This window comes from Myodes glareolus, chromosome 25 (assembly GCF_982192425.1).
Source record: "Myodes glareolus chromosome 25, mMyoGla1.1, whole genome shotgun sequence".
In the NCBI taxonomy this organism is placed as follows: Eukaryota; Metazoa; Chordata; class Mammalia; order Rodentia; family Cricetidae; genus Myodes; species Myodes glareolus.
This window is the reverse complement of record NC_142050.1, coordinates 3,056,213-3,128,301: the sequence shown is the minus strand read 5'-3', so window position 1 is coordinate 3,128,301 and position 72,089 is coordinate 3,056,213. Positions and strand designations below refer to the sequence as shown.

The 72,089-nt window shown below is 37.5% G+C and overlaps 1 pseudogene; it reads right to left on the bottom strand.

Annotated features, from left to right (window-relative positions):
* Positions 1-55,562: 55,562 nt before the first annotated feature.
* On the bottom strand, positions 55,563-56,416 carry LOC148117803 (nascent polypeptide-associated complex subunit alpha pseudogene; annotated as a pseudogene).
* Positions 56,417-72,089: the final 15,673 nt, after the last annotated feature.

Below are 72,089 nucleotides of genomic sequence, written 5' to 3'. Positions count from 1 at the left end.
CGATTCTGTAATTAGTTTATAAGGAAATTCTGTTTTGCAGAACTTTGTAAGTTAACCTAAAGTGTCACACAAAAGTAAAATGGGCTGAGAATTTTCTAAATTATTTTTATAGAAATAAGTAGAAAGTGGAGTACACAAAAGAGATAAGAAAAAGAAGGAAGGCTACTTGAAACAGCAAGGTAAACTGACCTAGCTAAGCTGAACTGTTAAGGCAGGGAGAGAAAGAGATAATGGTGAGGAGCTCAGGTCTAGAGAGAAGGTTCATTGTGTGGAAGGTAGTATTTACAGGGATCTTATAAATCCACATGGAAAACTGAAGTGGTCAGTAAGCAGTGCTATGAGAAGTATATGTCCATAAAGAAAAGGGCATTAAATTTCCACTTCATATGGCACACAAAAACTCATGCAGATGGATTAAACAATAAATGTGAACAAAAAATCTTTAGAATTTTCAGGAATGAAGGTACAATGGCATTTTACATATTTAAACAAGAGATACTCTGTAAACAACAACTGGAAATAAGAAGACTGAAAACCCTAGAGCCAGACAAGAGAAGTCTTCTTTCAAATGGCTAGTCAGGCCTGTTCAAGTGACTCCCAAAATAATATAGACCATTGATGTAGCCCTTGCTTGCCTCTCAGAGGTTAAATATAAGCAGCCCCTGTTGCTGAAGATATTGCACACTTAAGACACAGGACTCACATAATCTGGACTACATCTTACCTGGATATCTTCTTTATGAAGTTTAGCTGGCATGGTAACAGAAAATGCTAGGTAAACTGCCCAGGGAGGAAAGGAATTAACAGTCCTCCATGCTACACCTTACATGCTCCACCTGTAAACCACAATAATGGCCGGCACAGCAGGATGTCTGTAAAAGAGCAGTGAGCGGCACTCACATATCTGTGGAAAACAGCATCTACATATTTGACTACTCAACAGAAGAGAAATATGCCTGGTATTAGAATCCTAACCAACTTCCTGGGGCTGTGGGGTCATGGATCTTAGTAAAGAACCAACTATTTCTGCTTTGCTAACCAGCATCATTCCTAACTACATTCTCAATCTTATCCGTATACCCCCAGAGATGTGTAGCTAACACTACTCATAAAAGAAGTCTTTCTTTATAGCCAATAGAGACCATTTCAGAGAACCACAACTGAAGCCAGGAGGTGGTGGCACATGACTTTAATCCCAACACTATGGAGGCAGAAACAGGCAAATCTTTGTGAGTTCAAGGCCAGCCTGGTCTACAAGTGTGAGTTCCAGGACAGGTTCCAAAAATTAAAAAAAAAAAAAAAACAAACCCTGACTTAAAACACAAAAATCCAAACCAACCAACCAAACAAACAAAACAAAACAAAACAAAAAATTGGACACAACGAAGAGATCAGTCGATTGTGGGGAGCCCAATCCCAGTGCCTACATCTGCATATATTTATGGCTCAGGGAACATTGAGGAAGAGGAGACAGAAAGATTGCAAGAGACAAAGGACCAGAAAGTTTTCAATGAACAGTGTCTCAAAAAAAAAAAAATGGCTGCAAAACCAGCACCAGGGGGAAAATTTCGCAGTGTACCATCCATCCTGAGACAAAGAACTACAGGCAGCTAAAAATAGCTGTGAGGGAAAATTAAGCTCTCCCAGGGAGGGGCTCCCGTGTTGGTTACTCTATAGAAAGTGGTCAACCCTGAAACCATGTACACACAAGCAGCAAAAACATCCAGCCAGCTGTACTTATATAGTTGTGGATTCGTATATGTGTGTATATATACACAATATATTATACATTATGTATTATACACACACATATATGAAACAGAAACATCAAAAAAGGGGCTATCAATTTTTTATTTTTATTTTAAAAAAACTATCTTTTTTCATTTTACATACCAATCCCAGTTCCCACTCCCTCTCCTCCTTCCATTCTCTCCATCTTCCTCCCTGACTCTACCCCAATCAACTCTTCAGAGTGGGTAAGGCACATTGCTTTGGAGAAGGAGAATGGATTCCAAAAAGTCAGTACAAGCAGTAGGGATGAATTCTGGTGCCACTGCCAGCGGCCCCGCAATCTGCCCCAAACATACAACTGTCACCCACATTTTGATGGTCTAGTTTGATCTTATGGTGGTTCTTTCCCTGTCCGGCTGGAATTGGTGAGCTCCCATTAACTCAGGCAAACTATTTCAGTGGGTGAACCCATGATAGTCTTGACCTCTTTGCTCATATTCCCACTCCTTCCACTCTTCAACTGGACTTTGGGAGCGCAGCCCAGTGCTCTGATGTGAGTCTCTACCTCTGTTTTCATCATTGCTGAACAAAGGTTCTATGGTAACATTTAAGATATTCATCAATCTGACCACAGGGCAAGGCCAGTTCTGGCACCTTCTTCTCTACTGCTTAGGGTATTAAGTGGTGTCATCCTTCTGGATTCTTGGGAATTCTTTCTCTAGAGCCAGAATTCTTGCTAACTCCGTAATGTCTCCCTCAATCAAGACATCTCCTTCTTTGCTCTCATCTCTGTCTTTCCTCCACCTTGACTATTGGGTTGCCTCAAATTCTCCTCCCCCCCTCCCCTTCTCCTCTCCTCTTTCCCTTCCACCTTTTCTTCTCCCCCATGCCCATACTCCCAATTTTGTCAGGTGATCTTTTCTATTTCAACTTTCCAGGTGGATCTACTTATGTTTTTCTGATTGCTCACCTTGTTACTTAGCTTTTTAAGGGTTTATTATCCTTTGCTTTACAGATAGTATCCACTTATGAGTGACTACATATCATGTTCAGTTCATCTTTCGGAATCTGGGTTACCTCACGTAGGATGGTTTTTTTCTAGTTGCATCCATGTGTATGCAAATTTCAAGATGTCATTTTTTTTCCCATGTAAATGTACCACATTTTCTTTATCTATTCTTTAGTTGAGGGGCATCCAGGTTGTTTCCAGGTTCTGGCTACTACAAATTATGCTGCTATGAACATAGTTGAACAAATGTTTATGCAGTATAATAGAGCATCCTTTGGGTTTATACCCAAGAGTGGTATTGCTGAGTTCTAAGGTAGATTGATTCTCAGTTTTCTGAGAAACCGTCATACTGATTTCCAGAGTGGTTATACAAGTTTTTATTCCCTCCAGCAATGAATGAGTGCTCCCCTTACTCCACATCCTCTCCAGAATCAGCTATTATTGGTGTTTTTGATCTTAGCCATTCTGACAGGTGTAAGACGGTATCTCGTAGTTGTTTTGTTTCACATTTCTCTGATGACTAAGGATGTTGAACATTTCCTTAAGTGTTTTTCAACTATTTGAGAGTCTTCTGTTGAGAATTCTCTATTTATATATGTACCCCCATTTTTAGTTGGATTATTTGGAATTTTGATGTCTAATTTCTTAAGTTCTTCATATATTTTGTAAATCAGATCTCTGTCTGATGTAGGGTTGTTGAAGACCTTTTCCCATTCAGAAGGTTGCCTTTTTGTCTTATTGACTGTGTCCTTTGCTTCACAGAAGCTTCTCAGTTTCAGGAGGTCATATTTATTTAATGTTGGTCTCAGTGTCTATGCTACTGGTGTTATATTTAGGAGGTGGTCTCCTGTGCCCATGCATTGAAGGCTGCTTTCCACTTTCTCTTCTATAAGGTTCAGTGTGGTTGGTTACATACATAGGTCTTTAATTCATTTGGACTTGAGTTTTGTGCATGAGATAGATATGGATCTATTTTCATTCTTTTACATGTTGATATCTAGTTATGCCAGCACCATGTGTTGAAGTGCTTTTTATTTTTCATTGTATAATTTTAGATTCTTTGTCAAAAATCAGCTGTTCATAGATGTGTGGAATAATATCCAGACCTTGGATTATATTTCATTGGTCAATCTGTCAGGTTTTTTTTTCAGTTTTTTTGTTATTATTATTATTATTATTAAAAATTTTCACCTCCTCCCATTTTCCTCCCCTTCTCCCCCTCCCCCTCCCTCTCCAGTCTAAAGAGCAGTCAGGGTTCCCTACCCTGTAGGAATGTCCAAGGTCCCCCCTCATCCAGTTCTAGGAAGGTGAACATCCAAACAGATTAGGTTCTCCCAAAGCCAGTATATGCAGTAGAATCAAAACCCAGTGCCATTGTCCTTGGCTTCTCAGTCAGCCCTCCTTGTAAGCCACATTCAGAGAGTCCAGTTTGATCACATGTTCCATCAGTCCCAGTCCAGCTAGCCTTGGTGGGTTTCCATTAGTTCAGCCCCACCATCGCAGTGGGTGGGCACACCCCTCGTGGTCCTGACTTCCTTACTCATGTTCTCTCTCCTTCTGCTCCTCAAAAGGACCTTGGGAGCTCAATACTAAGCTGTTTTCTTTACTGTAGCTCTACAGTAGAGCTTGATATCAGGGATGGTGACCCTCCTGAAGTTCCTTTATTATACAGGATTTCTTTGGCTACCCTTGGGTTTTGTTTTTCCATATGAAGTTTGATATTGTTATTTCAAGGTCTGTGAAGAATTGTGTTGTGATTTTGATGGGGGATTGTATTGAATGCATAGATTGCTTTTGGTAAGATTGCCATTTTTTTTTTTGTTGACCATACCTTTCCAAGAGAAGGGAGATTTTCCATTTTATGGTATCTTATTCAATTTCTTTCTTTAAAGACTTAAAGTTCTTGTCAAACAAGTCTTTCACTTCTTTGATTAGTGTTTTCCAAATATACTTTATGTTATTTGTGGCTATTGTGAAGGGTGATGTTTCTCTGAGTTCTTTCTCAGTTTATTTATCATTTGTATATAGGAGGTCTACTAAGTTTTTTGAGTTGATCTTGTATCCTGTCACATTACTGAAGGTATTTATCAGTTGTAAGAGTTCCCTTTTAGAGTTTTTGGGGTCACTTATGTATGCTCTCATATTATCTGCAAATAGTGAGAATTTGACTTCTTCCTTTCCAATTTGTATTCCCTGATCTCTTTTTGCTGTCTTATTGCTCCAGCCAGAACTACAAGAACTATGTTGAATAGATATGGAGAGAGTAGATAGCCTTGTCTTGTTCCTGATTTTAGTGGAATCTTTTTGTGTTTTTCTCCATTTAGTTTGATGGTGGTTGTCGGCTTGCTGTATATTGCTTTGAATATGTTTAGATATGTTCCTTGTATCCCTGATGTCTCCAATACTTTTATCATGAAGGAGTTTTAGATTTTGTTGAATGCTTTTTTCATCATCTAATGAGATGATCATATAGTTTTTTTTTTCGTTTATATGTTGAATTACATTGATAGATTTTTGAATGTCAAACCATCTCTATATCTCTGGGATGAATCCAACTTGATCATGGTGGATGATTTTTTTTGATGTATGCTTGGATTTGTTTTGTCAGTATTTTATTGAGTATTTTTGCAGCAATGTTCATGAGGGAGATTGATATGTAATTCTCTTTCTTGATTGAGTTTTTGTGTGGTTTCAGTATTAGAGTTACTGTAGCCTCATAAAAAATTTTGGAATGTTCATTCTGTTTTTATTATGTGGAATGCTTTGAGGAAGTTCTTCTTTGAGGTTCTGGTAGAATTCTGCACTAAAACCATCCAGCCCTGGGATATTTTTGGTTGGGAGGATTTTGATGACATTTCTTATTTATTTTCTTGCAGGTTATAGGTCTATTTAAATTGTCCACCTGTTCTTAATTTAATTTTGGTATGTGGTACCTATCCAGAAAATTGTCTATTTCTTTTACACTTTTCAATTTTTTTGGAGTACAGGATTTTGTAATATGGCCTAACAATTCTCTGGAGTTTCTGAGTGTCTGTGTTTTGTCCCCCTTTTAAATTTGATTTTATTAATTTGAATGTTTTGTCTGTGCCTTTTGATTAGTTTGGATTAGGGTTTGTATATCATGTTGCTTTTGTCAAAGAACCAGCTCTTTGTTTCATTGATTCTTGTATAGTTTTGTTTGTTACTATTTTATTGATTTCAGTCCTCAGTTTGATTTCCTGTAGTCTCCTCCTGCTGGGTAAGTCTGCTTCTTTTTGTTCTAGAGCTTTCAGGTGTGCTGTTAAGTCACTAGTCTGAGATCTCTCTACTTTATTTATGTATGCACTTAGCACTATGAACTTTCCTCTTAACACTGTTTTCATAGTGTTCTATAGGTTTGGGTACATTGTGCTTTCATTTTCGTTGAATTCTAGGAAGTTTCTGATTTCTTTCTTTATTTCTTCCTTGACCCAGGGGTGATTCAACTGAGTGCTGTTCAATTTCCATGAGTTTGGAGGCTTTCTGCAATTAGTGTTGTTGTTAAATTCTAACTTAAAGTCATTTTGATCTGGAAAGATACAGTGCATTATTCATATATGTATGTATGTATGTATGTATGTATGTATGTATGTATGTTTGAGGTTTGCTTTGTTACTGAGTATGTGGTCAATTTTTGAGAAGAGTCCATGAGGTGCTGAGAAGATGGTATATTCTTTTGTGCTTGGGTGAAATGTTCTGTAGATCTCCTTTAAGTCCATTTGAGTCACGATATCTGTAAGTTCCTTTATTTCTCTGTTAAGTTTCTGTCTGGTTGACTTGTCCATTGGGGAGAGTGGGGTGTTGAAGTCTCCTACTAATAATGTTTGGGATTTGATGTGTGGTTTAATTTTTAGTAATGTTTCTTTTACATATATAGATGTATTTGGGGCATAAATGTTCAGGATTGAGATTTCATCTTGATGGATTTTTCTTGTGATAAATACAAAGTGTCCTTCTCTATCTCTTTCTTCGAAATCTGATTGATTTTAATTTGAAGTCTATTTTGTTTGATATTAGACAGCTACTCCTGTTTGTTTCTTAGATCCATTAGATTGGAAAACCTTTTCTCAATCCTTTACTCTGAGGTAATGTCTGTCTTTGAGGTTGAGGTCTGTTTCTTGTATACAGCAGGTTAAATCCTGCTTTTGTATCCATTCTCTTAGCCTATGTCTATTTACAGGTGAATGAGTCTATTGATTATTAAGAGATATTAATGACCAGTGATTGTTAATTCCTATTATTTTTCAGGGGTAGTGTTTGTCTTTGAGGTTTGCTGGTATGGGGTTATCTGTTGCCTGTGTTTTTGTGGGTACAGTTAGCATTCTTGCATTACAATTTTCCTTCTAGTACTTTCTGTAGGACTGAGTTTGTGGATAGGTATTCTTTAAATATGGTTTTGACGTGGAATATCTTGTTTTCTCCGTCGATGGTGATTGAAAACTTTGCTGGGTATGTTATGCCCAGATCCTTAAAGCCCCCCAAAATCCAACAAGGAGACCAAGTCCCATATGTAAAAGCAAAGAGCCTTTATTTTAGGCAAGTTTGCAAACTCAGTCTCTCTGCATGTTCAATGTCAATACAGGTAATAAAGGTAGAGCCATGAATAAAGGTAGAGCCATAAACTCAGTTAGAATTGGGTTTTTATAGTAGTAAAAGTTGGGGTGAAGGGTTTCTGAGGCTCAGGATTCCTGATTGGCTGACATTTTTCTAGGGGTGTCCTAGTGAATGTGCTGGCAGGTGATTCTATCTACAATGGTTGGAATGTTAGGCATTTCCTTTGGCCGGTCTGCTCTTGGGTGGTGCTTGGGTAATCTCAGTTTGTGGTTCTTCTTGCAACCAGGTATTGCTTCAGGGTAAACTACTGAGACTCAGGCCTCCATTAAACTTATCAATGGCTAAGTCCTACTCTGGCAGGTGATAATGGTTGGAAGTAAAGAACTTCCTTTGGGTTGTCTTTTTCTACTTAGCTTATCATGGCTGGCTCCTATATTGGCTGGCTCCTACAGGCATAGTAGTCTGGGCTTGCATCCATGGTCTCTTAGTGTCTGCAGCACATCTATCCAGGACCATCTGGTTTTCATTGAGAAGTGTAATTGGTTTTCATTGAGAAGTGTAATTCTGATAGGTCCAGCTTTATTTACTTGATCTTTTTTTCTCAGTAGCTCTTAAAATTCTTTCTTACTTCTTTATGCTTTGTATTTTGATTTTTATGTGGCTAGGGGACATTTTTCGTCTCATTTATTTGGTGTTCTATAAGCTTTCTGTGTTTTTATAGGAATAACTTTCTTTAGGTTGGAAAAGTTTTCTTCTATGATTTTTGTTGAATATATTTTCTGTACCATTAAACTAGAGTTCTCCTTTTACTTTCTCTATTATTCTAAAGTTTGGTCTTTTCGTGGTTTCCCAGATTTATGGATGTTTTGTGTTAAGAATTTGTTGCATTTAATGTTTTCTTTGTCTGATGAATCTATTGCCTCTATAGTATCTTCAACCCCTGAGATTTTCTCTTCCATCTCTTGTATTCTGTTGGTTATGTTTGCCTCTGTAGTTCTTGTTTGTTTACCCAGGTTTTCCACATCTAGAATTCCCTTGGTTTGTGTTTTCTTTATTTCCTCTATTTCAGTTTTCAAGTGTTGAACTGTTTGCTTCACCTATTTGTTTTTTTTTTCTTGGTTTTCTTTGAGAGGTTTATTGATTTCTTCCAATTTTTTGTTTGTCTTTCCTCCATTTAAGGGAATTTTTCATTTCCTCTTTAAAGGTCTCCATCATCCTCATAAAGTTACATTTAAAATTATTTTCTTTTGCTTCTTCTGGGTTAGGACGATCAAGTCTTCCTGTCATATGACCACTGGGTTCTGGTGTTACCATGTTGCTTTTTATGTTCTTGAAGGAATTCGTGCATTTGCACCTATTCATCTCTTCCTCCAGTTGGTGCTGACACTGTCTTTGCTTCTTGTTCCAATCCTTGCAGTGGTTGTTTGTGTCTTTGGGAACTGTTCTTGATCTGCTCTGTATTGTCACTGTCTATGTCTCAGGTGCCACTGAGGTCTTTCTTGGCCTGCTCTCTTTTTTCTGCTCTTTTGGTTGACTCTGTACAGTCACAGCCTGCGCTTCAGAGTTGTTCTCTTGGTCCTCTACTGTGTAGTTGCAGCCTGTGCTTCAGGTTTTCTCTCTTTGTCGTCTCTCTTGGTCCTTTCTGTGTAGCTGGAGCTTGTGTTTCAGAGTTCCTCTGAAGTTGCGGAGTGGGGTGTGGTGGATAGGAGGGCTTGGGGACAGAGTGGGACTTACAGCTTGCAAGGTCTTATTGATGGGGTGGGAATGTTGGAGCGGCCACCTTCAGGATGGTTGCCTGCTGGTTGACTAGAGAAGCTGAGTCAAGTGTGGGAAAAGGTTTGGTGTTTTGCTCACCCTGGCCCCCAGTATGGGGAGCCTAGAGAGTGGGTTGCCCTGCAGGGTGGGTGGTCACTCACCTCTTGAGCCTTTCAATTTTAAGGACATGGGAAGGGCCAAAGGGAGGAAAGAAAAGGGGGAGAGCAATTCTATTTTAATAAAAATGTAAAATAAAATGAAACTTGAAAATTTTTATTTAAAAAAGGAGACAAGGGGAATAACCACTGTGACAAATATTTTATAAACAGAGCAAAAAACAACTCATGCAAAAATAAGGCATTTTTCATCTATACAACTGACAAAGAAATAACACTCAGAATATATGAAAATGTCTATAGCTCCGTAGGCAATGATTCTGTTTGAATAAAAAAAAAGAAGCATGAAAAATCTGTTTGACAAAGTTAGAAATTTCTAAATATATGAAAAGAATTTTAACTACTCTAATTCATGAAAAATACCCATTAAAATGAGACGCATTTTACCTCCAGAGATTAGAACAACAGATCATCAAATGACATTTTAAAAAAATAGGGAAACAGTACCTGCATAATTATTTCAGTATGATGATGCATAGGTTCAACCACTTTGAAAACATTTTTTCTCTTTCCTCAAAACAAAACAAAACCATAAACAACAAAAATGAAACTCAAAACAAACAAAAATCAATAATACAAAGAACCAACAAAAAACAAACAACAGTCCTCCCAACAAAACAAAATGCACACACATACACACCAAAACAAACCAAACAAATAAAGAATAAGGAATCAGTTTTGTGTTGGCCAGCTGCTCTTGTGCATGGGACATACCATTGGAGAAGATTGCTTTTCCTTTTCCCAGGTATTAAATGTAAATAGTGCTCTGGTTAGAGGCACGACTTCCCCTTCTCAATTCCAGGATTTTGTCTATTTGAATCAATGCAGGCCTTAGGCTCTTCCAAGTTTTCTTTACCGTCCACCTCCACCGCTTCCATCTTCAAGAATCACGGAGAAGCAAAGGATGAAATTTTTACCTACCATGATATTTCAAGTTACTACTTGTAGTTTATGTCGTACAAGCAATAGAGTTTTAATTTTCCAGGTTTGGAGTACACATAGTTTAACATTGTTATGTTTTTCAAACCCAAGACATTCTTTTTTTTTTTTTTGCGAGTATCTTTATTTTTGCTTAAGTGTACTTAAATTACCAGGTGTATTTGACAATTAAAATAGTTCTTAAAAATTAAATGTATATATTTATATATCTTTTTTATTGATTTTACTGAGCTATATATTTTTCTGGGCTTCTCTTTTCCATCCCCTTCCCTTTAGCTTTTTCCCATGGTCCCCATACTCCCAATTTACTCAGGAAATCTTGTCTTTTTCTACTTTCCATGTAGAATAGATCCATGTATGTCTCTCTTAGGGTCCTCATTGTTGTCTAGGTTCTCTGGGAATATGAATTGCTGGTTTTCATTGCTTTATGTCTAAAAACCACTTATGAGTGAGTACATATGATATTTATCTTTCTGGGTCTGGGTTACCTCACTCAGTATGATGTTTTCTAGATGTCATTATTTTTTTCTGCTGCTTAGTGCTCCATTGTGTAAATATACATTTTCTTTATTCATTCTTTGGTTTCCAGGTTCTGGCTATAACAAACATTAAACACATGTCCTTGTGGCATGATTGGGCATCTTTGGATATATACCCAAAAGTGGTATTGTTGGGTCTTGAGGAAGGTCGTTTCCTAATTTTCTGAGAAATCACTATACTGATATCCAAAGGGGCTGTACTAATATGCACTCCCACCAGCAGTGCAGGAGTGTTTTCTTTACCCCACATTCTCTCCAGCATAAGCTGTCATCAATGTTTTTGATCTTGGCCATTCTTACAAATGTAAAGATGGAATCTCAGAGTTGTTTTGATTTGTATTTCTCTGATGACTAAGCATGTTAAACATTTCCTTAAGTGTCTTTCAGTCATTTTAGATTCCGCTGTTAAGAGTTTTCTGTTTAGGTTTGTACTCCATTTTTTAAATTGAATTATGTGTTCTTTTGGTGACCAAGTTCTTTTTTTCAATATACTGAGATTTTTTTTATTACTTAAAAAATACCAATCCAAATGCCCTCCTCCTCTGTCCACAGACCTTCCCCTAACCCCTCCAACCCTAAGGGAATGCCATGCACCCCACCCTGTGGAAAGTCTAAGGTCCTCCCAACTACATCTAGGTTGAGCAAGGTTTACAGCCAAAGAGAGCAGGATCCCATGAAGCTGATATATGCAAGTAGAGACAAATCCCAGTGTCACTAATAGTGGCCCCTCAGTCTTCCCCAGCTGTCAACCCCCTTCAGAGGGGCTTGGTTGTTCCCATGCTCATTCACTCCCAGTTCAGTTGGAGTTGGTGAGCTCCCATTAGCTCAAGCAAACTGTCTCAGTGGATGACACCCTCATGGCCTTGAATTCTTTACTCATATGCTCACTCCTTCCACTCTTCAACTGGATCTTGGGAGCGCAGCCCAGTGCTCCGATGTGGGTCATTGCCTCTGTTCCCATCTGTTGTTGGACGAAGGTTCTGTGATGATATTTAAGATAATCATCAGTACTACAGGGTAAGGTCAGTTCAGAAACCCTCTCCTCTGTTGCTTAGGGTCTTAGCTGGGGTCATCCCTGTGGGTTCTTGGGCATTTTTCTAGAGCCAGGTTTCTTGCTAACTCCATGATGGCTCCCTCAATCAAGATATCTCTTTCCCTGCTCTCATATCTGTCCTTCCCCCATCTCTACTCTCCCATTCTCTCAAGTTCTCCTCAACCCTCCTTCTCCCCTTCCTTCTACCCACACCCCTCTGCTCCCAAATTTTTGTTAGATTCCAGTTTCCAGGTGGGCCTATATATGTTTTTCTTTGGATTCACTTTATTACTTAGTTTCTCTAGGATCCTGAACTCATTGCCCTTTGTTTTATGACTGGTATCCACTTATGAGTGAGTACATACCATATTTGTTTTTTGGGTTTGGGTTACCTCACTCAGGATAATGTTTTCTAATTCCATCCATTTGCACATAAAATTCAAGATGTCATTATTTTTAACTGCTGAGTAGTACTCTAATGTGTAGATGTGACACACTTTCTTTATCCATTCTTCAGTTGAAAGGCATCCAGGTTGTTTCCAGGTTCTGGCCATTACAAATAATGTTGTTATGAACATAGTTGAACAAATGCTTCCTGTAGTATGATTGATCATCTTTTGGATATATTCCCAAGAGTGGAATTGCTGGATCCTGAGGAAGGTTGATGCTCAGTTTTCAGAGAAACTGCCACACTGATTTCCAAAGTGGTTTGTACAAGCTTGCATTCCCACTCGCAATGGATGTTCCCCTTGCTTCACAACTTCCCCAGTATAAACTATTAATAGTGACTTTTGATCTTAGCCATTCTGACAGGTGTAAGATGATATCTCAAAGTTGTTTTGATTTGCATTTCTCTGATAGCTAAGGAAGAGGAACGTATCCTTAAGTATTTTTTGGTCATTTGAAATTCTTTTGATGAGAATTCTCTGTTTAGTTCAATACACCACTTTTTAGTTGGATTATTTAAAATTTTAAGGTCCAATTTCTTGAGTTCTTGATATATTTTGGAGATCACTCCTTTGTCTGACGTGGGGTTGGTGAAGATTTTTTCCCATTCAGTAGGTTGCCTTTTGGTTTTATTGACTGTGTCCTTTGCTTTACAGAAGCTTCTCAGTTTCAGGAGGTCCCATTTATTTATTGATACTCTTATTGTCTGTGCTACTGATGTTATATTTAGGAAGTGGCCTCCTGTGTCCCTTCATTGAGGGTTACTTCCTCTATCAGGTTCAGTGTGTTCGGATCTATGTTGAGGTTTTTAATCTATTTGGACTTGAGTTTTGTGCATGGTGACAGATATGGATCTATTTTCATTCTTCTACAGGTTGACATTCATTTATGCCAGCACCATTTGTTGATGATGCTTTCTTTTTTCCATTGTATCTTTTTTTGCTTCTTGGTCAAAAATCAGGCATTGATAGGTGTGTGAATTGATATCCAGATCTTCAATTTGATTCCATTGGTCAACGTCTCTGTTTTTATACCAATACCAAGCTGTTTTCATTACTGTAGCTCTGAAATAGAGCTTGAAGTTAGAGATGATAATGCCTCTGGTAGTTCCTTTATTGTACAAGATTGTTTTGGTTATCTTGTGTTTCTTGTTTTTCCATATGAAGTTGAGTATCATACTTTCAATTTTTGATGGGGATTGCATTGAATCTATAGATTGCTTTCCGTAAGATTGCCATTTTTACTATGTTGATTCTTCCTATCCAAAAGCATAGGAGATCTTTCCATTTTCTGGTATCTTCTTCAATTTCTTACTTCAAAGACATAAAGTTCTTGTCAAATAAGTCTTTCACATCATTTGTTAGTGTTACTGCAAGATTTTTTATGTGATTTGTGGCTATTGGGAAAGGTGATGTTTCTCTGATTTCCCTCTCAGCTTCTTTGTCCTTTGTGTATAGGAGGGCTTCTGATTTTTTTTTTTTTTGAGTTGATCTTGTATCCTGTCACTTCGCTGAAGGTATTTATCAGCTGTAGGAGTTCTCTGGTAGAGTTTTTAGGGTCACTTATATACACTACCATATCATCTGCAAATAAAAAAATGTTTAACTTCTTCCTTTCCAATTTGAATACCCTTGATCTCCTTATGTTGTCTTATTGCTATTGCTAAAACTTCAAGAAGTATGTTGAAGAGATATGGAGAGAGCAGACAGCCTCGCCTCATTCCTGATTTTAGTGCAATCGCTTTGAGTTTCTCTCCATTTAATTTGATGTTAGCTGTCGGTTTGCTGTATATTGCTTTCATTTTATTTAGATATGATCCTTGTATCCCTAATCTCTCCAAGACCTTTATCACGAAGGGATGCTGAATTTTGCCAAATGCTTTTTCTGCATCCAATGAAATGACCATATTTTTTTCTTTCAGTTTATTTTTATGGTGGATTATATTGATTGATTTTTGTATGTTGAACCAGCCCTGCATCTCTGGGATGAGCCTATTTGGTCATGATGTATAATTTTTTTTTTTTGATGTGTTCTTGGATTTGGTTTGACAGACTTTTACTGAGAATTTTTGCATCCATGTTCATGAATGAGACTGATCTGTAATATTTTTTCTTGGTAAAATCCTTGTGCGATTTTGGCATCAAGATAACTGTAGCTTCATAAAAAGAGTGGCAGTGAGCCTTCTGTTTCTATTATGTGGAGCACTTTGAGGAGTGTAGGTATTAGCTCTTCTTGAAAGTTCTGGTAGAATTTAGCACTAAAACCATCTGGCCCTGGGCTTTTTTTGGTTGGGAAATTTTTGATGGCAGCTTCTATCTCCTCGCTGCTATTTAAATTGCTCACCTGGTCTTGATTTAATTTTGGTAGGTGGTATCTATCTAAAAAATTGTCCATTTCTTTTACATTTTCCAGTTTTGTGGAGTACAGATTTTTGTAATAGGACCTAGTGATTCTCTGAATCTCCTCAGTGTCCATTGTTATGTCCCCCCTTTCATTTCTGATTTTGTTAATTTGGATGTTCTCTCTCTGCCTTTTGATTAGTTTGGGTAAGGTTTGTCAATCTTGTTGATTTTCTCAAAGAATCAGCTCTTTGTTTTATTGATTCTTTGTATGGTTTTCTGTGTTTCTATTTTGTTGATTTCAGCCCTCAACTTGATTGTTTCCTATTTTCTTCTCCTTTTGGGTGAGTCTGCTTATTTTTTTTCTAGAGCTTTCAGGCATTCTGTTAGGTCATTGATGTGAGCTTTCTCCATTTTCCTTATGTGGACACTTAGTGCTATGAACTTTTTTCTTAGCATTGCTTTCATAGTTCTTCATAGGTTTTGATGTGTTGTACCTTCATTTTCATTGGATTCAAGGAAGATTTTAATTTCTTTCTTTATTTCTTCCTTGACCCGGGAATGGTTCAGTAGTTGACTGTTCAGTTTCCATGAGTTTGCAGGCTTTCTGGGAGTAGTATTGTTGTTGAATTCTAACTTTACTCCATGGTAATCTGATATTCTCTCTTCTATCTCTTGTAGTCTGTTGGTTATACTGGTCTCTGTAGTTCCTGTTCATTTACCCAGATTTTCCATTTCCAGAGGTCCCTCCATTTGTGTTTTCTTTCTTATATCTATTTCAATCTTAAAATCCTTCACCTGTTTGATTGCTTTTTCTTGGTTTTCTTGGGCTTCTTTGAGGGATTTATTAATTTCTTCCATCTTTTTGTTTGTCTTCTCCTCCATTTCTTTAAGAGAGTTTTTCATTTCCTCTTTAGAGGTCTCCATCATTTTCATTAAGTAACATTTAAAGTTGTTTTCTTCTGTATCTTCTGGGTTAGAATGATCAAGTCTTCCTGTTGTGTTTTCGCTGGGCTCTGGTGGTACCATGTTGCTTTTTAGGATGTTGGAGGAGTTCTTGCATTGGTGCCTTCCCATCTCTTCCATCAACTCTTATGTCTCTTATGTCCACCAAGAATTGGTCTCCACGGAGCTCACAGGGAATGACACGTTGGGGCAGGGTAGATGGCTATCTAGCAGACCAGCTCCCTGCTTGTGCTAGAAATGCCAAAGGTACCTGGGGAGGGGTGGCCTGACCTTTCTCCCACGTGGAGGTTTTATGGAGTGGGGGGTATGGGGTCCCAGGGCCACTGTTGTCTCATTTCTTATGTCTACCAAGTATTGGTCTCCATGGAGCTCACAGGGAACAACCTTCTTAAATTCTTTGTATATTTTGGAGATCAGACTTCTGTCTGATGTGAGGTTGGTGAATATCTTTTTCCATTCTGTAGGCTGCCGTTTTGTCTTGTTGACCATGTCCTTTGCTTTACAGAAGTTTTTCAGTTTCAGGAGGTTCCATTTATTAATTGTTTCTCTCAGTGTCTGTGATACTGAGGTTATATTTAGGAAGTAGTCTCCTGTGCCAATGCATTCAAGCATATTTCCCACATTTTCTTCTATGAGGTTCAGTGTGGCTGGCTTTATGTTGAGGTCTTTGATCCACTTGGACTTGAGTTTTATGCATGATGATAGATATGGATCTATTTTTATTTAATCCAAAAACACATAAGAAGAATCATCCACCATGATTAAGTTGGCTTTATCCCAGAGAGACAGGGATGGTTCAACTTACGAAAATTTGTCAACATAATTCACCATATAAGCAAACTGGTCATCTCATTGGATGCTGAAAAAACTTTCCAAAAAATAGAACATCCCTTCATGATAAAGGTCTTGGAGAGAGCAGGTATACAAGGAACATACCTAAACATAACAAAGGCAATATACAGAATGCCAACAGCCAACATAAAGCTAAATGGAGAGAAACCCCCAGCGTCCTGACTGAAATCAGGAACAAGACAAGGTTGTCCACTCTCTCCATATCTATTCAATATAGTTCTTGAAGTTCTGGCTGGAGCAATAAGACAACAAAAAGAGATCAGGGAATACAAATTGGAAAAGAAGAAGTCAAACTCTCACTATTTACTGATTATATGTAAACCATAGCAATCCCAAAAGTTTTACCTAGGAACTTCTACAATTCATAAACACTTTTCAGTAAGGATACAAGATTAACTAAAAAAAAAAATCAGTAGCCCTCATTGACATAGATGATAAACAGTCTGAGAAAGAAATCAGATAAACATCATCTTCACAACAGCCACAAATAGCATAAAATATCTCTGAGTAATGAGAAGAACTTTAAATGTTTGAAGAAAGAAATTGAAGAAAACACCAGAAAGTGGAAAGATCTCCCATACTCTTGGTTAGGTAGAATTAGCATAGTAAAAATGGCAGTCTTACTAAAAGAATCTACAAATTCAATGCAATGCCCAGAAAAAATCTCAGCAAAATTCCTCACAGACCTTGAAAGAACAGCACTCAACTTCATACGGAAAAGCATAAAACCCAGGATAGCCAAAACAATCCTGTACAATAATGGAACTTCTGGAGGCATCACAATTTGTGACTTTAAACTCTACTACAGAGCTACAGTACTGAAAACAACCTGATATTGGCATAAAAACAGACAGGAGGATATATGGAACTCAATTGAAAACCTGGATATTAATCCACACACCTATGAACACCTGATTTTTGACAAAGAAGCAAAAAGCATAAAATGGAAAAAAGAAAGCATATTTAACAAACGATGCTGTCATAACTGTATATCAACATCTAGAAGAATGAAAATAGATCCAAATATATTCTTTATAGATGTTTAGAAATAGTCTTTCCAACCTCATTTGTTCCACCCAACTGGAAATCCAAGATTAAAGAAGAGAATTAGTGTGCAGCTCTGTTTTTCTGGACAGTTTGTTAACAGAGTGTCAGTGAGTTAAGGGAACAAGTGCTTGACTTTGAGCCAGGAGCTCTGCCTTCTATTTTTGCTGCTATGCCTCCTCTGAAATCTTATGTGCTTCTGCTTCTTAATCTTTAAAATGATAACATTGACTTATCTCTAAATCCTTCCCAGTCATAAGATGAATTATAACCGGAAGACCTGATCTGAGGAGCCTGAGGCTCTTGTGAGGCACAGTACCTCTTCTCACTGTGGTGAGATTGCCACTGGTTTGCATTAAGGTTATTAAAGCTAAACTTTGAAAACTAGATTCCACTAATGTTTTAATATAAAAGAATTTAGTAAGCAGATTAAATGCCAAGTTTCATGAAAGATTCTTGGAAATGGGTACAAGTGTTTTTAGATCTGAAGGCGAGATAGTAAGATCCTAGAAGGGAGACAACACTGCCTTAGAGGGAGTCCTTGCTGATTAGAGCATGTGAAGTGCACTGTGTGCTTGGGCATATAGATTGTGAAGAAGGATGGGAAGAGCAAAGATGGACAGATGAATGTAGGAGAGAATCAAAGACTTGTTTATGAGAGCAGCTTCCCACCTTGCATCCTAAGTCCCAGCTAACCAAGAGCCATTTCTTTATGGCAGAGGAAATTTACATTTTCTCTCTCTCTCTCTCTCTCCTTCCTTCCTTCCTTCCTTTTTTCCTTCCTTTCTCTTTTTTTTTCCCTAACAAATGGTAGAGGATATTTTAAAATTCTTGGGTCTGTAATAGGGATGCAGCTCCAAGTTCAAAGTGACAGTTGGCCAAAATCCTGAAGAAAATGCCCCAATAGTTGTCACACTTCATCAGCACAGAGACTCTATATTGAGGCCTGACATGAGTCTTGTGTTATTAGAGTCATAGAAGGGTTAGATGAATGCAATTGAGAAAAGTACATTCAAAAGTTTTAGCAATGAGCAATGGATTCTTAAGCCATGGGAAATTCTGAATTGACAGGTGATTTTCAAGTCCTCTACAGAAAAGAGTGGTAAGTGCAATTTCCATGAGTCTTAATTGATAATCATTTTTAACTAAAGGCTGGAGATTAAGCATTCTACATTCTGAAGGCTTTAAGGAGTTTGAGGCAATTGCTTTCACGGGAAATGTCTTTAGAATCTGTTCTCAGGAGTCGAATCTATCTTATCAGTCACAAAAAACTGGTGACCTCAGAGATGGCTGATGTGGGAGAATTGTCTGTATTCTGTCAATCATGTATTTTAATAAAACGCTGATTGGCCAGACAGGAAGTATAGGTGGGTCAACCAGACAGGAAGTAGAGGTGGGGCAATGAGACTAGGAGAAGGCTAGGGAGGAGGATGCTCCCTCCGCCATTTCTGCCCAGATCACCGAAGAAGCAACATGTAAGCTGACAGCTGAAAAAGGTACCAAGACATATAGCTAACATAGATCAGAATAATGGGTTAATATAAACTACAAGAGTTAACAAGAAGCCTGAGCTAATAGGCCAATCAGTTTATAATCTTATGGAGTCCTGTGTGTGATATTCTTTGGGGCTTGCCGGCTGTGGGATACTTGGCAGGACAGATACCCCAACAAGCCGGCCCCTCATGTTACAGGTGGCCAGAAGCTTTGGGCTTCATTATATTAACAACTCATTGTCCACTCCATGCAGAATTACCTTTGATGGGTGTGAAAATTTAAAACTTGAAGTTTAATATGTTGGTGCCAGTATGTATGGAATGTATGAAATGTTGTTTTAGTATTATTATTTTTGGTTAAGTCAAATCAGTCTACTAGCCATCTTAGTGAAAAATATTGAGGTGAATCATATTATTTTGAAGTCAAGATGGTTATTTTGTAGGGGTGTGTGTGTGTGTGTGTGTGTGTGTGTGTGTCTGTGTAACTGCTCTATAAATGGCATTAAGATTTCCAGAGAGAAATCTGTTCACTAAGATGTACTGTCCCGCTGTCACTCTCGCCAACACAGTCGCTCCCGACCAAGCAGAACCATTCCATACTTAAAAATAAACAGCTCAGCCAAATGCTCTCAGAATGTAGATTGTGAAGCTGGAATGTTAACACAGCAGCATAACACTTCCTTTGCACACATGAGGCCCTGGGGTCAATCCCCAGCACTGTAAGAGATAAGTGAGAACCCAGAATGCAAAGTATTATTCTTAATATTTGTCCTGCTAAGAAATTTAAAATAAAATGTTTGGATTATTGTAACATTGGGTAGAACAGATTTTGTTTTAATTTCTCTCTGAATTACAATAAACTCCAAATCTATAAACAAAAGTTTCTATTTGTTGCCTAGGATTCTAAGTAGAGGACTTGTTAGGACCAAATAAATTTCTATGGAAAATTCAAGCTCAGCAAACAGTTTGTCAACCTTGAGTGCTAGTCAACAGAAGGGGGCTTTTAGGGTGTCAAAAGACTGAGGCCATGTGGGGGAGTTCAGAGATCCTGAAGAAGACTATACTACACCTTGAGGTTTTGGGGGGTTTTGTTTGTTTATTTGTTTGTTTGTTTTGTGTGTATGTGTTCCTCCCGCCCCCCCCCCCCATGGATGTTAGCTTAGTCAATCCACTTGCTACTTGGCCCTGTAACAATTTTCTCCCTGAAAAGGAGAAAGCAATTTTAGAGACAGATATTCTATGAAAAGAGAAAGCTGAGCTTAAAGCAAACACCTAGGGTTTTTTCTAGATCTAATACTTCTTAGTTGCAAAAATTGTCTGTAAGAAAACCAACCAGACCTGAGAAACAAAGGTTCAGATCAAAGGTCATCTGTGGCTCTCTGACAGAAGCCATAGAGTTCCCATCTAAATTCCATGAGAAATTGTCACTGCCCTTGTAAATCTGTCAGGCGACCCTCTTATTTTTGGCACCAGAGAAGCTGAAATTTCCACTTGCCATTCAACCCATAGACAATGACAAGAAGGGCAGCTCACCTACTTGTCATGCAAACACAGCCTTCCTAGACAGGGCCCTCTCCAGGCATGGGGCTCTCTTGCCATGTGGATTATTGGGATTATCCATTATCTGATCATCTCTACCTTGATTATCAGGAAGAACAGGTTTGAACTGGTTTCTGTGTGTCAGTCTGATGATCTCTCCAGCTCAGTCCTCTAATAGCAATGAATGTGATCATAAGGGCATCACATCTAGTTATGTGACTTTGTAGATTAAAAATCTAGGATGGATATCATAAGTTTGGTAATTCAAATTGCTTAATTCTGTCTTCTTGGTTGCCTCAATTTTTTTTTTATCATGTGGGATTTTTTTCTTTTTCCTTTTCTTTTCTCATGCTCCTGTCTTGCCAAAGCACTCTTCTTCCCTCTGAGGCTTCTGCAGTACTGCTCAGTCGGCCGGCTGTGCTGCCCCCTCCCATGCTGCCCCCTCTACTTCCTGTCTGCTTTGTACCTGCTGATTCTCACTTAACCTTCACTTAGCAGATTAAATGTTACTTCCTCCATAATACACCTGACCATTAATTTATGTAGCATTTGCTGCTCCCCACAGAGTGGGAGTGAAAACTTGCCTGTCTTATTCAACCTCACCACCCAGCTCTTAGCACATTCTAAATAGACATTTGCTGAAAGAATAAGAGTTAATTAGGAACCATTTAATCCTTGGGCTCTAAACAGACAAAGTTAGTTACCTTAATCAGATCAAAACTGGGCCTTCTGCCCACAACATATTAACATCTGACTCAGAGCAGATGCTAATATTATATCAAGGTATCAACTACAGGATAATGGATATAATCCATCATTTTTTAGATACCAAGAAAGAGCAAAAGCCTTGCTGCCTGTAACAGAGTTTGCCTTGCTTGCTGTGTGTCTATTTTCTCTTACTCTCAAGCTACTTAGGCCATGTGTTTGTGTTTTTCCTTACCCAGGCTTTGCCTTTTGGTATAACAACAACAACAACAACAACAACAACTTATTAGTAGTAGTGTTTTTGTTGACCAGTGAGATATTTCAGTAAGTTAAAGTAGTTGTTGCCAAACCTGATGGCCCAAGCTTGATCCAGGACCCACACAGTAGAGGAAGAGAATAGACTCTTATATACATCTGGAGGACACATGTTTGTATGCTAGATGGGCGAACAAATAGATATAAAAGGGAAATAAATTCTGGTGAATTTGGAGCCTTAAATCAACTAAGAATATTTATGTTAAATAATTGTTTTGAGTATTTTGATTGTCATAGAAATTGGTTAGAGATGCCAGGGCAAGTTACCCAAATTGGGTGCTTTAAATAATAGAAATCTGTCTTACTGCTCTAGAGGCTGTAAGTGTGGGATCAAGGTGCCCTTTGGGTGAGTTCCTACTGAGAGTTGTGAGGAAGAACCTAATTCATGGAACTTGTCTGGCTTTTTGAAAGTGTGCTGTCAAGGTTTGCATCCCTTGCTTTGAGGAGGCATCATTCAACTTCTGATGTCATTTTTATATGCTCTTTGTGCATATGTGTGAACAGTGTGTGTGCGCACCTGCGCGTGCATGTGCATGTGTAGCCGAATTGTCACTCTTAGGAAGACAACTGGCGTGGTGGATTATGGGCTTACTATATTCTAGAGTGACTCACTATAACTTTACTGATTTTTCTAATCACCAACTTCCAAATAAGATCCCATTCTCAGACCTAATATTTCAATACTTGAAATTTATACAGCACAACATTTTTTTGTTTTTGTTTTTGAGATAAGATTTCATAAAGTTCTCAGGCTGGCCCTGGATTCTTCAGTTAGCCAAACAAACTTTGAATTTGCTGTCCTCCTGTTTCTGTCTCCTGAAAGGAAAGACTGTAGGGCTCTGCTGTCCAGCTTGCAATTTACATAGAGGTTTGTAACGGTGAGATCACATATAATTAGATTTCATTGATTGATTTCTTCCATCTTCAAAACAGCTGCATCTCACACCACCCTTTATCCAAATATCAACTGAAGTATTTCCAGCATCTCCAGGGTGCACTCTCACAAGTGTGAAACAGCTGTGCCCCCATTTTCACAGACCCCCTGGTTATAGTAGCGTCTAATGCACCTGCTTCTTGAGAAGGACACCTGTTTATGCCACTTTGGATCTTGCTGATTCTGAAGATACAGCACGTTCCTTGTCTATATGCTTGTTAATGTGCTTCTTGGGTCCCCTTAGCTAAACGCACAGCATCTTCTACATGGATGCCAGATCAGAAAGTGAGACAGGAAGTGTGAGTCAGAACCTCTCCCAAGCTGACCATGTCGTGAATACTTGTGGTTGTTTGGAAGATGAGTGGAGCCGCTCCATCAGCACCCTTCTTTGCGATTTAGCAAGAATATTTTATTAGAACATTTTATTGGATAAGCTTATGGATCAGTAAGTTTGAAAATTTACTTAGAAGATTAAATAATCTTTTGTTGTGACTACTTTTACCTCTCTGTCCAAATATCCTCTAATAAAATTTCTGCTGCAGCCACTGACAGTCAAGAGAAAGATTATACTTTTGAGAGTTTTGGAAAAGTTTGCATATCAGAAGTTTGCTTCACTATGAATACCCAGGATATGCAAACAAATCCGAGGGTTGTTCTCAGGAGGCTGAAAATGTTCCCTAAACTAGAGAACAGTACTTTTCCTTTCTTACTATGCATGCCCCAACAGAGCCTGCTCAGCTTCAGACACTCAGTGTCACCTTCCTTGGTACAGAGGTAGCCCTTACCCTACCTGGCATGTTACATGGGTGCTGAGGCCCAGTCTTAGCTTCATTTCATTTTCTCAAGAAGGTGGCTTTGCTTATATAGACTCCAAAGACTCCAGTAACTCTGACTTCTTCAACCTGGAAACCATCACGTTCTTTACCAGTGTGTCACAGTATTAAGGGAGGGGATGTTGTACTTGTTAGAATATGGCACTGACCCCTGAATCCTAGGCCTTCCTAGGTGTTCAGGAGTTGCTGTTCATGGGTACATTTTGTAGAGGTGACACTTTCCGGGGCCGTAAAACTTTCAAATCTAGTTCTCTCCAGCTTCCTTTTATCTTTAACAAATACAAGAGTCCTCACAGGGAGAAATTCTCCTCCAAAGTGCACTCTTCTGGTGATTACCTACAGGTCCATTGACAGTGACTGAATTGAGAGGCAGAATCAGCCTGCCTGATTACCTTAATCACCTTAATCATAGAATCGACCTGCCCTAGAATGGCCTCAACAAGGAGAGTGGCAGAAAAGCCACTCCACACTGACAACTCCTCCTTAGGACATATTCTGATGCACTTAATGAAGAGCTTGTGATTTGTATTAGGGACAAGATAATTTCAAGGCTTTGTCAGCCCTTCACTGTTCTTTTACCAGTAATGACGAGTTCTCTGAGACTGTCTTCCTCAACATGTGTCATATCCTGGAGCAGCGCTGTGTCTCAGGTGAGCCTATTTCCCCTGATGCTCAGCCGCCATCGAAGCAGCGCTTTTCCTTCTCCGTGTCTGCATCCTGAAGACCTGTCCACCCACACCTATTTTGAAATGCGGACTGAAAGCTTTGCATTTCCTTGTCCAACATCAGAATCAGTGCTTCAAAGCCTTGCTTTGTGAACTTCTAGGGAATTCACCAAATAGATAATTCATCGTACCGGAGCCAGAATATTTGAGCATATTTCTCAAATTATCATATTTTCAAATGATACACTAATACACAAGGAATAAGACAAACAAAGCAACCTTTAGTCACACTCATAACTCAGTTTTGGTTTTTTTGTTTGTTTTTAAGATCCAGGAACTGCTTATTGTTTCCCATGACTACTTTTGATAAGCATCATCATGGAAAAGGCCTGTAAGAGAGCTCAGAGGGCAAAAAGACCTTCACGCCTGATGGCTTGAGTTCAACCCTCAAGTTCATATGCAGGAAGAAAAAAGTGACTCATGTAGTTTGTCTTCTGACTGCCATATGTGTGCCATGGTATTCACACACCTCCCTCAGTGAAGAGATAAATGCAGAAAAATTTCTTCCTTTGAAAAATGTAAATGTGTGTATGTATCTGAATGCCTGTGTTTATATATGTGTACATGTGTGTGTACGTGCCTGCGTGTGTGTGTGTGTGTGTGTGTGTGTGTGTGTGTGTTCACAAGCCAATGCTGCATGTGTGCGGAAGTCAGAGGGCTTCCTGGGGTCAGTTTTCTCTTTTCACTTATATGAGTTCTGGGAAACAAATTCAAATCATGAGGTTTGACAACAAACACCTTTACCTTAGGGACCATTTCACTGGTCCCCCAAAATGTTTTTAGAAAGTCATCATGACAATAATAGAGATAAGATAATACCGCATTGCCAAGGTCATTAGAGTTTTCATAGGTATGACTCATGAAATAAAAGTAATATTATTATCAATTGATATTAATTCTAGTAATAAGATTATTATTACTAAATTTCAGATAAACTCATTACTAGAATTCAGATAAGCATTTAAAATAGCACAAATTTTAGTTGTAATCTAGATTAATTTAGTATGCTTACCAGTCTATAATGACTAAGCTGTATGGGGGTCTCAAGGAAGTCTTGAGTGAGTCTGTTTTTTTCTATGAGCTTAGGGCACATAGCTAACCCTTTGCTTTTGTGCTTGCCTTGCTTTCATACCTGTATGATGGACAATAGTAGTATATCTTATAAAACTTTCTGTAAAATTAAATTAATAAAATTGTGAGGTAATTAGTGTCAAGCACAAGGCAGTGAGCCAATAATTAGTCAGTAAGAGTCTCATGATACTATGTAATCCTAGAGAACTTCTATTTTAAAACCCGATTCTAATTTCAAATACACATTCTTTTTTATTTTATTTTACTTTATTTACTTTTTGGGTTTTCGAGACTATAGTTTTGGAGCTTTTCCTGGAACTAGTTCTTAGCTCTTGTACACCAGGCTGACCTTACACTCACAGAAATCCACCTTCCTCTGCTTCCCAAGTGCTAGGATTGAAGGGGTGTGCCACCACCACACAGCTACATAGTACAGTGTGACTGCCTATCTCAATTTAAAGATGGGCAAACCGAGGCAAGAGTATAAATCACTCAACAAGATTACCTAGGGAGTGAAAACAGACAGAAAGGGAGCTGGCAGCAAGGCCCCCAAATTAGTGCTTCTACAAAGTGAACCTCTTTATATTTGAAATCTCATTTTATGTAAAATTACTAAGAACTTATTTGGTCCTAATATTAGGGAAATTAACAAAGAGTAAAGGATAGAAGAAAGCAATGATTGATTATGCAAAAATATTTTTTCGATCAACTAAAAGTGGAATGTAGTCTGGCAGTGACTAAAGCCTGTGGCAGGCCTAAGTACACTCCTATAGTGCAAATTCAAAAATAATGAATTTTAGGCAGTGTGATAATTGAATGTAGGGGAAAGTACATGCCATTGTAATAGAAAAAAGAATTTGGGGATACTAAAGTCTATAGTTGTGAAGAAATAGATCCCCAACATAACCATGTTTAAAATATACAACTAAGGTCCTAACTATAGATATCCACATATTGCAAATTTTATTTATTTAAATAATAAATTTTATTTATTTAAATTATGTTATTTAAGCAACATTATACAATATGTTCCCATTTCAGTATCTACAAGCTTATTACAACAACTTTTTTGGAATTATGTCATTTCTATTTTTCATCACTGTAATTGTGCTAACACACGTATCACTACACAGGATGTATTGTCTTTAATTGAAGCACTGAGTGACAAACTTTAAATTTTAGGGCATATCACCAAATAACCTTTTCTTAACATTACATTAATTTCACTTAATAGGATAAAGTGGAATGTTTTCATCACCACATTTGTCAGTTTTGAATATTATTACTCAACAATTGAGCTGTATTTTCAAGATAGGAATGCCCATATGACGGAAGACGATGCTGGCAGCTTTTCTCTGAGCGTTGCTCACTCATGCCTGTCTTTTGGTTGGAATTTGAACACTGTCTCAGTGATTTGTATCAGTTCTCTTCCTATATGAAGGAATACTACATTTATTAAGTTTAAAAGTCTTTCAGGTTTGGAATTCGCACTATAACTTTGCTGTGTCTTTTATTATAAGGATTCTTAAATTCAAGTTACAGGGTGACTTATTAAAATATTATAAGTATATATTATGTTTACTTTAATAGAAAATCATAGTAACAAATGGCCATGTTTTATAAAGTGCATCTTCCGGGCTAGCTGTTATCAGGGCTCTAAAGAGAGGGCCTGGAGTCCTACTTCTAAGTGGGCAGAACTGGTAAATCCTTATGTATACCGAAGGCTTATACACTATTCCTTCATCTTCTATTAATGCCCTTTATTTTTCTCCTGATCTATCACATGTTTGCAGTTAGACTTTGTGATTGATTGTTCTGCTGGAACTTCCTATCCATTTTTGTTTTCTTTCTGTAGTTTTCTTTCTTTTAGAATAATATTTTCAATGAAAAAAGGAGAATATAGGGTAAAACCTTTCTAACTTTTTTCTATTGCATTTGAAAAGCAAATGAAATGTCCTACAGGGACCCTGCAGGGTAGGACAGGGCTGTTGTTAGCACTGGGCACTGAGCTCAGGCATGAATCTTGCATAAATAATTCCACCAAGTACTTAGGGAGTGAGGACCTTTGACAGCAGAAAGCTCTGTAGAGACTGCTTATTTTTTTATTTCTGTTTGAAAATCAAGTAAGGGTCTTGATCAAAAGACACCATTTTGAAAAAAAACCCTCCATTTCTACAAAACAACATCAGAATTAGATGAAGAGAAAGAATAATAGTTTTGGCAAAAAAAGATGTATGCATGATCAAATAAGCACAGGACCCTTCCAGAAGTTTCCAGAAAGTGACGATGTCTGTAGGAGATGCTATCATCTCATGCAACTTTATGTAATTTCCAAATTTCAAATTAAAGTAGACATTACTTTCTTCCTATCTTTTGGCTTAGCTTCCAGTAGCACCGTTTCAGACAGGGGAAGCAAGGTGCTAAGTTCCTTAGTGGAAATACTCCCAGAACATTCGACTTATTTTATCCCTGACTTCAAACATCTCCTTCCACCTCTCCAAATTCCTCCCACCTGGTTTTAGGAATATCCCACATCATATTTTAATGGTTCATCTTAGTGGGGAAAATTGGGCTGACTGAAAACATCCTACAGGTTAAATCCTACTCCTTAAGATTCCGGAAGTTTCACATTTGTCTCAAGTTTAGGAGGAGATTTTCTGTGTTGAGTCAACAGTGCACACGGTATGAACCTGGCAGCTGGAGGTATTCATTTCGAATCTAGGCTACCATCTATTGCTAACTAGCAGAGGGCCAGTGATATGTGGGGGTTTAACTTAAAGAAGGCACTTTAGTGGCTAAGTGTTCATGGTCTCATTGTCAAGGTAATCCCCTGGCTTAGCCCACAAGCTTTCCACAGCCCACTTGCACCCCCATCCCCACACATGCACACACAATGGTTTGCTCTATCCTTCCTCCTCCACTTCCATAGGATCTTTTTCTTTCATCTAGCAGGAGGCAGGGACCAGCTTTAATATGACTTTCCCTGTTTTCCACCCAGCATCATTTATTCCACATTTGCATTTAACTAGATACAAACCCAACTAAAAAATACTCTCAACAACCAAAACAGATAAAACATGGCTCAACTCCTCAAACGTGGTTCTCCCAAGAAGCCTCTGATGCTGACAGTTTCTAGCACTCATTTGGGTCTTCAAAGCCTCACTGCTACAGCACACCCTTGGATAGCCCCCATTCCCTGAGTCCGACATGGGATAGAGGAGAAGAGCCAACAGAAACTGTGTGTGCAGGGCAGGGACTCCCCGGCAGCTATTCTGCAAACATCCTTGCTAGGATCCATGAATTCCAGAAGAGAGTTAGGCTCCACGTCCTTCCCATCTGTTACCTTTGCCTGAAGCTGTATGTAAGTTCAACACCCCTTTGGTAAGCGAACTGGATGGCTTTTCCTCCCCATGCCTCACCTCAGTTTGTAGCACACATCCTTTCAAAGATCCCCTGACTAGTAGCTGCATTTAACTGGTTCCTGGGACCCCTTCTGAGAGCTCTGCCCTCTTTCTCTTCAGGTTTAATCTATGTGTCTGTGGTGAATGTGTTTCTAGAACTTAACCCCCATGCTGTGTGAATTTCATTCTTTAGAATAGCAAGACAAAAACCCAAAGACATTGACTTCTGAAAGACTTGAGTGGCTATAGGCATTTGGCGTCCTAACATCAGGGTTAAAGTACACCTGAAGAGAGAGGAAAGCCATCTTTTGATTCCAAAGACAACATGATTTTCTTTTTTCAAAGTGCAAAAATTTACTTTTTTTAAAAGTCCCCACCCAAATCTTTAAATATGTATTTAAAAACCATTCCGGGTTGAGTTTTGTGATAAGGCCAACCTAGGAAACTATCTTAATTATTGTTGCGTATCTTCTGCTTCGAAGACATGATGGTTTCATTACCTTCAGTCTCATGGTTGAAGTGTACCTTGCAGAGAGATTTCAAGGAAACAAGAAGGACAGTTTGATTTTTTTTTTTTAAGGGTGGTCATAAGGACTGGAGTGTGAAAAGATAATTAAGGAGAGACACAGGAGAATGGCTTCAGTGAAGAAAAGGGCACAGAATGGGTGTGGCTGGGGAGATGAAGCAGCAAACCGTCCCCGTAGCATGATAAAGACCTCCTTATTGGTCTTCCCACCTCAGCCTCTGCGGCCTCAAATCCTTCACAACTGTCACAACCACATTCCTCAGACCTGTCTTTGATTGTGCTATGTCCCTCTCTCAGAGCCCTGTGCCAAGGTCCTTACAAGCACAAATTAACCTTACAAGCCAAATTAACAGCCTTAACCACGGGCAACAAGTCGTCACCTCTGGTTTCCTGCAACTCCCGCCTCTCTTCATCCCTGTTCTGGCACCCAGGCCTTTCCGAGTGAAGCTGCACCTCAGACTCCGGCAGTTTCTCCCTTTTGATGAGATTGTGGTGTTTTCTTTCTATAGAACACTGCCCCAAAGTAACATTTTAAGCAGTGTAGCTGTTTTCTTTTTAGTATTTGCTGTCCAAGATGCCTTTTAATTTTCTATCAGCATAGAGGCTTTTCCTTGATGTGAGGTCCCTAACCCTACTTCCCCAGAGTCTCTTGTTTCAAATGTCTCTTGGCAAATCCTCTATTTGACCGTTGGAGATGCATAAACATCTTCTCCCAGCTTCTAGCCAGTTTCATGATCCAGGAAACATCTTTCATAGGGACCTGTAAACCTTATTTTTGAATGATAAACATTGAGAATGATAGCCTTTCTATCTCCTGGCCTCTTCAGTTAGGAAGGGGTTTTACTTTGATGGGAGCAATGTGCCCACAAATACTATGAATTAATCTCTCCCCTCTCCTGAAATGTCTTCCTGTGTTTTGTTTCAATGTGGTTAAATTCATTTTCCCAACCATTTTAATAGCTTGAATAAAGGTTTCCTTGCCTGTTTGATACCATCCAGTATGTGACATATCTGAAAAACCTTCTATTTTTTTTTTAGCCAGAAAAAATGGAAAATGTATCTTGTGGATGCTCTTTATATTTCCAGTTTTAATAACCATTATTTTAATAGTTTCCTGAACTATTCAGAATGAAGCTTAAGTGAGCATTCAGATATAATCAGTATATTATAGGAGAAATATTACATGCATACATTTATCTTACTGTATCTCTGAAAGGTAAGAGTCTTGATGTTGGTGAGCAGATGAACAATAAACTATTCTGAACAGGAATTCTTGTTCAAGCAAAGGAAGGCTGATGAAATGGCCCTGTAGATTAAGATATACTTAATATCTTATGTGGGGATAATATGTGGGGATGATGACAAGTCTACTTTTTCTAAAAAAGAAGAAAAGAAAACCAATGAACCAACAAATCCTGCTTCCCAAGCTCCTGGAAAAAGGTGTCTGAGTCAGAAAATATAGACCATACTCTTGATTTCTGTATTTCTGTGGTTTGAAGTATAAGATAATCTGCCACACCTGTTTTTGTGCAGTGTTTTGGCATAATTAAATGCCTCCCTAATCTATTTCACTTTAATATCTTCCAAGTCTTGTTAGCAGACAGTCTTAAGCAAGAAGGCAAGAAAATAAAAAACGAAACAAAACAAAAAGCCATAAATTGTACCCAAACATTTTATAGGTAACATTTATAGGTAACCAAGCACAATAAATTGACTTTATTGAGGAAAAATGCAATGAATGCTTACTCTAAATAGAATTTATTTAAATAACCTGTGTGTATTTGATTGGGTATAGAAAATTATCTAGCAGGAGAATGTGTGATGTTGTAGGATTTTCTTTTGTGGGTTGAGAGCATTGTTCAACAATAGAGACTGTGGCTAGCATATGAGAAAAATGGTTTATGGTATTATATAATTATGCTGTCTGAAAATGGTAACACATAAACTATATTAATTTAGAGTGATTCTTTTCTAGTTTTTGAATGTGCCAGACAATCCTGATGACTCCTATCCAAGGCAAAGGCGATAGGCTGGTCACTGATTGAGAGTGGAAGATCCTTTGTTTTTATGAGACAGACTTTCTCTCCACACTCTAAATTGTCTTGAAAGATGTATGGCTTCTTGGCTTGCTAAGGACTTCAAAGGCATTCTTACCTTCCCTTTAAAGGGGATGTAAATACTAAAACTTAATTTACTTTTAATTTTGACAAATTAAATTTTGTCAATTTTAAATTTAAATTTTAAATTAAATTTTGACAAATTTTGACAGTTTGTCTCTCCCCTTTAATTTTGGAAACTCTATCCTGGGTCTTTCACAAGTATTATTATTTTAGATTCTAGGTTGTCAAAATTTCCCAAAGAGAGAGAGAGAGAGAGAGAGAGAGAGAGAGAGAGAGAGAGAGAGAGAGAGAATGCCATGGAGTAGTAATGTGCTTTGAGTATCAATTATTGCAATTTTTCTGAGTTTTCAGGTCTGGTTTTTGAGTTTCAGAAATAATACTTCAGATTATAAAAAATAGAATGACTGATGATGCTTAACATTTCTTTGCATGTAGATGTGATGGTATTTGAAATCCTCTTCCGAAATTATGAAGTATAAATGGCAAATTTGAACCAATCTGCTAATCTCTTGTGTCATGCCAAAAATTATCCAATTTTCTGTTATTATGTAAAATGACCCCCACTCTTTCAGGGAACAAATGAATTTAACCTCATACTTTCTGTTCTTTCCATTTCTAATGCAAAAAGAAAATGGAAAGATATTGTGAATATCTTTCAAATTTTACAGTTTAGCAATAACAGTTCTAACAAGAACCTGAGCTGCTCATATATGTGGTTAGTAATACTCAAATAACCAATATGTGTTTAGTAGATACTCTACTAAAATAGGTAATAACCCAAATGTGTTTAGTAGATCTCTAGCCCAAATGTAGTTGGTAGGTACTATAGCCCATCATCCCTGAAGTTATGTCTTCCCCTTTTCAATAGGTCATATAAATAGTCAGAGTTCTATAGGATCCACTTTTTACTATTTGATTTAATCTTGTGAAGGACTGAAAAATGGAAGCAATATTCCTTTCGCTTTTTATGCTTTTCTCGAATACTATCTTGAGACCACTCAAATCTGATCACTGGATGTGTGTTTCTGAGACTATCAGTAGGCTGATATCTTCTGGCAGATGACATTTTAGGGCCAAACATTTTGTCCTATACTGTGTGGGACAATGGTCTGTACCCTGTCAATTGTATTTTAATCAAATGCTGATTGGCCAGCAGCCAAACAGGAAGTATAGGCAGGGCAACCAGGCAGGAAGTATAGGTGGGGTGATGAGAAAAGAAGAATTCCGGGAAGAGGAAAGATTCAGTCTGAAGTTATCATCCAGACACAGAGCAAGCAAGATGAGAATGCCTCATTGATAAAAGGTACCGAGCCATGTGGCTAATACAAACAAGAATTATGGGTTAAGATGTAAGAATTAATTAATAAGAAGCCTAAGATAATAGGCCAGCCAGTTTATGATTAGTGTAGATCTCTGTGTGTTTATTTGGGACTAAACGGTTGTGGGACTTGGTGGGACAGAAACCTCAGACAACAAATGGTTCCAAAATGTGGACAACTGCATCCCCAGAAAACATGAGGGAACTTGGGAAGTAATTATAGACACAAAATAACAGCATTAAGCATGACTTCTTGATAGCAGCAATTTCTCAGTGTTACTCTCTTTGATAGAGGCAAGTGTATCTATTTAAGACAGGCTTCCTGACTCAGCTTTAGCTGCAAAATTTTGCAGCTCTTTTAAGAAGCCTTGCCACTAAATACTTAAATGGTGTTTATGAATAGCCTATAGCATCCTTCTTGGTGGTGGAATGGACCTTGAAACTCTGTAGAGTTCTCGCAATAAACAGGGCTCCCGTCAGTACCTCTGCCATGAAGCTAGAATCTCAGCAAACTAAGGAATGGGATAGATTCAGCTATCAAAGTAATGGCTCTAATCCTAGCCACATTGCTCAGCAAATTTAAGATTCATGTGGTCAGAGAAAAAAAGAGATACACAGTAAATACAGATTCAGACAAAAGAAAACCTCTAAGTGGTTTGTAGTTTGTTTAAAAATATATGTAAGACTGGGAAAGAAAAGAAAAAGGATAAAGTCCTTAAATTAAAAAGAAAGAAAGGGAATATTTGGGTGTGGTGGCACAGACTTTTAATACCAACACTTGGGAGGGAGAGACAAGTGGATCTCTGTGAGTTCAAGGAGAGCCTGGTCTACAGAGTGAGTTCCAGGACAGCCAAAGATACACAGAAAAATCCTGTCTAAAAAAGTTAAAAATTAAAAATAAAAATAAAAGAAATAGAGTTTAAAATAAAGCCATGTAAAAATGAAAAATACACTGAGAGGTATTGTGTTGTTTTTAAATTGTTTGATGGCTGAGCAAGGAACAGAAGGTGCTAAAGGGCATTTGCTTATAAATGTTCCTGGATTAATCAAACATACATATTTTAAAAATGCTTTGACTTCAAAATTTAAGTCAGAAGATATGTTACTTTGGATAAAAGGTTTTGTTTTTGTTTCTACAGGAAATGAGAGGCTGTGAATTCATTCAGAAAAATCAAGTTTGATTAAGGAACACCCTGAAGAATCTCTAATAGGAGAAGATGGTTCAGATGATCCAACACTTCAGAGGATCTCCGTTGGAGTTTCCTCTGAGTTTTGCATCTAGAAGAGTTTCAATACTGCTGGCTGAGATGATCAAGCCTCACAGAATAGTCCATTAAAGACTTGACCATAATTCAACATTTTCTTTAGGTCCTCATAAGATTATCAACACCCCCAATCAGCATGAAGTAGCCTGGAAAACTATGCCTGCATTCCCCAAAAATGGATTATGGATGGTTTTCTTTGTTTAGAATGTTGGTTGCAAGTTGTTATAAAAGCTAACCAAAGGAGATTTGATTCAGAGTTTTTTTTAAAAAGGGGGGAAGCGCTGTGGGACAATGGTCTGTACCCTGTCAATTGAATTTAATAAAATGCTAATTGGCCAGTAGCCAGGCAGCAAGTATAGGTAGGGTGATAAAAGCAGGAGAATTCTGGGAAGAAGAAAGATTCAGTCTGCAGTCATCACCCAGACACAGAGCAAGCAAGATGAGAATGCCTCCCTGATTAAAGGTACCAAGCCATGTGGCTAACACAGACAAGAATTATGTGCTAAGATGTAAGAATTAACTAATAAGAAGCCTGAGCTAATAGGCCAACCACTTTATGATTAATATAGACCACTGTGTGTTTATTTGGGACTAAATGGCTACGGGACCTGGTGGGACACATACCTCGGAAAAAAGTTGTATAGGAAAGGACTGAGTCATTCACAGGTAGGTTCAGTTATAGGATAGACCTTGTCCTTACAAGCTGATGTGAGTAATGGCTGGACCCTAGGTTGTCTGCCCCCACTTCTCATCCATTGTAGAGCTTCTAGAGGGCTTCAGTACAAAAAAGAATCTAGACATTGATTTTAAAGGCAAAATATTATGGGGGAAGAGATTGGGTAATAGTACTCGATTCTAAAACAGACTGGGAGATCTTCAAGCTGGATGATTATTTCTAACAGAATTTCTAGAGCTTCAATGTTCTTATGTTCTTTTGTACCTTGAGGAGGGAATATTGATGGGAGATATTTAAAATGTTTGGAAGAGGAGTTAGACAATTTGCAAGAAACTTTTCTAAGATTAGAAGAAACCAAGGTGAGAGTGTCTCATCCTATAATTAAGACTTTGAAAAATAAAATTTATTAGGGGGTGACATCATCTGGCCCTGTGCAATCGTAAAGAAAGAAGGGATTGATTCTGTAACAAACCACTACAAACTCAGAGCTTTAAAAATTCATGAGTATTATTTTATATTTATTTCATAGGTATTTTTCCAGGTTAAAATCAAGGCATTCTTTTTGAGAGATTTATTTTCTTCTGTTAGTCTTTCAGGTCCCTGTACTCTTTGACACATATATTAGCAAGTCTGAAATATTGCAGGAAAGTATGATATTGGAGAAAATCTCAATTTCTACAAACAATACCAAATGCAATATCAATGACTTCTTACAATATATTACAGCATACATGGCTAGGTTCAACAGTGTTGCCAAGTTGCAAGCCTATCTATCTATCTATCTATCTATCTATCTATCTATCTATCTATCTATCTATCTATACTTTATCAATCAATCTATCTATCTACCTACCTATCTGTCTGTCTGCCTTCCTGTCTATCATCTATCTATCTATCTTTATAAATAAGATTGATGAGACATTATAGTAAGGGTATCATTAAGATCATTGCTATTTATATAAAGCAAATAATTAACAGAAGTCAGTGATTTGATGGTAATAATAAATTAGTTAACAATAACAGTAGGCTTGCCTTACTTGCCCTTGAGGTTGAAGACCCATCTTGTAAATAATCTCTACAAATTAGACCAGGGGCCATGTGTAGACCTTGCACTATGTATGTCCTGCTTTCCATTTCCTTTCTGAAAAGTATCACAGCTTGTTACCTGTCCGTAAAGACAGGAAAAATATCATGCCTTGCCTGATTTTGCCTGTGGTGGTAGCTTTCAAACTTCAGGACATGGGATCACTTGAAAGTTTTCTCAGTCACAGATGGCTGGTCCTCAGTCAATTTCTCATTCCTTTGTTCTGAGGGATACCTGAGACTTGCACTTCTAATAAGTTTCTGAGTACTGTTATTGAAAAAGTTCAGGAAGTGATGTTTTTTCTTAGCTACTTTTGAGACTTAACAGCAAGTGACTCAGCTCTGGTTGGCCTTTTGTGCTATTGCCAAGGAGACTTAATGCTGAGATGTCCTGCTGGTGACTCAGCTTCAGTTGACCTTCTGTGCTTTTGCTAAAGAGACTTAATACTTCTGTGTTTCTAAATCACTGTCTGCAAGATGGAATATGCTTTCCAAGGCATAGCAGTGCTTAGGTTCACATGAATAGTGTTATAGATTTGCAATCATTTATTATAAAGTATTATTTTTTAGACTTGAAAAATTCCTCAAAGATATTATGATTAAGACTCTCTATAGAAATTGAAATCTCTTTTTGACTTCAAAATTGTTCACTCTTGAGTACCTGAGGAGTGGTTAAGCTTTTGTTGCTTCCATCTCACTTCCTATGAAATTATAGTTTAAAATAAATTTTGAATTTAAATTGTCATTAAATTCTAATCTTGTGGTAAAATTTTACAATGTTTGAGAAAACATTAAAAGAAAAAATTAAAAATTATAAATAATTTTGAAAGATTATAGGCATAAAATTAAAAACTTATGAAATAGCATAAATTTTGTTTCTTTTAGAAAGAAATGTTGACTTGATAATAATATTATGCTGAATTGCATTCTGCATATGGTAGTGGGTGAATGCTCCATTTTGTGTCCTAATCTCCAGGTCTGACACATTCTTACTTTGTGTTGTTGGAGCGAGAATTCATTTAAGGACAACTTTCTCATCGGATAAAGAAGAAAATACAACTTCTTCCTGTATAAAATGGTATGAAGCCTTAGTGGAGAAACGCTTGGAAACAATATGGGTTGTGAGAATTTAAATGTCACTCATTAAAATTAGATTCTAAAGTTAAGACATATATTTAAATAAAAATTCTTGAAATAGATTTTTCAGCGGGGTTCTGCTTTCCTTATACAAATCTATATCAAATCAAAACAAAACAAAATACCAATTAATTTCAGAACAAAAGAGCAATGATTCGAACATTGGAGCTGACCAGGTAAACGCCTCTTCTAGTGTGAGAGTCATATTACCAACGACCTACAGAGTGCCTGAAAACTGTGAGCTGGTCACACCTTTTGACTTTCAGATTTGTGTTCGAAGAGATGTGCACTGATAAAAAAATATAAACAAAACCAAAAAAAATCCAACAACAAAAATCCAACCAACCAACAAACAAAAAACTCTGGATACCATAAAATGAAGAATGTGCAAGGAGGCCCACCAGCATGCACACACATAAGGAGAGCAGGTGAGAGTGAGTGTGTGCCCATCAGTGTGCCCACGCATTAGGAGAGTAGGTGAGAGTGAGTGTGTACCCACTAGTGTGCGCATGCATTTGGAGAGCAGGTGAGAGTGAGTGTGTGCCCACTAGTGTGCACACACATTAGGAGAGCAGGTGAGAGTGAGTGTGTGCCCACCAGTGTGCACACGCATTTGGAGAGCAGGTGAGAGTGAGTGTGTACCCACCAGTGTGCACACACATAAGGAGAGCAGGTGAGAGTGAGTGTGTGCCCACCAGTGTGCACACCCATTAGGAGAGCAGGTGAGAGCTGGTGTGTGCCCACCAGTGTGCACACACATAAGGAGAGCAGGTGAGAGTGAGTGTGTGCTCACCAGAGTGCACACACATAAGGAGAGCAGGTGAGGGTGAGTGTGTGCCCACCAGTGTGCACACACATAAGGAGAGCAGGTGAGAGTGAGTGTGTGCCCACCAGTGTGCACACATATTAGGAGAGCAGGTGAGAGTGGATGTGTGCTCACAAGAACTCAAATACTAAAACTAACAGATGAGATGTAGAATACAGATAATTATGAAAATTAAATATCAAGTAAAATATAAAAGAAGAAACAAGAATATATCAAAATGAACTCACATAATTGAAACTCATCCAAATAGCATTGTTAAATGTCCAAATGGAAAAAAGGTAAATTTTGAAATCATAATCTCAATGAATGTTTTCATCACAGAGCTAATGTCATGAAAAGAGAATGAATGCAAAAACAGAACTAAAGTTACTCAAACAGAAGCATAGAAAAGGCAAGTGTAAAAATAGTTGTGGAGAGACAGGATGAAAAGAGTTAATGTGCTAACATGCATTAATTTGAAGAAATCTTCTAGGGTGAAAAACAGGGCTTGGTAGAACACAAAAGCTCCCAATATGCTCCAAGTAAGAGATATAAAAATAAATGCATATTATGCAATTTTAAACCAAAATTTCGTTATATCAGTGACGAAAAACAGATCTTGATAAAGACTGGAGGAAGAATATATGCCATTCATAAAAGAGTAATAAATGAAACAGCAATAAATTTCCCATATCAATAATAGATACCAGAAGATAAAAGAATAATGTCTCAACCTGCTGGGAAAAACTATGTATTTGTTGAAATTAAATGGAACAGATATTTCAAATAAAAGCTGGCAGCTTTTATCACTAAAAGACCATAATTAAAACAGCAATAAAATAAAACCTAGTTGCAACAAAGAATAAGAATCAAAGAAACCCCCAATGTTTATAAACAAAGAAAGAAAACCTTAAAATGTATTTACTGATTCCTTAAATTCATATTTTAAAAAAAACCAACAAAACCAATCCAAAAAAGGTTAAATACAGGTACTCAGCAGAAAAGTTAACAAAAGAGAAAACAAACACAAAAAGAGTATCAACAAAAACAATTAGTCATTTTAAAATACAAAGTAATACAGATAAATTTATGACAGATTTTGACAAATCAAAAATGTGAGGTATAAGTAAGATTATTAAAAATTGCATATAAAATTCAAAGCAAATCAAATAGGTAGATTTGTAGAAAATATAACTTATGAACACTGTTTCAATAAGAAATGGAGATCCAGATGGAAAGTTAAAATATAACCCCTCATTGAAAACAGCACATCTTAAATCAGTGAATTTTTTTTAGCTTTTGAGGGAAAAAAATTAACCATACATAAATTCTTTCAAGGATTAGACCAAGAGCAAACTTTACAGGACTTGCTTGCTAACAGAGTTAAGAACTTTATCTGAGTAGGAAATTCCAGACCAATCTTACTCATGTATATAAATGACTAATTGAAAAACACAATATTAACAACTCATTTGTCCCAGGAGTGTAAAGACAGCTGAAATAAATAAAGTTAGTGTGTTTCTCCTAACTTATTGGAAGAAGAGGACAGACGTACTATTTGGTCACTGCCCTGAACCAGGAAATCCCCTGTTGTAACTGAACATCTGCCAACATCTGTTGGCAAAGGACATGCAACTGAACATCTGTTGGAAAGGATAGTAATCATGTCCTTTCATGAACATAATCTAGGACACGATTACTGTTCTTTCCAGCATCTTGATTGGTGGTGAATTTTTGAAAGTTTTTAAAAATTAAGGAGACAAAGATTTTTAATTTTCTTCCTCCTCCTCCTCCTCCCTTATTTGTTTGTTTGTTTATTTATTTATTTATTTATTCTCCCTCCTCCTTCTTCTTCTTCCTCCTCCTCTTCTTCTTTTTTGATATTACTGTGGTGTAGGAGGACATTCTTTCTATGTGTTGCATGTATTGGTTACTGAATAAAGAAACTGCCATGGCCTTATAGGACAGGACTTAGGTAAACAGGGGAGATGGAACTAAATGCTGGGAGAAAGAAGGGTGGAGTCAGGGGAAACTAAGGATCCTCTGCCTGAGACAGATGTGGGTTAGAATCTTTGCCGGCAAGCCACTGCCACATAGCGATATACAAATTAATAGAAATTGGTTAAATTAATATAAGAATTAGCCAATAAGAAACTAGAGCTAATGAACCAAGCAGTGATTTAATTAATATGGTTTCTGTGTGGTTATTTCAGGGCTAAGCAAGCCAGGCGGCCGGGATGAACAAGCAGGCCATCCTTGCAACATTGCACTAGAGTTTTTAGCTAACTAAATACACAAAAAGTATGCATGGATGTTAGACAGGAAGTAACAAAACAATTTTCTACAAATTTTTTTGTGTAGGAAGAAAAGGCAGAAAAACCTTGCTAGAATTAACAGGAAAAAACAAAAGCAAAGCAAAACAACAACAGCAAAAACACAAGCAGTGAGTAGATGCTGGGACAGCAAACACAGAAAAGGTATTTAGAAAACCTTTTCTAAATACCACTACTAAATCTAAAAGGAATCATTAAAAATGCCACTTCAAGGTAAGAAAAAAATATAAAGTACTCAAAAATTACTTTAGCGAAATATTTTAAGTGCCTATGTGGAGAGAATGAGAAAACTTTATTGAAATACTTTTTAAAAAAATAAATGAATCCAGAGAGACTAGTTAGGACGGCAGTATTGCTAAGATACTGATTTTCTCTGAATTAAATAAAGAGTTTCAGGACAAACCCAATGAAACTCTCTAAAGGGATTTTGAGATCCCTGACTAGCTTAGGGAAATATTTGAACAGAAGATGAAAGGGTCAGAAGAGCTTGGGTACTCCTGGCGGGTGAGAGTGAGGCTGAAAACTGTGATCCAGCTATCAGACCCACTATTAGCTGAAGCTAACTGAGATACTATGGCATTCATACAAGTTTAAAATCTGACCAGTGAAACACTGAGCTGAGTAACAGACTTCTGCAAATAAGTAACTATAATGATCTATGTTTTATATCAGCAATTATTCTCAGAGAAGCAAACAAAAACTCATGATTTCTACAAAAATAATTAATGCATAAGTAAATAAGGTAGGAACTGTTAAGTCATAAATGAAAGAAAAAAATTTAAAACAATATTTTAAAGACCATAAGATAGAAAATATTTTATAAACAAAATATAAAAAAGGATTAAATAAATGAGAGTAAACTTGATAAATTCAAAAGCAGATCTAAGCTGTCTTCACTGTGATTCTTAAATCCATAAAACCACGAAATATGAATGTTTATTCTACTTTGCAATCTGATTTTAGAGCAAAAACCAACATGAAAGGTTGCTAGTATTTCCTTATGCATGATGTGAACATTCAATCATTCTTCCATGAAATATATGATTGAATTTGACTATAGAATTCTCTCAAGATTATAGGGAATGCTCATATTATATGATATACATACATATTAGTTGTGAAATAAAAAAATGATCTGTTACATTTTGATCCTAATTGTTCTCAAAACGAGATAATGGACACAAACCTTGGCTATCAAAAGAAAAAGCAACTGATAATTTACATGGTAACTAGCTCAACTTAGTCATTCCATAATGTAACCATATTTCAAACACTGTGTTGAGTATAATAGTTGTGCACATTTTTTGTCTATTAAAAATATAAGTTGATATAAGGAAATAATATTTTGAAAACAACCTATGTATTCTTCAATAGGGGAGCAAATAAAATACTAATTATGTATATGTTCCTATGCCAAACTGTAGCAGTACAGTAAAATTAATTGATAAATATGTGTATTAAAAACAAACCTCAAATAGCAATGAGCAAAAATGATCTTTCCCTTACCATTTGTATGAAATTCAAGACTAAATGATAATTATTGGTCATGAGCAAATACATTTTCAAAAACCATGAAAACATGCAAAGACAAATTTCAAACACAGACCTATAGACCCCTTGGGAAGGAAAGGAGGTGTGGGAATACTGTTTCAGAAATGAAACACGGCAATGTTTTCTTTCTAAATATTATTAAGCAATCACGAAAAATATTAAAATTGTCACTAAACAGGTAAGAATAAGGAACATAATTCAGGATGGCTGTTACCTGTGAAGGCTGCTGGGGAAACTTGATAGGTAGGGTGGGTAATACACAAGAGAATGGGAATAGTTTCATTTTGTTTTATCATTTTCACGCATGTACGTATAAAGTATGGATATAGAGTGTGTTGCTTATTAAACAAAGCATTTAAAATGTGTATCCAGGGTGTTTGAATCCCTTCCTATTCTTATTTGGTGTTTTAAAAACAGGTGATTTTTCTTCTCTTGATTCATCACAAAATCGATTTCACGGCTCACTAATGTCCTAAGCAACTTTTAAAAAGTTGTGCTAGGGTCCTGAGCCTGCCTATCAACCATTCTTATCCCTAAGCATTACGGTGGCTGATGGTAAAGGGAGGAGCTGATTTCATGTCAGAAACAATGTGAACTGACGTATCACAAATGAAAACATTCCTCCTCATTGCCCTGAAGGCCTTAGCTTATTTCTTCCCTTTTCAGATATGGACTGATTATACTTAGATGGCCTCATCTCTTCCAAAGCTCTTCCTATTATGCTTCCAGTGAATTTAATGTCACGGTAAAGAATGCTCATTGTGAACCACAGTAGCATGGAGCTGGAGAAGGAGAATAGCTATTCATTTCATGCTGCTGTGTTATCCACCCTGACAGCCTCGCTTGCTGCATCAGACCCTCTTGAGAGCAGCTGGGTTTGGGCATTGAAATGGACCAGGACAACTTCAGCCAGCAGTAACCACCACCACCCCTATTCCATTCCCACACCATCACTACCCACCCCCACCTCTCAGCAAGGTGCCCTGGTGGTTCCTTCTCACTTCCTGTGCATTCATCTAGCAAGCTGTCTTCCTGGTGAGAAGTCAAAGAATCTGAAAGCACAGGAAATGAGATTTCACAAAGACAAACAAACCACGTGTGCAACCCTTGTTCTCCTTGAATGAAGTGAGGTGCTAGACAGCCCAAGCCAAGTCCATGTGTTCCAAGCCCAATATATGCACTGGGTTTTGGAAAGTGGATGTTTTTGCCCCAATTTTCAGGGTCTTCTTTGCCGAGAGGCTACTTTTACGAGGACTCTCTCTTCACCCTCTTTGTTGGGAAGCAGAAGGCAGTTACCATGTGAATGGTTCCAGTTTCGGTGAACAGTTTTACAATCAGAAAATTGGTCTCATTTCTTTAAAACTTGGTTTTATTACCAAGTGAAAAGATGCTAATAAGCAAGCACTACTATAGTGAATGTATGTGATATGGGAGAACAAGGGTTGGATATTGGGAACTAAACATTTAAGTGGAAGATAGAAACCTGAGTGGGGGTAAGAAAGCTACCGGAGAAAGAAGGGGCAGGGAATGGGTTAACTCAAAATAAGGGTGCATGAAGAAGCCTTTTGAAATCCCAGTCCTTGTTAAGCTTACATAAAATATAATTCTTTAAGGATTTTGAAGAAGATTTCTCCACATTAGTAAACAATGCTGCTCTGAGAAGATATAGCTTATTAAATGAAAATCTCACTGCCAGACACTGTTTACCTTGCCACCAGCTAATGATCAGAGAGGCCCCAGAAGTACCCAAAACAATATTGACTATTATTATCTTTCTTGGTTGCCCAGCATACATAGATGATAAGACCCTATTGCTGAAGGTATCTTACAATTTGGCTACAAAATACGAAGAAATCAATCTTGAAAAGGTCTGGAAACTCCCTGCTGGTTAGCTTTCACTGGGCTGGGAGGTGTTATGCTGAAGGAGAGAAGACATTGGTTGTCTTAATCAAGCTCTAGACCCCACATGCTACAATAGCAACCTGTCAAGCAAGAGTGTTTATGAAGGTAACCAACTTCTATCTTGATTGTATTTAAAGCTTGCTTCACAAAAGGAAATTCATGCCTGGTCCTGTGAACGTGCTCAAAACTCAAGGCCAGAAGCCACAGGCCATAAAGGAGAACCTATTAATGATGTTTTCCTAAACAGTCATGCTGTCAAACTGCCTTTTAAATACTTATATTTATAGGCATAAATATCTGGCTGTTCCCAGTCTTGGTCATAGAAGCAGTTTACAGCCATGGGTTTGCTAACACTGCAAACAGGTAGTGGTTAATACTGAGATGAATTACTGTTCCAAGTGTTGAAAATAAAAGTTTACTAGTGCTCAGCCATCACCGAGAGCTCTGTATCAACACTCCCAACCCCCAAGGGTTAGGGAACATCCTGGAAGAGGGGGCAGAAAGAATGTAAGAGCCAAGAAAGGCAAGGAGTACTACAAAATGTAGCCTTTTGTCCATGACATAGCTGCTCTTCACATGACTCCATGGTGGTGGTATTTTCCTACACAAGATCAAGCCATTTAAAAATCCCAGGATAGTGTGGGGGGTTCCAAGGTCCCACCCTCAACTGAGCCGCTTTTGGCAGTTGGTGGTTCTTTAAGAATATGACCTCTGGAAGACTGTCAGTACCCAAGTGGATGACCCCACACCTATGCATATATGGGTAGTGCTAATTGGATTCAGTAGAGTGAAAAATAAATAAAAATGAACAATTATGAAAAGCGGCATTGAAATTAGAAGACGTGATGGGAAAGGTGCCTGGGAAGATTTGGAAGTAAGGTCAGAGGTAGATAGGATATGATCAATGGACATTCTATACATGTAGGAACATGTTCTTAAAATTAAAAATTTTGTTCTTTTTTCATTTCAGGAAGCATGTTTGCATAAACAGTTAATCTACCATTAACAGTATAGCTTATATTTTGGTCTAGCGGGGGCAGGAGAAGTTCTGCTTTCCCTACTTTAAGGAGAGAAGCTTCTGTGTTTTATTCACTTTTAATAGGTATGCTTCTGGAAATATTTTCATTTGAATGGAAGATATTATCTCATCATCAAAGAAACCTCAAATTTTTGTAAACTCAATTTTTTGTAAACTCTTCATACCTAGCTCAACATACCACTCTTGTCCCATCCCCAAGTTGAAGACTGAGTCTAGGGCCTTGAAGCTGCTAGAAAAATACTTCATCCCTGGTAAAGGCCCCAAGCTCACATAGCACTTTTGAAAGATCAGAAAGCTGAGGGGCCAGGGTGCATACAGTTTCTGGAGAAAAGATGTGCCCTCCCTTGAAGTCTGAGAACAGAGAAGTGCATAACAATCATTTATAGGTGTCTTTTGAAATACAAATGATAATTATGCTATTACCCACAGACCCAGAGAGGCTAATAAAAGTAAGAGAGATGTCTTTAGTTGCGTGGAGGGAGGTGCATGGATCTCCCAGAGAAGAGAAAATAAAACAGATTCTATATGTGGTCTGGCGGTTGGTGGAAAGGGGAACACTAGGGATCAGGTTGAAAGGGGGTGGAGGGAGAGAATACAGGAATTGGGGGGTATTTGGAAGGCAATGTGGAAACCTAGTGCAGTTGAAACTCCCTGGAATCTATGACTGTGATCTTAGCAAGAAAAAAACAAACATAACAAAAAATAGATCCTATTTTCTTCCTAGTATTTCTCCATACTGTAGAGAAGGAACTTATTGTTTTAAAAAATTAATGTTTTCCTGCCTGATAATATTTATTCTGACATATTAAGTTCTTATTGGATTATTTTGTTTGAATAACCTACACAAACAAAGTTATTATTATTATCTTTTAATTGTCATGGTGAAAATGAGGAATGTGAAGCCCAGCATTACCCCAACTAGTTACGACTCAAACTCAGCCTGACAGGCTGCAAAATGTATGGTCTTTATTAATTCCTGTACTGAAAGAATCACCCCATAGGGCTTACCACCTATGTTATTAGTACTGGACTTGTAACTTAAATCTCCTACTTGTCCAATATTATAATAAAATATTTGGATCATAACGTAAATAAAACAGAAGGTCAAAAAAAGTAATTGAAACATAATGTATAAGACATAAAAGATTCCACTCATAAGACCTACTTGTGATGAGAATTTGGGGCACTATATTGTCCCCATGGGAGAAACCTCTTTAGGCCCCTTTACATCCAACCAGATAGCAATAAGCTCTTACTGATTCTATCCCTCTTGTTAATGTAGGATCAGCCAAATGATACCTAAGCGAGGTGTTCTTGTATTAAGACTGAAGAGTTTAGCATGTGCCATCTCATTAATAAAATAACAAATTCTCCCTGGATACAAATGGACTTATCATATCATAGCTCCATATAGGGCTCTGAGTTAGTCACATTAAGATTATTGTGCATACTTCCCAGAAGATATATTTTACACTGTGCAGCAAATGAACAGTGTAATTCTTAAGGTTTTCCACTGAGAAGTTCCTCTCAAGTTGCAGTGTGCTGTCTAACATTGTTATCAGAGGAAATGGGAGATAATTACTGCACCCATCTCATAATATATAATGGAATTTTGAAGTTAACAGAGCAATTCATTTCTAACCGGGAAAGGCTGCATAATTGGGCCAAAACTCCTACGCCTTGAATAATTCAGTAGGTGTAGGCAAAATAGAGTGCCCACACCACCCTAAAAGAGGGCACTTAAATGTTTCTTGGTTCTGTCAACTTCAGCAACTATGACTACACAAAGTCTTAACTATTTCCCTCGTTAGTATCTCATGGTAGCTGTTCCTTTTCACAAGAATATATACCTTCTCCATTTACATCTTTGTCTCTGAAAAATTATTGAAAGTTAGTTCAACTATTTGAATCTGTATGGTTCCTGTTATATGCTAATTGAACTTTGATTTAAAAATACAGAGGAAAGAACTTTTATGGTGCAAACAGCCAATGAATACTCAGTTGCCTGGAGAAAGAACCAGCTGCTCAAAGAGGCATCAACATCTGACAGGATCTGGACTTAGGAGGCAATCTAGCCCATAGGTATTGGTTTCCTGTTCTCAGTTCCACCTTCTCTATAGTTTGCTGTTTCCTTCAATCTATTCTGAGTTTCCCCTCTGTTCAAAATGCTAGAACATGTGGGCTGAATTCATTGAATGAATTTCATTTGATAGGATAAATGGGACTCTCTCTCTTGTTAGGACTACGTTGTACTCAGTGACATTCCTCTTCCCTAGAGCTGACAGCACCTCCATGGTGTGCTAATTAAGTAATTAGCCTGCCAGTTACTTCAGTATTTAGGCTTGGTTAGGTGCAGGGACTCTACAGGTGATGGCAATTTTCATAATAATAACCTTTGATGTACTATAAGAAATGGCTAATTTTTCTTTTATTCTTCCTTCTACTGAGGTATAATTGACAAATAAAAATTGTATGTATTTAAAGTGTACAATGTAATAATCTAATATGCATTTATATTGTGAAATGACTGCCTTGGTCATTCTATCTAACATACCTATCACATGGCATAGCTACCTATTTTGCATATTATTGAAACATGTAATCTATGTGCTGAGCAGGTTAATTCTTCTACAAAACAACTGTGACGATTAACTTTAACATCCTTTATGTTAAAAAAATTCCTTGTTTCATCTTTGAAAGTACCGCTAGAAATAGCTTATTCAAGAGGTTTTTCAAAACGTTGCCCAGCTCAGTTTCCTCTAGAGGACACCGCCATTACTTCATCCAATATTTAAACAGTAAGCACATTAAAAATGAAGAAAAGGAGATAGACTTTAAGTATTCGTTCTAACGCACAGCTATATTCGGTAAGCCCTTGAGGAAACGGCCATTTGTGTTAGGTGCTGGGATCAGACCACAGAGATGAGGGAAATCAAGGGCTTGAATTCCTGGATGCATTTAACAGGCACCGTAGATAAACGTGTTTAACAGTAGAGTTCAGATAGCTGCTTCCAGTCATTTCTCAGTACAAACTCATGAAATCACGGCACAACGAGGCCAAAGAATGTGCTACCTTCCCTCCCCATCTCCTTCCCAATATATCGGCTGTTTCTTTCCCTCTGTTCTGTATCAGCCTACAGAACTGAACTTTCAGGAAGAAGCAACTGTCGTGATTGCTGCTCTATGCACAGAAGATGGTATCCAATGCTCACTCAGTTTTCACTTCTGCTTAGGGAGCAGGCTTTTTTCTGATTTAAGAACATTGCTTTTCTTCTGGCAGTGTCCCCATTGGTGCAGCATTGGGAGTCTCTAACTACCTGCTTCACCTTTTAGCTGACCTAAGACTTGTGGGGGTGGTGGAAAGATGTTTTTAAATTAATCTTTCATATTTTAATGTTAAAATAACATTTAAAAACATCATTAGTTGACATTAATATAATTTCTTAAATAAAGAGATACAGCTTGCTGTGTTTGGAAGACATACCAAAGCATATCGAAGGATACAAATACTACCCAGGAATCACCACCACAGATGAACACTCAAGAACTTAAGGGTTTATTTTTTGCTATCTTATGAATTTACATATTATAATTCACTAATGTTAATAATAAATTTTAAAAATGATTTTCAATTTAATATCGCAATATTTTCCGAAGTTGCTATTTATTCTTCTAATCAGTAGTTTTAATATGAGTGACTTTAGCATTTTATATTTATTATAGGGATTTTCATAATTAATTACTCTATACTTTTTCCATTTTTTTCTCTCTGCTCTTATAAATCTTATGACAAGTGTTTTTGTATTTATACCTCTATGATTCTCTGCCTTCTGTTAGGTCTAAGTCCAAAATACTCAACATATATAAGTTATGGTTAAAAGGTAAACAGTACTTATATATAAAGCTCTTAAAATTATATATGCATATATATAATATTTTAATAAAGATATTCATTGCTAAACTTCTTCCCAAAATCACTGTACAATTTTACAGTGGTCAGGGCATTCATACCACTTACATTTAATTGGCAACTAAATTGCAAAGCCAAAAAGATCTGCTGCAGCACAGTTCTGAGTCTTCGCTATGGCTTGCTCTCCTCTCAAACATCTCCACAGAGACTTGGGCTTGTACTAGCTCATCATTTCATTGACAACTGTTGCTTGGATTGCATTATTATCATTATTATTGCTGTTGCTATTGCTGTTAATGTTGCATACGTATGCACCTTGTTTGGAAGCCCCAAGTCAGTGCAAGTTGTCTTTTCTGGATTGCCCTCTTCCTTTGTTTTGGGAACAGGATCTTTCTTTGAGGCGAGAGGCCATCTAGGTTTCAGTCTAGACTGAATGGCCAGTAACTCTCTTGAGTCTGCCTGCGTACCTGTGCCTAGAGTTATAGACATGGGCTGCTATGCTTGGCTTTCTAACAACGGTTCTGAAGATGCAAACTCAGTCTTTTGAGCTTGTACAAATAGTAGTTCATGGAATGAGCCATCTCCTTCTTCCTATTATTAATTTAAAATTTTTATTACATTCATTTATTTATGGAGGACTCACACAAGTACCATAAAGCACACATGTACATGAAAGGACCACTTGTAGAAATTTTCTTCCTTCCACTATGGTCATGAAGGTAGGCAGCCAGTGCCTCTACTCATAACGCCACCTTGCTCGCCCTGTTATTCTTGTTAATGAAAGATTATATATAGACACAGAAACTGGAGCATTAATGTGAGCATTTGACTTTTTGGCTACTTGGAATTTGTCATTTTACCACTGTATACAAGATCTGTACAATTAATTCAGACAAGGACATGGTTAAATTATAAGAGTCAACATTTTTGTCTAGGAAGCTACTAGGACTGTAATCTACTGTATGTGTTTAGAGAAAACACACATTTACTCTCTTGAAATGTTATCCAATGTCATGTGTTGAGTAGTCTGAAGCAGATCTCACCAACAATACTGAGAAAAGCAGCATCAATGATCAGCAAAGTTCAAATTCACACAGTGTAAGTTTACAAATATATTCAATCAACATTTAAATCCCAGAAGTCTACACCATACCATAAAAGCAAACAGCATTATGCTCTTTTAAGCTTATTATCTCCTAAAGTAATAGATGAAGCTTTGTCATGTGTGTGTTTTCATGAAATTGCCCTTAGGATAGAACAACAAGTTATCTATAGCCAGTTAACAACATGTTTCTTGTGTCTATACCATTTGGGTAGACAATACTGAATTTGAAAGACAGTAAAAATGGCTATCAGTTATTAACAGAAGAGGCAGTTCTACATCCTCTACTATTTCATTTCTTTTATTTCCCAGATGCTGTGATGGCTGATGTTGTTCGTCAGCTTGAGTGTATCTGGAAGCAGCAGACTTACCTCTGGGCATTCTGTGAGGGCATTTCCCAGAAAGGTCAACTGAGGGAGGTAGCCCTTTGTAGAGTAGGCAGCACTTCTGACAGCTAAGATACAGGTGGGTCTGAGGGACAAGGAATGGTGCTTTTGCCTTTGCTCTTTAGAGCCTCACTGATGAGTGAATTTGCCTTTTTGCTTTTGCCGCTGCTGCCGCCACTGCCACTGCAATGACTGTTGCTGCCACTGCTGTCCTTGCTGATACTGGAACTCAGATTCTTTTGCTTTCTCATTTGGGCTAACGGTCACTGGTGATTCTCCAGGAATCTTCCAGTTCATCACCCCCAGTTGATATTTCTGAGTTATCTAGCCTTCGGGACTGAGCAACTATTTGATTCTCAGCCTCTCCAGGATACAGACAGCTATTGTTGGACTGTTCAGCTTTTACCACTTAAAGCAATCTAAATTTTTTATTTTATTTAAAAAAAATCTATTTTCATTTTTCATGCCAATCCCAGTTTGCACTTCCTCCTTTCCTCCCATTCTCTCCACCTCCCCCCACCTACACCCTACCTCCTATCTCCTCCTCAGAGAGGGTAAGGCACACTGCTTTGAGGAATGACCAAGGCCCTCCCTACTATATCTAAACTGATAAAGGTATCCCTGCAAAGAGAATGGGCTCCAAAAAGTCAGTACAAGCAATAAGGATAAATCCTGGTCCTACTGCCAATGGCCACAGAGTCTACCCCAGCTATACAACTGTCACCCACATTCCAAGGGCCTAGTTTGGTCCTATGGTGGATATAGTTGGTGAGCTCCCATTAGCTCAGGTAGACTGTTTCAGTGGGTGTCCCCATCATGGTCTTGACTTCTTTGCTCCTATTCTCACTCCTCCCACTCTTCGGCTGGACTTTTGGAGCTCAGTCCAGAACTCCACTATGAATCTCTGCCTTTGCTTCCACCAGTTGCTGGATGAAGGTGCTATGGGGACATTTAAGATATTTATCAGTCTGACTACAGGGCAAGGCCAGTTCAGGTGTGCCCTCCTCTATTGCTTAGGGTCTTAACTGGGGTCATGCATGTGGATTCCTGGGAATTTCTCTAGTGTCAAGTTTCTTGCTAACCCCATAATGGCTCCCCCAATTAAGATATCTCTTTCCTTGCTCTCTCTCCATCTCTGTCCTTCCCCCATTTTGATCATCCAGTTCCCTCAAGTTCTCTTCCCCTCTCCCTTTCTTCCCTCCTCCTTCCCTTCCACCCTCTCTACTGTCCCTACATGCATGCTCCAAATTTTCTCAGATTTTGTTTATTTCCCATTCCCAGGGGATCTATATATGTTTCTCTTAGGATTTTGCTTGTTCCTTAGCTTCTCTGGGGAACATGGACTATAGGCTCAATATCCTTTGCTTTGCAGCTAGTATCCACTTATGAGTGAGTATACATATCATTCTCAACTTTCTGGATTACCTCACTCAGGATGGATTTTTCTAGTTCTGTCTGTTTTCACAAAAATTTCAAGATGCCATTGTTTTTTTTCTTCTTCTGAGTAGTACTCCATTGGGTTAATGTACCACATTTTCTTTATCCATTCTTCAACTGAGGGGCATCTAGGTTGTTTGCAGGTTCTGGCTATTACTTCTACAACTAATAATAGTTGAACTAATGTCCTTGTAGTATGAGTGAGCATCCTTTGGATATATGCCCAAGAGTGGTATTGCTGGGTCTTGAGGTAAGTTGCTTCCCAATTTTCTGAGAAACCACCATACTGACTTTCAGAGTGTTTGTACAAGTTTATATTTCCATTAGCAAGGGAGGAGTATTCCCCTTACTCCACATCCTCCCCAGCATAAGCTATCATTGGTGTTTTTGCTGTTAGCCGTTCTGGCAGGTGTAAGATGAAATCTCAGAGTTGTTTTGAGTTGCATTTCCCTGATGACTAAGGATGCTGAACATTTTCTTAAGTGTCTTTTGTCTGTTTGAGATTCTTCTGTTGAGAATTCTCTATTTAGAACTGTATCCCATTTTTTATTTGTAATATTTGATATTTTAATGTTTAATTTCTTGAGTTCTTTATATATTTTGTGGTTTAGTCCTCTGTCTGATGTAGGGTTTGTGAAGATCTTTTTTTCAATCAGTAGATAGTCTGTTAGTGTCTGTGCTACTGGTATTATGGTCTCCTGTGCCCATGCATTGAAAGCTACTTCACACTTTCTCTTCTATCAGGTTCAGTGTGGTTAGATTTATATTGAGGTCTTTAATCCATTTGAACTTGAGTTTTGGGCATGGAGTAGATATGGATTTATTTGCATTCTTCTGCATGTTGATATCCAGTTAGACCAGCACCATTTGTTGAATATGCTTTCTTTTTTCCATTGTATAATTTTAGATTCTTTGTAAAAAATCAGGTGTTGATAGTTGTGTACATTAATATCTGGGTCTTTGACTTGATTTCATTGGTTAACCTGTCTGTTTTTATGCCAATACCAAGCTGTTTTCTTTACTGTAGCTCTATAATAGAGCTTGATGTCATGTATGATGATTCTTCTGGAAGTTCCTTTATTATACAGGATTGTTTTGACTATCCTGGGTTTTTTGTTTTCCAATATAAAGTTGATTATTGTTCTTTCACGGTCTGTGAAGAATTGTGTTGTGATTTTGATTGGGGAATGCATTGAATCTATAGATTGTTTTTGGTAGGATTGCATTCTTATTATGTTGATCCTACTTATCCAAGAGCATGGGAGATCTTTTCATTTTCTGGTATCTTCTTCAGTTTCTTTCTTTAAAGTCTTAAAGTTATTGTGGAATAAGTCTTCTTTGGTTAGTGTTACCTCAAGATACTTATGTTATGTGCGACTATTCTCTGATATTAGTACACCTGCGTGGTTCTTAGGTCCATTTTATTGGAAAACCTTGTCCCAACCCTTAACTCTGAGGCAATGTAAGTCTTTGAGGCTGAGGTATGTTTCTTGTATACAGTAGAAGGATGGATCCTGCTTTTATATCCATTATATCCATAGCCTGTGTCTTTTTACAGGTAAATTGAGTCAATTGATATTAAGAGATATCTATGTCCATTGATTGCTAATTCCTGGGTTTTTTTTGTGGTAGCATTTGTTTGTTTCCCTTCTTTGATGTTTGCTGGTGTGGGATTATCTGTTGCCTGTGTTTTTGTGGGTGCAGTTAGCTTTCTTAGGTTGGAGTTTTTCTTCTAGTACTTTCTGTAGGGCTGGGTCTGTGGACACATACTGTTTAAAACTGGTTGTCATGGAATATCTTGTTTTCTCCATCAATGTTGATTGAAAGTTTTTCTAGGTAGAGTAGTCTGGGATTGCATCTGTGGTCTCTTAGTGTCTGCAGCACATCTGTTTAGGACCATTGAGAAATTGGTGTAATTCTGATAAGCCTGCCTTTATTTGTTACTTTTTCTTTGCAGCTCTTAATATTCTTTCTCCTTTTTGTTTTGTGTTTAGATTATTATATGTTGAAGGACCTTTTTTTTTTCTTTTTCTTTTTGGTCCAGTCTATTTGGTGTTCTGAAAGCCTCTTGTACTTTCATTGGGACATCCTTCTTTAGGTTGGGAAAGTTTTCCTCAAAGATTTTGTTGAATGTATTTTCTGTGCCTTTGAGCTGGAGTTATCTTTCTTCTTTAATTATTATTCTTAGGTTTGGTTTTTTCATGGTGTCCCAGATTTTCTGATTTTTTTTGGTTAGGAATTTGTTAATTCTTTGTCCGATGCATCTATTTCCTCTATAGTATCTTCAACACCTGAGATTCTCTCTTCCATGTCTTGTATTCTCTTTGTTATTTTTGCATCTGTAGCTATCATTCATTTACCCAGATTTTCCATTTCCAAAATTACCCTGGTTTGTGCTTTCTTCATTTCTCCTATTTCAGTTTTCATGTCTTGAACTGTTTGAACTGTTTGTTTCACCCCTTTGATTGTTTTTCTTGGTTTCCTTTTAGAGATTTATTGATTACTCCAATTTTTTGTTTATTATTTCCTTCATTTGTTTAAGGGAATTTTTCATTTCCCCTTTAAAGGTCTCCATCATCCTCCTCTAGCTACACTAAAAGTTATTTACTTCTGCTACTTCTGGGTTAGGATGATCAAGTCTTCCTGTTGTATAACCACTTGGTTCTGATATTGCCATGTTGCTTTTTAGGTTGTTGAATGATTTCTTGCATTGGCGCCTACCCAGTTCTTCTTGTAAGTGGAACCGTCAGTGTCTTTGCCTTTTGGTCCAGTCCTTGTAGGCATTGTCTCTGTCTTTGGTACCTGTTCTCAGACTGTTGTGTACTGTCACATCTGTGTCTCAGAAAGCAATTGAGATCTCTCTTGGCCTGTTGCCTTTGTCCACTCTCTTGGTCTGCTCTGTACAGTTGCACCATGAGCTCCAGAGTTCCTCTGAAGTCTCAGAGTGACAGTTTTGGGGACAGAGTGTAACTCGTAGCTTACAGGGTCTGATCGATGGAGGGTGGTATTGGAGCAGCTTTATTGCAGGAAGCTTGTCTGCTGGCTGGCTAGAGAAGCCTTGGCAGCTTGCAGAGGAACCTGGGGTTTTGCTCTAGTATGGAGGTTCTAGAGAGTCAGGTGTCCCACTGGGTGGGTGACCTCTTAGTCTACTCTAAATAGTCGCTGCCTGTGCTTCAGAGTTCCTGTGAGGTTGCAGGATATAGGAGGATTTAGGGGCAGAGTGGAACTTGTAGGTTACAGGGTCTGATGAATGGAGTGGAAGTATTGGAGCAACCTACTTGCAGGAAGCTTACCTGCTGACTGGCTAAAACAATTCCTTTCTAATATATGCTTATTCTATTAAAAGTTTTTTTCTTAGAGTACTCTAAATAATACAGTGCACAGGGGGAAAGTACAGGCTTCTGTGAAAGAAGAGAATCACGGAAATTAAGACTCCTGCTGGGGCTAAATGCACTCAGAAAGCTATGATGATGTGTCACTAGAATTAGGACCATTTAAATTCCATCAGGCAGTTCATTGGTTCAGTCATTATTTACTGACTCTCTACTATTAAGTTAAATATTATTCTAGGTTCAGAGATGAATCAACAAACACTAAACAGATAAGCTCATTTACAAAGCTGTAAGTTTAGCAAGGGGAAAGCTACTAATCACGTGATTGTTGGAGATGGCCATTTGTTGGTTCCTGGTAGCCTGGCTAGCTTAAACCCAAAATAATCACACAGAAACCGTATTTGGCTGATTAGCTCTAGTTTCTTATTGGCTAACTCTTATATTAATTTAACTCATTTCTATTAATCTATATATTGCCACATGGCTGTGGCTTACCAGGTAAAGATCCCAGCATCTGTCTTGGCTGGTTCCATGGTTTCTCTCTGACCCTGCCCTCTTTCTCCCATCATATAACCTAGCCTTTTGTGTCTAATTCTGTTCTACCCTTGCCAAAGGCTCAAAGCAGTTCTTTATTCACTAACCAATAAAAGCAACACACAGACAGAAGGACCTCCCCCACCACATGATCATAAAAATGACCACATAAATGTGACTGTGAAGCTGGCCAATACAGAAGATATACAGCTATTACTCTGTTGAAGTTGGGAAAGTTTTCAAGAAAACCTCACACTGATGTTAAAAATAGAGGAATATATAGATGTCGCCAGTACATTTACTATGACAAAAGAATATTAAATGTGATGATACGTAAGCAAAGAATCAGGGTACCAGCAAATTCATGTCCTGTGAGAGTGTGCTTTGTGTTTCAAGGTTGTTGCAGTTCCTCTATGTCTGCACATGCAGAAGAGGCCAAGACACTGGTCAAAAATTATTTTATAAGGACACCAATCTCATTCATGAAGGTAAGTTCATTATAACTCAATTATTTCCCAGAGACCCTACATTATACTATCACACTGAGTATTAAGTTCCAGCATAAGGGTTTAGTGGGGGAATTATAGCACTCAGCCCACAGAGACAGACATATCTAGCTGAAGAGAAAAAACAAGGAGTAAATGGGTAAGTCAGAATTGAAGACTTGGTTGTTTTTTTTTTTTTCCAACAAGAAGCCATAACTTTATTAGTGATAGAAACAGTACAAATTTCAAACCAAGCTGCAGTTCCACCTTTGAAACACCAAAAAGGGGGGAGGGGATGGGGAGTGTCCTTGCTGTCAAATAGTTACATTGTTAATTCCATAATAGCATTTACAATATCATTACTGCTGTTTTTCAGGGCTCGGACTGCCTTTGCTCTGGACACATTCGCCTGTGACATGACCAATTCTATGTCCTTAACTTCCACATCTGTTTCATCAACCTCTTCCTCCTCACTCTCCTCTTGTACTGTCGGAGTCTGAGTATTTTCTTGAATGTTTGAAACAGCTTCACCTTGAACTTTGAACTTCTCAGCAGCTGCTAACTGTGCTTGCTGAGACAAATCTTCAATCTTGGCTTCTCCAAATACGATGTAGGTGTCTGAAGCTGGGCTCTTGTAGACATCTGGTTTGGTGATGACGAAGAGGATATTTTTGGATTTCCGGATAGTGAGTCTAGTAACCCCTGTAACCTGCCGAAGACCCAGTTTGGACATAGCCTTCCGTGCTTTCTTTTCACTCCGGCTCTGCTTTGCTTTACTGACTGGCTCTTCATCGATTTCAGCTGCTGCCGCCAGCTGGGCTTGTTGTGTGGCTGTCTGTGTGGAGTCTTGTTCCTCGAGCTCTGGTACTGACTCATCACTGTCAGATTCTGTTCCCGACCCTGTCTCAGCCTGGGGCTGTGGCAGCTCCTGCTCGGTGGCAGGGACGGTTTCTGTGGCTTCGCCAGGCGTTTTGTGCGGAGGACACGGAACGAAGATGGCGGCAGGACTTGGTTGTTTATAAAACACATTTAGTAAGGGAAGTGAGAGCCAGGCCATGCATTTATTTCTTGTTCATCGCTTATTTAGTTTTGTGCTAGAAGTATGTTTGGAGAGTGCACTTCCACTGAACTACATTCATTAATGTCATCTGTTATCTATCTATCTAATTACTTATTACCTAATGAAAATATACACCACACAATGGTAGTGCACACCTTTAATTCCAGAACTCAGGAGGCATAGACAGGTGAATCTGTGAGTTCAAGTCCATCGTGGTCTACAGACCAGGTTCCAGAACAGCCAAGGCTACACAGAAAAACCCTGTCTTAAAACCTACAGATAAACAAATAAATATAAATAAAACAAATATATTATAAATTATAGCATTTCTTTTTCCTTTACCTGCTAACCCCTTGTTGAGCTCCCCCACTCCCTTTCCTTCCCCTCTTTTTTATCCATTACATAAACATGTGAACAAATAAATATATAGAAGGAAAGTTAAGGTAGCCAAGGTCTTTGCAGGTTGATGAACTGGAAACTTTAGCAAGAGGCAGATTTCAATGACGTGTTAGAAGTATTTGAGAAGGGAGCAAGAAGGAGGGGCACCCAAACTCAGAGAAGTAGAGATTACTGAAATCTACTAGAAGGAAGTCTTCTGACAGTGAGCTTTAACAGTAAGGAGGAGTGGAAATGTAAAGATTGGTGGAGATGGATCACAACTGGGTCATGATTTATTTTATTATTATTTATAATAATGAAATGCTGCTATTTTAAATATGGTTAGTCTTGGAAGAGGTTAGCCTGCACAGTTGAAAACAGCAATATTCATCAGTACAATATACTATGAGGTCTTATATACAGGCCTAAAACTGTTTAATTGTAATGTTCCCTCACATGAAAACCTCACAGTGTAAGTTAACTTGTTTCCAGGAAGTAAAGTGCCAGTGGCTGATCTCTTGGATCTTCATGTTTATGATAGTCGTGAACATTAGGAAATAGAAAGTCTGAGGTATGGCAACAGAATATAAATTCTTGAGTTTTGAACAAACTCCAGAATTGCTAGAGAAACTCCTAGTGATTCCACTGAAATGAGGAACAAAACAAGGTTGTCCACTCTCTCCATATCTATTCAATATAGTTCATGAGGTCCTAGCTAGAGCAATAAGACACCAAAAGGAGATCAAGGGGATACAAATTGGAAAAGAAGAAGTCAAACTTTCACTATTTGCTTATGATATGATAGTTTACATAAACAATCCCAAAAATTCTACCGAGGAACATCTACAACTCATTAACACTTTCAGTAATGTGGCAGGATATAAGATTAACTCAAAAAAGTCAGTAGCCCTTCTGTACACAGATGATAAAAGGACTGGGACAGAAATCAGAGAATCCACACCCTTCACAATAGCCACAAAGAGCATAAAATATTTCGGAGAAACTCTAACCAAACAAGTGGAAGACTTGTATGACAATTGCTTTAAAGCTTTGAAGAAAGAAATTGAAGAAGACACCAGAAAGTGGAAAGATTTCCCATGCTCTTTGGTAGGCAGAATTAACAAAGTAAAAATGGCAATTTTACCAAAAGCAATCTACTGATTCTGTGCAATGCCCATCAAAATCTCCCCCCCCCCAAATTCTTCAAAGACCTCGAAAGAATGGTACTTAACTTTATGTGGAAAAGCAAAATACCCACGATAGGCAAAACAATACTGTACAATAAAAGAACTTCTGGAGGTCACAATCCCTGACTTCAAACTCTACTACAGAGCTACAGTACTGAAAACAGCCTGGTATTGGCATAAGAACAGACAGGAGGACCAATGGAACTGAATAAAAGTTCCATATATCAATCCATACATCTTCAAACACCTGATTTTTGACAAAAAGCAAAAAATATCAAATAGAAAAAAGAAAGTACATTTAACAAGTAGTGCTGGCATAACTGGATATCAACATGTAGAAAAATGAAAATAGACCCATATCTGTCACCATGTACAAAACTCAAGTCCGAATGGATCAAAGACCTCAGCATAAATCCAGTCACACTGAACCTTATAGAAGAGAAAGTGGAAAGTACACTTGAACACATTGGCACAGGGATCCACTTCCTAAATATAACTCCAGCATTACAGACACTGAGAGAAACAATTAATAAGTGGGACTTTCTGAAACTGAAAAACTTCTGTAAAGCAAAGGACATGGTCAACAATACAAAATGCCAGCCTACAAAATGGAAAAAATTCTTCACTAACTCCACAGCAGACAGAGGTCTGATCTCCAAAATATACAAAGAACTCAAGAAATTGGTCACCAAAAGAACATATAATACAATAAAAAAAATGGAGTACAGACCTAAACAGAGAACTCTCAACAGAGGAATCTAAAATGGCTGAAAGACACGTAAGGAAATGTTCAACAGCCTTAGCCATCAGAGAAATGCTAATCAAAACAACTCTGAATTTCACCTGTAAGAATGACCAAGATCAAAAACACTGATGACAACTTGTGCTGGAGAGGTTGTGGGGAAAAGGGAACACTCCTGCATTGGTGATGTGAATGCAAGCTGGCACAGCTCCTTTGGATGTCAATGTGGCAATTTCTCAGAAAAATAGGAAACAACCATCCTCAAGACCCAGCAATACCACTTTTGTGTATATATCCAAAGGATGCTCGATTGTGTCACAAGAACATGTGTTTAACTATGTTCATAGAAGCTTTGTTTGTCATAGCCAGGACCTGGAAACATCCTAAATGCCCCTCAACCGAAGAATTGATAAGGAAAACGTGGTACATTTACACAATGGAGTACTGCACAGCAGAAAAAATAACATCTTGAATTTTGCAGGAAAATGGATGGAGCTAGAAAACATTATTTTGAGTGAGGTAATCCAGACACAGAAAAGCAATTATCACAGGCACTCACTCATAGGTGATTTTTAAACATAAAGCAAAGATAACCAGCCTACAAACCACAATTCCAGAAAACTTAGACAACAATGAGGTCACTAAGAGAGACTTACATCTAATCTACATGGGAAATAGAAAGTAGAAAAAGACAAGATCTTCTGAGTAAATTGGGAGCATGGGGAGCTTGGGGGATGGTTGGAAAAGGGAGGGGAGAAGCAGGGAGGGGAGCAGAGAAAAATGTAGGGCTTAATAAAAATCAATTTAAAAAAGGAAAAAATATATTAGCTAAATGGTTGAATATGAGTCAAGGGCGTGTTTGCATTCGTGCTGTAAAGGCAATTACAGTTGTCCTTCACTTGAGGAACTGCACTCATCCTTTGTTCTTTTCTGTTTTCTCCAGATGCAAGCTTTTATTTATAAGATGCACTCTCTACATCCTCAATCTAATAATGAGGTGACTCATGTGAAACCAGAGAGGTCTAGTAGTTTCCTTAATGTCTATGGTGCAAGAGGAACAGAGTTTGCCCCAGCCCCATGACTTGTGACAGCCTTGGCATTAATGCCCAGCTTGACACGACATTCTTTGTGCTACAAAAGGTTTACACATTCCTTCTGCCCGTGCAGTTTATAAAATGCCTTTTTTATTATGCTCCACTAGTGGAATTTCCTGCTTAAAGCCTGATACAAGCATACTGGCAGGATTCTAAAAATTGATTTTGGTAACCTAGACTTGAAATCAGCGCTATTGACAACTTTGTCACTGTACTGACATAAAAACATGATTTCCCCCATGTTGAATATTCTTCATTGTCAAAGGTATATGGGGATTTCCAATTATTATTTTAAGGAAATTTTAGACTCCAGACTATTATTGTAACTAATATTCAGGGGAAGTTATTGGTATCAATGTCTTAATTCTTTCCTTACCTCCCAGATGCATAATATATTGATTAGATGCTAACTTCTGACTCAACCTACAGATATACTTATTGAGAAATTCAAGTGGGAGAAATTTCTCAGATAATTTTGCATTATTGAATTAAGGACGGTAAAAGATGAGTCAAGAACGTATTTCTGTCATTATTGTGAAGATATTTATAGTAATTTCTTATTTGAGGATGATCTTTAATTTGAAGATTTTCCTTTAATAAAAGGAAAAGTTTTTCTTTTATTCTCCTCCAGAGTGTTTTTTTATAAAAAGGGATCTTTATTCCAACCTTAAAATAATTTTAACATTTCTTTTTTATAATCCTGCTTTATCTTTGTAACTCATTACCTTATTCTCCTATTCATGAGGATTTATTTATCTACATAGAATTATCTTCTCATGGTAACCAGTACATGATCTTTTAAAAGTCTTTTAGACAATCCTCAAAAATTTCTAAAACTCAGATTCAACATACAACCCTTGTCTGGAAAAAAAAAAAAACAACTCATGGAGGCAGTCTCTGCAATGAAATAAACCCTGAAAGATTGCCTGTAAAACTTACTGTGATCAGAACATTCTTGAGCAAAATCTTTAATAGAGAACTAACTAGCAGAGTCTCCAAGTGAAGTTTTAGATTAGCCAGATTTTGTTCCAAGTTCATTTTAGGAGTAGAAGGATTCAATCTATTTGCTGTTTTTCAACATCCTTTAAATATCTGTTCCACCTGTCACTCATGGTGCCCAAACTCAGGTGTGTCACCATGTCTGAGGAGTGGATTGCAGACTGATGCCGTTTGGTTCATACTGTGGACATGGCTGGGGAAGGTATAAATGCTTCAGGAAGCAAAGAGAGGCCAGCTCTTATATCCATTTCTCTCAGCACCCTTTCTAATGTTCTTTTGTCTGGATGCACCATCTAAGGGATGATTTATTCTAGAAATGTGTTTTCTAAATCATGATATAAGTGTGAGAGAAGATGAACTGTTTCCACTTTCTCAAGTGAAGATTTTCTTGAAGACATCTCTGTCTAGCTATTTAACTTATTTATGGCCCAAAAAAATGACCTTTAATTCTTGAATTCTGCTGTATCCCTGCTCCAGCCTAGGAGGCTTTGAGAACAATTGCCTAAAGGAATTAAAGCCCTACTGATGAGCCTCATTTGCTTTGAAAGTTAGACTGTGATTTAGAGTTGAGCCAAGAAATTAGTAATCTTCTTAGAAAACAGGCGTTTGCCAAGAAACCAAAATCTTAGTGGGTATCCAGCCCGAGCCAAGTCTCTCCATGAGGAAATCATAACTTCATCTGTTACAACAATGTTCTGAAGATAAGTAATATTCTGAAGAGCAATATTCACCATACAGAGCAAGCTCTAAATAATAATAATAAAAAACTTATTTCTTCCCAATATGACCCTTTTATCTAGATAGGAGGGACCTTGGTAGATATTATTATATTATTCATTTCACCCAATAATAAGATCCTTAAAACTCTTTTGTAAGGTACAAAGCGTAGGCTTGTACTTCGAGAGATAAAGTAAAATAAAGCCCAAAATATCCAAATGCTCTTGAATGGTACTTTGCTGTTGTATTTAATATCATAGGAAAATTTCAATGCATAGTCTCCAAAGCTATATTAACAGTAAAAGAAGCATATGAACAAATATATCTATTATGATATATAAGAAAACAGGGCTGGCTAAACACTACCCAAACTTTCACAGTGAAAATTTAAGTCTATAGGGCTAGAGAGGTGGCTCAGTGGTTAGGACAAGAGTCTGCTCTTCCAGAGGACTCGGGATTGCTCTCCAGTACCCAGATGGTGGCGCACATACTGGTAAGACCAGTACCAGGGAACTCTGCCCTTTTCTAGACTCTGGGAGACCTGCATACACAGACACAAAACCACAAGTGAATCACCCATATATGTGAAGTAATTAAGCATTTAAAAATTATGGCTGCAGTGTTTGTAGTGTAGTTTAGAGATTGATTAGCCCAACAAAAAATAACTACAAATAAAGACAAAAACAATTATTTGAATCATTCTATCACCCAGATAGGTCTAAAAAATAACAATGACAGCAACAGGCAAACTATGCAATAATAGATAAACATATAAACAAATAAATAAAACTCACCCTGTGACATGGACATTACACTTATGAACGTACTTCAGCTGTGGTTACCTGTGCAAAACCTGCATGAGATTGGGCAGCCATCATTTCATCACACAAGTGGGAAAGGCCTCATTAGGTCTCAATCTCACTGAGAAAGAATGGGTAGTTAATAGGTGCTTGGGGAGGGAGCATTATCTTCTTCAAAGGAACATGGATAAGTTACCCATGCTCCATTGAGTGATTCCCCCACCAAGGCTTATGCAAGCATTAAATTAATTAAAACTAATTTTAGATGAAAGCTACTGAAACTCCGTAGGTAAGGACAAAAAAAAAAAGGAAAACATTGAAGTAGCAAGGAAAGGAGTGTATATATATTTATACACACATATAGAATATGTATACATATATATTATGCACATACACTTTGTAAAAACATCTGTTTCACATAAAAACAAATTTGAAGTTTAATGACTATTAACTATTTTCAGAAGGATTGCTTTACTGAATGGGAGGGAAGACAGAAAAAAGGTCTTTCAAACTACAACACTAAAAACAAAATATCAAATTCAAACAGAAAACAACCCAAAATTATTAATTATGGAAAAACTGCAAGACTTAGAACCTCAAAAATACAATTGTATTCAATAGTATCTACAGGGCAAAGTATTCAAAACAATAGACAGCACAATTATAATCAGTAGCTTGTGCATGGTGTGACGCACATCTTTAATCCCAGCACTTGGGAGGCAGAGGCAGGTGGATCTCTGTGAGTCTGAGGTCAGTCTGGTCTACAGAGCAAGTTTCAGGACAGAGAGAGCCATAGCTACACAGGGAAAACCTGTCGTGAACAACCAAATAATAAAAGTAATGATGACGATAATGATGATAATAATAATAGTAACAGTAATCAGTAGCTTGTAAGATAAGTGTTGAAAATTCAGTTGTGTTTCCTCATGGTAGCAACAATAAATCATAAATATCAATTAAATATCCAATGCTTTTTTTCAGTAGCATCAAAAATATTAAATACATGGGAGTAAACCTGACAAAAGGTTTCAAAACTTGTGCATGGAAATGTTTGAGACAGTTCTGAGAAGAGGAAAAATGTTAACACCCGACCACAAGACTTAATTAATATCGTCCCTCTATAAACTGCCCACACATCAAGAACAAGTTCCATCAAAATCATGCACACCTACTGCTTTAGAAAAATTTATGACGAATTCTAAAAATATTTGTGGAAAGAGAAAGGATCTAACAATATCTTTTAGAAATAAGGTTGCATTCATAGGTCTAAAATCCTGAGAACTTTAAGACCTTTTTGTGGGCAAGCCAGGATAGAAGCATGAGAGCAGTAAGATCAAGTAATGGGAGAGAATACAGAAGCCTTGTGTATTCATTATATCCTAGAGCAACTGAGTTTTGATAAAAATGAAAATGCATTTTAGAAGAATTAAAAAAGGGCTTAAAAATTATTATTCTTTTATTTTTATTTCTGTAGTGAGTAGAATTGAATGCCCGTTTTAAAAAACAAAGCCTCATATTTAAAGTAGATTTGTCACACAAATAACACGTTAGAGTTAGCTGGGGATGCACTGTATGTCTAAGTGGAAAACATACAATTATGTTTTAAGATGTAACATATGAGAAAACATTTCTGAGTTCCGGTTGAGCCCAGGTTTTACCAAAACCAGGAATATCACCTTGTACTAGTTGTAAGAGCTTGTTTTGTGTGTTATGGTGGTGTGGAATACCCTGAGACACCACACGTTAGAAGTGGGTACTATTTTTTCTCCTCATTGTGACAACCAACAATGTCTTCAGACCTTGGCACATATCCTCTGGGGAGTAAAAGAGCCTTGGCCGAAAAACCATTCCATTAGGTAAGAAGTTTCTTAAGACAACCAAAAGCGTGACCTATAAAAAGAGTAATTTATTAAATGAGAGTTGAACAAAACCTGGAGATGCTGCTCTTTAGAAAACACTGTCCTGGGTATAAAAAGACAAGTTATAATAACACGAGATGAAACTTGAAAAGAAGAACTGAAAAGGCATGCTTGTATGCAGGACAGATGAATAACTAATTATCAATGAGAACAAAAAAAAAAATAGAGGAAAATCAGGCTGGCCGGTCCAATAGGAAGTGCAAATGGCAAAGATGTTCATAACGACGAACTCTTCATCAGCAAGGAATGTTATTCAAAATGTGATCTGCCGAGGTTTTTGAGTGAGGTGGCAGAGCAGAAACTGCAGCAAAGGAGATCATCAGAATAAGAAAAAAATAGTTGGGGGAGCTTCAGAAATTCAGGGTACAGTGGTGGGGAGGGGGAGACACAAGCAACTGCGTAGCCGCTCCGGAACTGACACAACAGTGTCCTCCAAAAGAACACACTTCTGCAGTGTTTTATTTTGTTATATTTAAACACAATTTCATGTTTGTGTCTTGTTTCCCAGTATACATTCATTTGACTTTGCTCATGCAGTTTTATTATTGAACAATTTGCTTTTCATTTCCTTTCTGTTTGCCCTGTGTTTATTGTTCTTTCTCTATACTATACTTTCAGCAGTATTTTAACTTAATTTTATTGATACTTTAATGTGTTATTTGTACTCCCTTTCTTCCACTTATTCAATTTTGATTTTGAATTTTCTCATTATTAGGACCCTCAAAATTTTCATTTTGTCATTTCCTCCTCATTCTGTGCCCTTTCTCTCCTGGTATTCCCCTGCTCTCCTCATCTGCATCCTCGTTTGAACTTGCCCTCTCTCCTTTATCTGCCTCCAAACTTTATATCTTTCATGTATGTTTTACACTTTTATTCTTAACTATTTAACTTCATAGCACATTCTAAGTTAATATTTCAATTCCTCCTGTAAAGCAGACAGACATGGGCTTTAATCATTTTAAAGACTGTTTCCATATCTTGCATGGCTTGTCATTCTTAGGCTGATTTTTCCCTTCCCCAAGTGGTACTGAGGGTTGAGTCCTCCAAAGCAGAATATTGATGAGACTTACCTGCTAAAGAGCAATTAGCAAATGATGACTTGTGAGAGAGGCTGAGTTGGCTTTCCTTACAGGAGTGGGTCCTGGTCGGTTGGTCATGGTTCTGAGAAAGGCCCCTCATTTCAAACTGTATGGGAAGCACCTACTGAACCTTGATGGTTTTAACAGAAGAAGAGAACACAAAGTTGAGAGGGCATGGAAATATGGATAAAATACACTGTACTAAATTCTCAAAGTAATGAAAATGAGGAAAAATAGATACGCAGATAAAACTGGAAGAGATACCCAAATCAAAAGATACAAAGCCCAACAAAGAAGTACAAGAAATGGTAAAGCAATATGAGGCAAAAGAATTATAATGCTCCCCATTGAAGTCAAAGACATTGAATGAGGGCGAAGATTACAAAAGCGTGCTGGTGGAAATGAACAACAGCTTGCAAGGGGGCACAACAGACAGTTCCAGTCCAAAAACTAGAGAGGAAAGTCAGCAAAATAGAGGGGGAACAAAACAGTAAAATGGGTAAAAAAATTAGAAATAACGGAGAAAAATCAGCAACATGAAAAATAAAATTTGCAGGGAAATTTAGATGTGAAAAACCAAACGGAAATGCTGTTAAAAGAATCAATTAGTCAAATATAAAAACCAAATTGAATCATCAGCAAGAGACTTCACTAAGCAGAGAATTAATGTCAGGGCAGAGGAGGCAGATGAAATACTACATTTAAACATCCATGGAAAGGCAAAAAGAGCACCATCACCACACCCGAGATTTCTAGACACACTCAAGAGACCAAATGGAAGAACTCTCAGGTCAGCAAGGTAACTGAGACAGAAACCAAAAGAAAAAAGAGTCTGTTCTGCGGAATCACAACAGAAAATTACCCAGGTGCAGAGAAGCAAATGGTTATCCAAACACAAGAGGCACTTAGAGCTACAGAGGGACATAGGCAACCAAGGACCTTTGCCTGACATATACTTAATATGTCAAAAGTACAAAGCAAAATAGAACAACATCAAGAAGCTATTAAGTGGAAGTGGAAGCTAGAAGAGATGGCTCAACAGTTAAGAGTGTTTGTTGTTCTTCCAGAGGACTCCAGTTTTCATACCTATATGTTTGAAATGAAACGGCAACTCCAGAATTCTAGTGCTTTTTGTCTGGCAAGTATACCACTGCCAACACATGTACATACATATGAAATAATAAAATAAGTCTTTAAAAACGTTAATGAGGAGGGCAGTAAAATGTCTCTGATTACAGGTACTTGCTGCAAAACCTTATGTTTTGAGTTTGACCCCTAGAATCTGCACAATGGAAGGAGAAGACTAATTCCTACAAGCTGCTCTGTTTTTTAACCTCTATATGTGCACCACAATATAACCTTCCACCATGCACACACTATATGAAATAACTTGCTAAAAAAAGGCTTTATGGTAGAAACTCATTACAAGACAGACACATCAAAATACGTCAGCTCTCTTATTAAAATCAGGAAATCAGAAAATGGCTTATTTCAAACCTAGAAAGTAAATAACTGCCAACCAAAAGTGTCATATACTACAAAGCTATAATTAAAATTGGTAGAGAAAAATGGCATTTAAAAATAAAAACTAGAAGAAATGGTTATATTCTGAGTTACATATCACTTACCAAAATTAGATCAAGACAATAAAACCACTTTAACAGATACATGGTATTGAAGCAATAATAAAAGTCTCCCAACAGAGAAAAACCCAGTATCAGACAGATTTACTGCTGAGTTCTACCATACTTAAAAAAAAAAACCAGTTACCTCTAAAGCTCCTAATGTCTTCTCTAAAGTAGTAAGGGGAGAGGCATTATGTAGCCCACCCTAAAAGCCATAATTGCCCCAGTGTCAGTTGGGACACAAAGAGGGAAAACAGTAGACCTATTTCTCTGAACAAGATAAAAAATTGTCAACAAACCCCTACAGAACAGAATTGTATATGACCCAGCGCCATCACCCTGGAATATGCATGCCCATGGACAACAGATACACAAGCACATCCATATCTACCGCTTCACTATGACCAAGAACCAGTAATGCAAGCCAGTTCAACGCCCACCAGCAGATGAATGGATAAAGAAAACTTAGTGCTTATAGAATGGACTTTCATTAGTTGCAAAGAAAAATGAAGTCATGACATTTTCAGGAAAATGATAGAACTTCAAGCTATGGGGTTCAGTGAAATAAGTCAGCCTAAGAAACACAGAATCTAGATTCAAATGTAGGTGCGTTTTTGTATGTACATGTAAGTAATGGAGTTGGAAAGGGGCCCATGGGAGATGAGGAAGAGAACATATGTCTTGGAGGTATAGAAGGTATAGAAAAAAATGTGATGTGAAAGTAGAAGTTGGGATTATTTGGGGAAGGTAGTGGGCCCACAAGACTGTTACAAAGGTATCAGGGGAACAATTATAGAGGGAGAGGTAAATAAATTAGGTTAAAAAGTACACATAATTAGGAAAATACCAGAAAGAAGCACACTATTTTGTATATTAACTTAAAATTAACAAAAATAATATATCACTGTGCATCTATTAAAATAGGCACAAATAAAAATACCAATCATGGTCAATAACAGTAAGGTGTGCAAGGATTGGAATGCCCATGTCATTGTTATTAGAATACAAATGACAATCAGGGAAAATAGTTGCTTCTTTTTTTTAAATTGATTTTATTGAGCTCTACATCTTTCTCTGTTCCCCTCCCTGCCTCTCCCCTCTTCTTCAACCCTCTCTCATGGTCCCCATGCTCCCAATTTACTCAGGAGAGCTTGTCTTTTATTACTTCCCAAGTAGATTAGATCCATGTATGTCTCTCTTAGGGTCCTCATTGCTGTCTAGGTTCTCTGGGATTGTGATTTTTAGGCTGGTTTTCTTTGTTTTGTGTCTAAAAAAACCACTTATGAGTGAGTACATGTGATAATTGTCTTTCTGGGTCTAAATTACTGTAATAGAAAGGGGGCCACTTGTTCATTCTGGCCACCCAGAACCAAAATAACCACACAGAAACTATATTATTTAAAACACTGCTTGGCGCATTAGGTCTAGCTTGTTATTGGTTAACTCTTACATATTAACTTAACCCATCTCCATCAATCTGTGTGTTGGCTTGTGGGCTGTGGCTTACCGAGTAAAGTACGGTGTCCATCTCTGGTGGGGCTACATGGGTTCTCTCTGTCTCCATCCTTCTTTCTTCCAGCATTCAGTTTAGTTTTCCCTGCCTAGCTTGTTCTGCTCTGCTATAGGTCCAAAGCCATCCTTTATTAACCAATGATAATCACAGCATACAGAGGGAAATCCCTCATCAGGTTACCTCACTCAATATGATGTTTTCTAGATCCATCCATTTGTCTGCAAATTTCGAGATGTCATTGTTTTTCTCTGCTGTGTAATACTCCATTGTGTAAATGTAGCACATTTTCCTTATCCATTCTTCGGTTAAGGGGCATTTAGGTTGTTTCCAGGTTCTGACTGTGACAAACAATGCTGCTATGAACATAGTTGAACACATGTCCTTGTGGTATAATTGAGTCTCCTTTGGATATATATCCCAAAGCGGCATTGCTGGGTCTCTTAAGGTTGTTTCTTAAAATGCTGAATGTACATGGTGAGATGGCTCTGTGGGTATCGGTGCTTACAGTTTGCCAAGACTGAAGTCTTGAGTTTGGTCTCATGAACTCACATGGTAGAAGGAATGAACAGATTCCCATTACTTGTCTACGGACCTCCATATGATTGCCTATGCCAATGTACGGGTACATATTGCATTTTATTAGATATAAAAGTAGTATTATAAATTTCCAGGTTATTCAAATTAATTTAAGAATCCCAATCTATATTAGTTATGGATTTCTAAAAGAACAGAACTGATAGAATCATATATATGGGGTTTATTATATTTATGGGATTTGTTATATATATGTATATATATATGATTTATTAAAGTGGCTCACAGGCTATGGTCCAACTACTCCAACAATGGCTGTCTCTCAAAGGAAAGGCCAAGAACCCAGTAGTTCAGTCCATGAAGCTGGCTGTCTCAGGTGGCTTTCAGTCTACTTGGAGTCTTGAGGAACTAGTCTCTGATAATCCAAAGGAATGCCTCAACAGCAGGATAGATGAGCTTGCCAGTGAGATTAAGGGCCAGCTTGCAGATAGCAAAAGTGTCCTTCTTCCATGTCTTTTTATGTGGGGTGCCACCAGAAGGTGTGGCCCAGATTTACAGTGTGTCTTCCCACAACAAATGATCCAGTTAAGAGAAACTCTGACAATTGTGACCAACTTCTGGGGTTTTAATTCAAATTAATGACCAAATTAGTCATTGCACATTTTTAAAAAATCATAAAAAATTTATTAGAGTAATCATATAGATATGATTTTGGAGAATAATCACCAATAATAGTAAGTCCTGAAAAATAACTTTCTCTTCATATTAAAAATATGTTACAAAGCTATAATAATCAAACCATCAAAATCACTATACATAAATCAATAGATAACCAAGGATCCAGAGATAGAACCAGATATACATAGGAGATAAGTATATACATGGTAAAGATACATAGTGTAAAAGTGACATTAGTATTTGTGAGGGAAAACTTGAATTCTTTAATGAGCCTAATTAGGATAAGTCATTAGATATTTTAAAAATTATAGGTCATTACTGCCGTGGTGAGGGAGAATTATCTGTATTCTGTCAATCATGTATTTTAATAAAACGCTGATTGGCCAGGCAGGAAGAATTGGATCAACCAGACAGGAAGTAGAGGTGGGGTGATGAGAACAGGAGAAGGCTAGGAAGGAGGAAGCCCATTCCTCCATTCCTGCCCAGATCACCGAAGAAACAACATGTGAGCTGACAGCTGAAAAAGGTACCAAGCCATATGGCTAACACAGACAAGAATTGTGGGTTACTGTAAGATGTAAGAATTAGTTAACAAGAAGCCTGAGCTAAGGGGCCAATCATTTTATAATCTTATGGAGTCCTGTGTGTGATTTTCTTTGTGGCTGTGTGGTAGCGGGTGGGACAGATACCCCAACAAGCAGTCCCCTTCATGTTACACTGCAGTCCTTTCCAAGTCATTTCTAGACAGAACAAGATGAAATGTCACAATAAAATCTTTGACAATGGGAAATACAAAGTGATGCTTTTGTTATGTTAGGTCATATAGTAGGTGTTATAAACTTTTCTTATTCTGGAATAACTAAGTATTTCAAATATTTTATATATATCACACACATATGCATACACGCACAAATTTGGGAAGTGTAAAACTTCAAATAATACCATAAATAAGACTGGTGAAAAGTGAGTGTCTACAGTTAATGTTCCAAAGAGGGAGATTGTATTGGTAATATACAAAGCACTTTGTATTGAAAAGGATATGGATTACTACTGAAAAGAAATGTAGGCAAAGGATTATAAGTATAGGAAAAACATGATTGACAAATCATAGATATTTTAAGTAAAACTGGACAGTGAATTACATTCATGATCTGTATGGGTGTCCATATGCCTGTGGGTTTACATTTCATCTTCATGAATCTAAGCAACACAAGCAATGACTCAGTGAGCTATTACTGTCTTCTGACTGGCAAATTTAAAAGAACTGTTAAAAAACTTAGATTGGCAAGAGAATGGAAGTTGGTGTTCTCATGTTGTATTGCAATGAGTGTAAACTGACACTCTTCTGTAGAACATAAGCTGAAAGCATATGTCCAAGCTTGAAATATGTGACTACAGTCCTAAGCAATTATCCCACGTGGATAAACATGTAGGAGGATTCATAAGCACTGATGTTCACTAAAATGTATATCTTCTTTTTAAAAACAATCATTTATTTACTGAAAGTACCATATAATTATATTAACTCCCTTTTCCCCCGTACAACTTTTCCCATGTATCCCTTGCTTTTTCTGAAATCCATGACTCTATTTCCTTTATGTTGTCACGTATATGCATATATATTCCTAAACACACAAATTCGATTGCCACTTTACTAAAGCATGCATTCCATACATTCTAAATATTTATCCTTATACCCACAAAAAAGTGTAGTTCTCAACCCCAATTAAAGCTGCTTATGTTGGCAACAGATGGAGACCTTTACAGAACACCACACTCCCCACAGGCAGCTAGGACGACATCATATGGGGCCCAGAAGCTGCTCTGAAAATAGACACTTTATTTAAACATTCGAGAGTAAAGAAAGCATCATGGGCCCTTGACAGCCTTCACCCACCTTAATAATAACTGTTTACAAATTTTATTTTATCTGTCTCAACATATACTTTGATTTAGTCAATCTCACACTTTTACTGGGAGTATATAAACATTAACCCTAAACAATATAATGTTTAATCACTTATCCAAACGTTTTTACAAGTATCCTTAGCAAAATGGACTTGATAATAAACATAACTGGAATAGTCTGTTAAAATTTCATATTTGGCCCAAATGAACTCTTGCAAAAATATATTTAGAACTAGTTTGTTTAAATCAAGATCTTAACTTGGTTATGTGCTTTTGGTTCATTATATTGTTTGGTTTCTTTCCAAAAAATTATTGCCTTTATTTCCTTCTTATTCAAATTGAAGAATGCAGTCACACAGAGAAATTTCCTCACATTTGAGCTCATCTTACTGCTTTTCAATATGCTTTTTAATTTATTGTATAGTTCTGTGATATTTATTCTAAAATTCGATGTATTTAAAAAATTATAATGGGAATATTATGTAAGGGATTTTGCA